The 60,948-nt window shown below is 33.7% G+C and overlaps 1 protein-coding gene across 1 annotated transcript; it reads left to right on the top strand.

The window, feature by feature from the left end:
• The first annotated feature begins 619 nt into the window (after positions 1-619).
• LOC134709207 (uncharacterized) lies at positions 620-27,007 on the top strand. The gene is made up of 7 exons (XM_063569379.1): positions 620-718; positions 2,119-2,230; positions 7,219-7,356; positions 14,656-14,712; positions 19,027-19,118; positions 20,512-20,607; positions 26,625-27,007. Exons 2-7 carry the CDS (start codon positions 2,146-2,148, stop codon positions 26,871-26,873), a joined length of 717 nt encoding a protein of 238 aa, XP_063425449.1. The 5' UTR covers positions 620-718; positions 2,119-2,145; the 3' UTR covers positions 26,874-27,007.
• Positions 27,008-60,948: the final 33,941 nt, after the last annotated feature.

Below are 60,948 nucleotides of genomic sequence, written 5' to 3'. Positions count from 1 at the left end.
TTGTTTGTTTATTTGACCCTTTATAATTGCTACCGTATGTAGAAGTTTTATATGGATGCATTTCACGTGTAGGAAAATACTGACGACAGCTAGACATTTTTTGATGTCATATGCCCCCCTTTTTTTTGCACGATCAATGCATTTGAATTAGGACATGTGGTTGGACCCCTCCCCTTTTTTTGTCCTGGGATGGTACACCCCCCCTCTTTTTCAAGTTAAAATGACTGGATCCGCCCCTGTGAAGATACATGTTACACTGCTTAATCTTCAGTTTTATTTGAAAGAAATACAGCGAAGCTTGTAGAAATGAAAATATCGACATTTGCAAAATAAAGGCAACAGTAGTATACCGCTGTTCAAAACTCATAAATCTATGGACAAAAAATAAAATCGGGGCAACAAAACAAAACCGAGAGAAACGCATTAAATATAAGAGAACAACGCCACAACATTAAAATGTAACACACACAGAAACGGACTAAGCACTTAACAATGACCTTCATATTAATTATTTGCATGAAATGCATAAATTTGAAAATGCCAATTAACGATCAAGCCCTGTAAATATCAGAGGTTCTCCTTTAATGGAGGAAGTTTCGCTCCACAATTACAGTTCTGACGTCATTTCATGTACCGACGTCTTTGCTGCCACTTCACTTGTTTGACGCCATAGGCCTATATTAAAACGACATTGATTTTGGACATCTTTGCAAAACAGGTATTGTCAATGTGTAAAATCAAATGTATCTCTTTGAATATAAACACAAAACTCTCTTAAAAAGCTTAAGGGGGGTTTCTTATCACAGGCACTTGTTTCTATCAATGCCAATGAGAGAGGCGGTTTCCACACTCATAGTCATACGAAACATGACGAGTCAGTCGAGTGTCGAAGGTAAACCACCATTTAGAGGATGCATTCGTGTCTCTAAATTTTGCAAGCTACATTCCAAGGCTTCCAACTAGGTCCCAATTGAAATGCATTGATCGTTAAAAAAAGGGGGGTCAATTTACGAAACCTCTCCATTTTGAATCCGCCACTGTCACCTCTAAGAGTGGATCTCTTGAATCATTGTGAAAAATAAATAAACAGGAGCTAGCTAATCTTATTTATAGGGGAGTTAATGACGTCTTAAAGTTGAAAGGCTGCTACATCGACGCAGGAAGGCGTCAAAAAAAAAAAATTTAAAATAGCCTTGTGCCCTTGTCCTTCCAACAAAAAACTTTCATGCATTTTTCAATGATCTTCATTGTTTCTTTTATTTTTTTTACTTTAATTTTGTAATTTGAATAAATGAATAAAGATATGAGTATGACAGTTGTGATAAAAGTCAGATCGGTGATAATGAAATTCATACAGTATTTGGCAGGTCTGCAGAACTAAAACAAACGTGTAGATCTACAAGTAGTTACAATTTCGATTCGTTATATAACGAGTTACGTAGTCGTTAATAGCAAGCTATGATAAAGCAGTATAATTCGTTTATAACGGAGTTAATAAGTCGTTTTACATTGTACCGAGTTAATACATGTAAGTTGGTCATGACATAAAACCTTGACACTACAGAGTGGGTCTCATTGGGGTCTAAGTGTTTCTGCTTCTGCCAGATAATGGCCACAATCAACGAACTGATTATACTGCCATGGTTTGGTGCGCATATTAGACCACCCCCCTCCCCCCAAAAATTTTGAAATTTAATTCAGCTTTGTCATCGAGGCTTTGAAGGCCTCGACTGACGGAGCTGATACGACCCCAGGGGGAAGAGCGTTCCAATCCCGGATGGTTCTTGGTTCTTGTGACGCGGGATTGCCGATTTTTCGTAAGCCTAAAACGTGAAAGTCAAATTATTGTGTCGTGAAAACGGGAAATGAGGTCTTGCGGGACCCGGGAATTGACAAAAAAAAAATTGCTGAAAGCGGGATACGGGAATCTGACAAAACAGTAAGCGGGATACGGGAATCTGACAAAACAGTAAGCGGGATCCGGGATCGGAACCCCCCAATGAGACCCCCTACAGAGATTTTAATTGATACCTGCTCTTCGAAATATATTCTATTTACTCATACCAAAATCAGAAAACTACTAGTATAATTTTTTGAAATGTTTATCTTCTTTTTCAGACAATATCGTCACGACACTAAACCATCATGGCACGTGTTGCTATGATAACACTTTTAGTCGTGATTTGTACAATATTTGTTGAAGCCAGGTGGAAAAGAGGAACTGCAGAGAGTAAGCATTATCTATACTCTGCGTTTAGCAAAACTTATTGTTCATTACGATGTGCATGTTGTGTCAAATTAACAATACTGTCAGCAATGAGGACAAATAAACACAAAGACATACAGAATGCAGAAAGGTTTCTATAAACTTTAATCTATGCTGATGCAATTAAAATCAGTAATACGCACCTCGTGGTAAAGAATAAGACCAACAACGCAAAGCACCTGTTCACTACAAACCAATTTAAAAAGACATAAAACACATAGTCCCAACACACCTTTTTAGCTGTGGTCAAGACAGACCGATTTAAACAGGCTCAATAGACAATACCCACCAGTCCAGTAAAAAGTCTTGACAGATCGATATAAACAGGCTCAATAGACAACTCCCACCAGTCCAGTAAAAAGTCAAGACAGATCGATATAAACAGGCTCAATAGACAACCCCCACCAGTCCAGTAAAAAGTCTTGACAGATCGATATAAACAGGCTCAATAGACAACCCCCACCAGTCCAGTAAAAAGTCCTGACAGATCGATTTAAACAGGCTCAATAGACAATCCCCACCAGTCCAGTAAAAAGTCCTGACAGATCGATTTAAACAGGCTCAATAGACAACCCCCACCAGTTCAGTAAAAAGTCCTGACAAATCGATATAAACAGGCTCAATAGACAACCCCCACCAGTCCAGTAAAAAGTCAAGACAGATCGATATAAACAGGCTCAATAGACAACCCCCACCAGTCCAGTAAAAAGTCTTGACAGATCGATATAAACAGGCTCAATAGACAACCCCCACCAGTCCAGTAAAAAGTCCTGACAAATCGATATAAACAGGCTCAATAGACAACCCCCACCAGTCCAGTAAAAAGTCAAGACAAATCGATATAAACAGGCTCAATAGACAACCCCCACCAGTCCAGTAAAAAGTCAAGACAAATCGATATAAACAGGCTCAATAAACAAAACAAAACCAGTCCAGTAAAAAGTCCTGACAAATCGATATAAACAGGCTCAATAGACAACCCCCACCAGTCCAGTAAAAAGTCCTGACAAATCGATTTAAACAGGCTCAATAGACAACCCCCACCAGTCCAGTAAAAAGTCTTGACAGATCGATTTAAACAGGCTCAATAGACAACCCCCACCAGTCCAGTAAACAGTCTTGACAGATCGATATAAACAGGCTCAATAGACAACCCCCACCAGTCCAGTAAAAAGTCCTGACAAATCGATTTAAACAGGCTCAATAGACAACCCCCACCAGTCCAGTAAAAAGTCCTGACAAATCGATTTAAACAGGCTCAATAGACAATACCCACCAGTCCAGTAAAAAGACAAGACAGATCGATATAAACAGGCCCAATAGACACCCACAACAAGTCCAGTAAAAAGTCCTGACAAATCGATATAAACAGGCTCAATAGACAACCCCCACCAGTCCAGTAAAAAGTCAAGACAGATCGATTTAAACAGGCTCAATAGACAACCCCCACCAGTCCAGTAAAAAGTCAAGACAGATCGATTTAAACAGACTCAATAGACAACCCCCACCAGTCCAGTAAAAAGTCAAGACAGATCGATATAAACAGGCTCAATAGACAACCCCCACCAGTCCAGTAAAAAGTCTTGACAGATCGATATAAACAGGCTCAATAGACACCCACAACAAGTCCAGTAAAAAGTCCTGACAAATCGATATAAACAGGCTCAATAGACAACCCCCACCAGTCCAGTAAAAAGTCAAGACAGATCGATTTAAACAGGCTCAATAGACAACCCCCACCAGTCCAGTAAAAAGTCAAGACAGATCGATATAAACAGGCTCAATAGACAACCCCCACCAGTCCAGTAAAAAGTCTTGACAGATCGATATAAACAGGCTCAATAGACACCCACAACAAGTCCAGTAAAAAGTCCTGACAAATCGATATAAACAGGCTCAATAGACAACCCCCACCAGTCCAGTAAAAAGTCAAGACAGATCGATTTAAACAGGCTCAATAGACAACCCCCACCAGTCCAGTAAAAAGTCAAGACAGATCGATATAAACAGGCTCAATAGACAACCCCCACCAGTCCAGTAAAAAGTCAAGACAGATCGATTTAAACAGGCTCAATAGACAACCCCCACCAGTCCAGTAAAAAGTCAAGACAGATCGATATAAACAGGCTCAATAGACAACCCCCACCAGTCCAGTAAAAAGTCAAGACAGATCGATTTAAACAGGCTCAATAGACAACCCCCACCAGTCCAGTAAAAAGTCAAGACAGATCGATATAAACAGGCTCAATAGACAACCCCCACCAGTCCAGTAAAAAGTCAAGACAGATCGATTTAAACAGGCTCAATAGACAACCCCCACCAGTCCAGTAAAAAGTCAAGACAGATCGATATAAACAGGCTCAATAGACACCCCCACCAGTCCAGTAAAAAGTCCTGACAAATCGATATAAACAGGCTCAATAGACAATACCCACCAGTCCAGTAAAAAGTCCTGACAAATCGATATAAACAGGCTCAATAGACAACCCCCACCAGTCCAGTAAAAAGTCAAGACAGATCGATATAAACAGGCTCAATAGACACCCCCACCAGTCCAGTAAAAAGTCCTGACAAATCAATTCAAACAGGCTCAATAGACAACCCCCACCAGTCCAGTAAAAAGTCCTGACAAATCGATTTAAACAGGCTCAATAGACAACCCCCACCAGTCCAGTAAAAAGTCCTGACAAATCGATTTAAACAGGCTCAATAGACAACCCCCACCAGTCCAGTAAAAAGTCCTGACAAATCGATTTAAACAGGCTCAATAGACAACCCCCACCAGTCCAGTAAAAAGTCAAGACAAATCGATATAAACAGGCTAAATAGACAACCCCCACCAGTCCAGTAAAAAGTCCTGATAAATCGATTTAAACAGGCTAAATAGACAACCCCCACCAGTCCAGTAAAAAGTCCTGACAAATCGATTTAAACAGGCTCAATAGACAACCCCCACCAGTCCAGTAAAAAGTCAAGACAAATCGATATAAACAGGCTCAATAGACAACCCCCACCAGTCCAGTAAAAAGTCAAGACAAATCGATATAAACAGGCTCAATAAACAAAACAAAACCAGTCCAGTAAAAAGTCAAGACAAATCGATATAAACAGGCTCAATAGACAACCCCCACCAGTCCAGTAAAAAGTCAAGACAAATCGATATAAACAGGCTAAATAGACAACCCCCACCAGTCCAGTAAAAAGTCCTGACAAATCGATTTAAACAGGCTCAATAGACAACCCCCACCAGTCCAGTAAAAAGTCCTGACAAATCGATTTAAACAGGCTAAATAGACAACCCCCACCAGTCCAGTAAAAAGTCCTGACAAATCGATTTAAACAGGCTCAATAGACAACCCCCACCAGTCCAGTAAAAAGTCAAGACAAATCGATATAAACAGGCTCAATAGACAACCCACACCAGTCCAGTAAAAAGTCAAGACAAATCGATATAAACAGGCTCAATAAACAAAACAAAACCAGTCCAGTAAAAAGTCAAGACAAATCGATATAAACAGGCTCAATAGACAACCCCCACCAGTCCAGTAAAAAGTCAAGACAAATCGATATAAACAGGCTCAATAGACACCCACAACAAGTCCAGTAAAAAGTCCTGACACATCGATTTAAACAGGCTCAATAGACAACCCCCACCAGTCCAGTAAAAAGTCAAGACAAATCGATATAAACAGGCTCAATAGACAACCCCCACCAGTCCAGTAAAAAGTCCTGACAGATCGATTTAAACAGGCTCAATAGACAACCCCCACCAGTCCAGTAAAAAGTCAAGACAAATCGATATAAACAGGCTCAATAGACAACCCCCACCAGTCCAGTAAAAAGTCAAGACAAATCGATTTAAACAGGCTCAATAGACAATACCCACCAGTCCAGTAAAAAGTCCTGACAAATCGATATAAACAGGCTCAATAGACAACCCCCACCAGTCCAGTAAAAAGTCAAGACAAATCGATATAAACAGGCTCAATAGACAACCCCCACCAGTCCAGTAAAAAGTCCTGACAAATCGATATAAACAGGCTCAATAGACAACCCCCACCAGTCCAGTAAAAAGTCAAGACAAATCGATATAAACAGGCTCAATAGACAACCCCCACCAGTCCAGTAAAAAGTCAAGACAAATCGATATAAACAGGCTCAATAGACAACTCCCACCAGTCCAGTAAAAAGTCAAGACAAATCGATATAAACAGGCTCAATAGACAACCCCCACCAGTCCAGTAAAAAGTCAAGACAAATCGATATAAACAGGCTCAATAGACAACCCCCACCAGTCCAGTAAAAAGTCAAGACAAATCGATATAAACAGGCTCAATAGACAACCCCCACCAGTCCAGTAAAAAGTCAAGACAAATCGATATAAACAGGCTCAATAGACAACCCCCACCAGTCCAGTAAAAAGTCCTGACAAATCGATATAAACAGGCTCAATAGACAACCCCCACCAGTCCAGTAAAAAGTCAAGACAAATCGATATAAACAGGCTCAATAGACAACCCCCACCAGTCCAGTAAAAAGTCAAGACAAATCGATATAAACAGGCTCAATAGACAACCCCCACCAGTCCAGTAAAAAGTCCTGACAAATCGATATAAACAGGCTCAATAGACAACCCCCACCAGTCCAGTAAAAAGTCAAGACAAATCGATATAAACAGGCTCAAAAGACAGACTGATGCAGACTGCTACAAAACATGTAGTCCAGAAAGACCAATTGAAGCTTCTACAAAACATGTAGTCCAGACACCGATTTGAACACGCACAAAACAAAGAGTCCAGACAGATGACTCGAACAGGCACAAAACACATATATCACATCTTATAGCCATAATCTAGACAAACCTGTTTGAATTCAAGTGGCACAAAACACTTGAATTAATTATTATGCTTTCATAATATTAATTTTATTCAATACTAATTTCATGATTGTAGGTGAATTTGCAAGAATACAAAATTCAGTTCCGTATTACTGGGAGGTTATATGTGATTATCAATATAATGGTGTATGCCGTTATAGGTATAAGAACCACAAGACAGGACAGAGCCAAGAGACACAGCCACCACCGCCTGGTATGTTTTAGTATTTTGGTTCCGTTGTTTTCCTCTTATAGTTGAAGTGTTTCACTAGGGCTTTCTCTTATTAATTCAAGACCGATAAATAGAGGTATACTAATTTACTGCGGAAACCTTTGATATTTTATTATTATGAATTCCATGATCATAAAAAAAATCACAAATTGAACCGGTAATGATAGTCTAGATACAGTGGAGATCATTGTTGAAGGCCGTACTATGACATGTAGTTGTTTATTTCTATGTAACTTTTGTTTCTTGTGGAGAGTGGCCTGTAAGCAATCGTTTTTTGTTTGTTTTATATAGCTATGCTGAGAAAGCATTTTAAGATCTAATGTATGATATTTTAATGTGATAGGGCCTGAGGATCTAATGTATAATATTTTAATGTGATAGGGCCTGAGGATCTAATATATGATATTTTAATGTGATAGGGCCTGAGAATCTAATGTTTGATATTTTAATGTGATAGGGCCTGAGGATCTAATGTATGATATTTTAATGTGATAGGGCCTGAGGATCTAATGTATGATATTTTAATGTGATAGGGCCTGAGGATCTAATATATGATATTTTAATGTGATAGGGCCTGAGGATCTAATGTATGATATTTTAATGTGATAGGGCCTGAGAATCTAATGTATGATATTTTAATGTGATAGGGCCTGAGGATCTAATGTATGATATTTTAATGTGATAGGGCCTGAGGATCTAATGTATGATATTTTAATGTGATAGGGCCTGAGGATCTCATATATGATATTTTAATGTGATAGGGCATGAGGATCTAATGTATGATATTTTAATGTGATAGGGCCTGAGGATCTAATGTATGATATTTTAATGTGATAGGGCCTGAGGATCTAATGTATGATATTTTAATGTGATAGGGCCTGAGGATCTAATATATGATATTTTAATGTGATAGGGCCTGAGGATCTAATGTATAATATTTTAATGTGATAGGGCCTGAGGATCTAATGTATGATATTTTAATGTGATAGGGCCTGAGGATCTAATGTATGATATTTTAATGTGATAGGGCCTGAGGATCTAATGTATGATATTTTAATGTGATAGGGCCTGAAGATCTAATATATGATATTTTAATGTGATAGGGCCTGAGGATCTAATGTATGATATTTTAATGTGATAGGGCCTGAGGATCTAATGTATGATATTTTTATGTGATAGGGCCTGAGGATCTAATGTATGATATTTTTATGTGATAGGGCCTGAGGATCTAATGTATGATATATTAATGTGATAGGACCTGAGGATCTAAACTTTTAAGATCTAATGTATGATATTTTAATGTGATAGGACCTGAGGATCTAAACTTTTAAGATCTAATGTATGATATTTTAATGTGATAGGACCTGAGGATCTAAACTTTTAAGATCTAATGTATGATATTTTAATGTGATAGGGCCTGAGGATCTAATGTATGATATTTTTATGTGATAGGGCCTGAGGATCTAATGTATGATATTTTTATGTGATAGGGCCTGAGGATCTAATGTATGATATTTTTATGTGATAGGGCCTGAGGATCTAATGTATGATATTTTAATGTGATAGGACCTGAGGATCTAAACTTTTAAGATCTAATGTATGATATTTTAATGTGATAGGGCCTGAGGATCTAATGTATGATATTTTTATGTGATAGGGCCTGAGGATCTAATGTATGATATTTTTATGTGATAGGGCCTGAGGATCTAATGTATGATATTTTTATGTGATAGGGCCTGAGGATCTAATGTATGATATTTTAATGTGATAGGGCCTGAAGATCTAATGTATGATATTTTAATGTGATAGGGCCTGAGGATCTAATGTATGATATTTTAATGTGATAGGGCCTGAGGATCTAATGTATGATATTTTAATGTGATAGGGCCTGAGGATCTAATGTATGATATTTTAATGTGATAGGGCCTGAGGATCTAATGTATGATATTTTAATGTGATAGGGCCTGAGGATCTAATGTATGATATTTTTATGTGATAGGGCCTGAGGATCTAATGTATGATATTTTAATGTGATAGGGCCTGAAGATCTAATGTATGATATTTTAATGTGATAGGGCTTGAAGATCTAATGTATGATATTTTAATGTGATAGGGCCTGAGGATCTAATGTATGATATTTTAATGTGATAGGGCCTGAGGATCTAATGTATGATATTTTAATGTGATAGGGCCTGAGGATCTAATGTATGATATTTTAATGTGATAGGGCCTGAGGATCTAATGTATGATATTTTTATGTGATAGGGCCTGAGGATCTAATGTATGATATTTTTATGTGATAGGGCCTGAGGATCTAATGTATGATATTTTAATGTGATAGGGCCTGAGGATCTAATGTATGATATTTTAATGTGATAGGGCCTGAGGATCTAATGTATGATATTTTAATGTGATAGGGCCTGAGGATCTCATATATGATATTTTAATGTGATAGGGCCTGAGGATCTAAACTTTTAAGATCTAATGTATGATATTTTATGTGATAGGGCCTGAGGATCTAATGTATGATATTTTAATGTGATAGGGCCTGAGGATCTAATGTATGATATTTTAATGTGATAGGGCCTGAGGATCTAATGTATGATATTTTTATGTGATAGGGCCTGAGGATCTAATGTATGATATTTTAATGTGATAGGGCCTGAGGATCTAATGTATGATATTTTAATGTGATAGGGCCTGAGGATCTAATGTATGATATTTTAATGTGATAGGGCCTGAGGATCTAATGTATGATATTTTAATGTGATAGGGCCTGAGGATCTAATGTATGATATTTTAATGTGATAGGGCCTGAGGATCTAATGTATGATATTTTAATGTGATAGGGCCTGAGGATCTAATGTATGATATTTTAATGTGATAGGGCCTGAGGATCTAATGTATGATATTTTAATGTGATAGGGCCTGAGGATCTAATGTATGATATTTTAATGTGATAGGGCCTGAGGATCTAATGTATGATATTTTAATGTGATAGGGCCTGAGGATCTAATGTATGATATTTTAATGTGATAGGGCCTGAGGATCTAATGTATGATATTTTAATGTGATAGGGCCTGAGGATCTAATGTATGATATTTTAATGTGATAGGGCCTGAGGATCTAACATATGATATTTTAATGTGATAGGGCCTGAGGATCTAATGTATGATATTTTAATGTGATAGGGCCTGAGGATCTAATGTATGATATTTTTATGTGATAGGGCCTGAGGATCTAATGTATGATATTTTAATGTGATAGGGCCTGAGGATCTAATGTATGATATTTTTATGTGATAGGGCCTGAGGATCTAATGTATGATATTTTAATGTGATAGGGCCTGAGGATCTAATGTATGATATTTTAATGTGATAGGGCCTGAGGATCTAATGTATGATATTTTAATGTGATAGGGCCTGAGGATCTAATGTATGATATTTTAATGTGATAGGGCCTGAGGTTCTAATGTATGATATTTATTTAAATGTGATAGGGCCTGAGGATCTAATGTATGATATTTTAATGTGATAGGGCCTGAGGATCTAATGTATGATATTTTAATGTGATAGGGCCTGAGGATCTAATGTATGATATTTTAATGTGATAGGGCCTGAGGTTCTAATGTATGATATTTATTTAAATGTGATAGGGCCTGAGGATCTAATGTATGATATTTTAATGTGATAGGGCCTGAGGATCTAATGTATGATATTTTAATGTGATAGGGCCTGAGGATCTAATGTATGATATTTTAATGTGATAGGGCCTGAGGTTCTAATGTATGATATTTATTTAAATGTGATAGGGCCTGAGGATCTAATGTATGATATTTTAATGTGATAGGGCCTGAGGATCTAATGTATGATATTTTTATGTGATAGGGCCTGAGGATCTAATGTATGATATTTTAATGTGATAGGGCCTGAGGATCTAATGTATGATATTTTAATGTGATAGGGCCTGAGGATCTAATGTATGATATTTTTATGTGATAGGGCCTGAGGATCTAATGTATGATATTTTTATGTGATAGGGCCTGAGGATCTAATGTATGATATTTTAATGTGATAGGGCCTGAGGATCTAATGTATGATATTTTAATGTGATAGGGCCTGAGGATCTAATGTATGATATTTTAATGTGATAGGGCCTGAGGATCTAATGTATGATATTTTAATGTGATAGGGCCTGAGGATCTAATGTATGATATTTTAATGTGATAGGGCCTGAAGATCTAATGTATGATATTTTTATGTGATAGGGCCTGAAGATCTAATGTATGATATTTTTATGTGATAGGGCCTGAGGATCTAATGTATGATATTTTAATGTGATAGGGCCTGAGGATCTAATATATGATATTTTAATGTGATAGGGCCTGAGGATCTAATGTATGATATTTTTATGTGATAGGGCCTGAGGATCTAATGTATGATATTTTAATGTGATAGGGCCTGAGGATCTAATGTATGATATTTTAATGTGATAGGGCCTGAGGATCTAATGTATGATATTTTAATGTGATAGGGCCTGAGGATCTAATGTATGATATTTTAATGTGATAGGGCCTGAAGATCTAATGTATGATATTTTTATGTGATAGGGCCTGAAGATCTAATGTATGATATTTTTATGTGATAGGGCCTGAGGATCTAATGTATGATATTTTAATGTGATAGGGCCTGAGGATCTAATATATGATATTTTAATGTGATAGGGCCTGAGGATCTAATGTATGATATTTTTATGTGATAGGGCCTGAGGATCTAATGTATGATATTTTAATGTGATAGGGCCTGAGGATCTAATGTATGATATTTTAATGTGATAGGGCCTGAGGATCTAATGTATGATATTTTAATGTGATAGGGCCTGAGGATCTAATGTATGATATTTTAATGTGATAGGGCCTGAAGATCTAATGTATGATATTTTAATGTGATAGGGCCTGAGGATCTAATATATGATATTTTAATGTGATAGGGCCTGAGGATCTAATGTATGATATTTTAATGTGATAGGGCCTGAGGATCTAATGTATGATATTTTAATGTGATAGGGCCTGAGGATCTAATGTATGATATTTTAATGTGATAGGGCCTGAGGATCTAATGTATGATATTTTAATGTGATAGGGCCTGAGGATCTAATGTATGATATTTTAATGTGATAGGGCCTGAGGATCTAATGTATGATATTTTAATGTGATAGGGCCTGAGGATCTAATGTATGATATTTTAATGTGATAGGGCCTGAGGATCTAACATATGATATTTTAATGTGATAGGGCCTGAGGATCTAATGTATGATATTTTAATGTGATAGGGCCTGAGGATCTAATGTATGATATTTTTATGTGATAGGGCCTGAGGATCTAATGTATGATATTTTAATGTGATAGGGCCTGAGGATCTAATGTATGATATTTTTATGTGATAGGGCCTGAGGATCTAATGTATGATATTTTAATGTGATAGGGCCTGAGGATCTAATGTATGATATTTTAATGTGATAGGGCCTGAGGATCTAATGTATGATATTTTAATGTGATAGGGCCTGAGGATCTAATGTATGATATTTTAATGTGATAGGGCCTGAGGTTCTAATGTATGATATTTATTTAAATGTGATAGGGCCTGAGGATCTAATGTATGATATTTTAATGTGATAGGGCCTGAGGATCTAATGTATGATATTTTAATGTGATAGGGCCTGAGGATCTAATGTATGATATTTTAATGTGATAGGGCCTGAGGTTCTAATGTATGATATTTATTTAAATGTGATAGGGCCTGAGGATCTAATGTATGATATTTTAATGTGATAGGGCCTGAGGATCTAATGTATGATATTTTAATGTGATAGGGCCTGAGGATCTAATGTATGATATTTTAATGTGATAGGGCCTGAGGTTCTAATGTATGATATTTATTTAAATGTGATAGGGCCTGAGGATCTAATGTATGATATTTTAATGTGATAGGGCCTGAGGATCTAATGTATGATATTTTTATGTGATAGGGCCTGAGGATCTAATGTATGATATTTTAATGTGATAGGGCCTGAGGATCTAATGTATGATATTTTAATGTGATAGGGCCTGAGGATCTAATGTATGATATTTTTATGTGATAGGGCCTGAGGATCTAATGTATGATATTTTTATGTGATAGGGCCTGAGGATCTAATGTATGATATTTTAATGTGATAGGGCCTGAGGATCTAATGTATGATATTTTAATGTGATAGGGCCTGAGGATCTAATGTATGATATTTTAATGTGATAGGGCCTGAGGATCTAATGTATGATATTTTAATGTGATAGGGCCTGAGGATCTAATGTATGATATTTTAATGTGATAGGGCCTGAAGATCTAATGTATGATATTTTTATGTGATAGGGCCTGAAGATCTAATGTATGATATTTTTATGTGATAGGGCCTGAGGATCTAATGTATGATATTTTAATGTGATAGGGCCTGAGGATCTAATATATGATATTTTAATGTGATAGGGCCTGAGGATCTAATGTATGATATTTTTATGTGATAGGGCCTGAGGATCTAATGTATGATATTTTAATGTGATAGGGCCTGAGGATCTAATGTATGATATTTTAATGTGATAGGGCCTGAGGATCTAATGTATGATATTTTAATGTGATAGGGCCTGAGGATCTAATGTATGATATTTTAATGTGATAGGGCCTGAAGATCTAATGTATGATATTTTTATGTGATAGGGCCTGAAGATCTAATGTATGATATTTTTATGTGATAGGGCCTGAGGATCTAATGTATGATATTTTAATGTGATAGGGCCTGAGGATCTAATATATGATATTTTAATGTGATAGGGCCTGAGGATCTAATGTATGATATTTTTATGTGATAGGGCCTGAGGATCTAATGTATGATATTTTAATGTGATAGGGCCTGAGGATCTAATGTATGATATTTTAATGTGATAGGGCCTGAGGATCTAATGTATGATATTTTAATGTGATAGGGCCTGAGGATCTAATGTATGATATTTTAATGTGATAGGGCCTGAAGATCTAATGTATGATATTTTAATGTGATAGGGCCTGAGGATCTAATATATGATATTTTAATGTGATAGGGCCTGAGGATCTAATGTATGATATTTTAATGTGATAGGGCCTGAGGATCTAATGTATGATATTTTAATGTGATAGGGCCTGAGGATCTAATATATGATATTTTAATGTGATAGGGCCTGAGGATCTAATGTATGATATTTTAATGTGATAGGGCCTGAGGATCTAAACATACCAGCACCAGTACCAATATCAACAATAGACAGGGGAAGTGAGTATATTATGTAAAGTTGAATAACAAGTTTTATTCTATACTTTAATAATTAAAAAAAAAAATCGAACAAAAATCCAAAAAAAAAAATACAAAAAAAATATTCAATCAAACATTATATTAAAAAAAGGATGAGGCGGCAGTATGTCCTGCATTTTTTTACGCATTTCCATTTGGTAAAGCTTCACAATTGAACAGTTGGTAATTCCTGTTTTAGTCCTGATACAGAGCTTTGAATCTGTTTTACTGTTTATATTTCCGAAATTAAAATTTTTACAATTAATAGTTTCCACATTGTATGATGTTTAAAAGTCATCATGTCTTTGTTTTTCGGGAAAGGAGGGAATTGCAGACTCTGGCAGTTGCCTCCCCTTTCCTGTTGAAGAGTATATTAATGTTGTTGTCACTCTGCTGTTTTACATTTCTGCTCACTTTTCTTAACTACGACAATTTGGGGGACTGCAGTTCGCGTTCTTTCGAGGCCTCCTGGTGAATTAAACAAAGATGTCTATATATGTTTATTTCGAGTCCAACCATATTAAAGAGTAAACTAATCAAATACATTAATATGAAACAAAAGAATTTAATTCTTAAATGAAATTGAATTTACAATTATCAAAGTACTTGATCAGATAATTATAATAGTTTATTATTATATTATTGGTAACTTTAATAAAGAAAGATTTCTTTAAAAATTGTTACATTAAAACATTGCTAAGGTTACGCTTAATTTTCATTTTAACAAAAATTATAAGTTTACGAACCTGGTGAATATAACAAAGATGTTTATATATTTTTTTATTTCGAGTCCAACCATTAGTCTATGAGTAAATTAATCTTGGGTTCCTTAGGGTTTCCTATTTTAAACCCTAAGAACACGTGCTGGTTGGACTTGATTTATTCACAAATGGAAATGATTCTTAGAATACTTATTTTTTATAAGTCAGAACAGTTTTTATTGGTTAGATCTCTTTTATCTTTTTAAGTTATTCACTTTTTTGCATAATTTGGGGTTACTATTTAATAATATTCCAGTCAAATGATCATCATAGCTTTAAATAGAGACTTGGGATCACTGTTGAATATTTTTTTGATAAAAAAAGAAACGTATTCAGCACACATCAAGATACAGTATAGTTTTAGCATAAACGATACTTTTAGATCGTTGCAACGCGATATCCAATATTTCTGTAGAATATTAGCAATTGTACTAGTTTGTTCAAATCGTTTTTTCTTGGTGTGCTCCTCATTTACGACTAACGACGTAACCAAGACATCTAAATGGTGAAGTTGAAATATTTCCTTCGTAAATTTTGTTGTCATTGGTTGACGTTTATGGATTATATTTGTTTCACAAATGAAAACGGATGATCGAATTGTTGTAACAACAACCCGTCCCCTTTTCCTAGAATGTGACCTACATGCACCGAATAAGGTCTGGGTTTGAAGAAAATTAACTATAATGAGCAGCGCAACATGTGCCACTTGTGGAGCATGATCAGATTACAGTTGACTCTTCCGTTTTTCATGGGTTTGTGTTTGATGTTGTGTTTTGTGTATGAATGTTCGTTTTCCTTTTCTTTGTAGCAAAGCTTTATTGTCCGTTTTATTCCTATTTTATTTATGAGTTGTTCTTTGATTGTCCGTTTGGTATGGGTCGCCTCTCTTTGAAAATACATAAAACTATGATGTCATTTATACAACAACGGATATTCTGTTTCTTTCTGTACATCGTAGTAATGCATAATTATACCCCACGCAACTAGTTGCGGAGGGTATAATGTTTTTGACCCGTCCGTCTGTCAGTCCGTCCGTCAGTCCTGTTTCTTGTCATCGCAACTCCTCTCAAACCACACAACAGCATTTCATGAAACCTTTTCAGATAATAAGGACATACTATGTAGTTGTGCATATCGAGGGGAAATTGCGATTCAATTTTTTTCTAGGAGTTACGCCCCTTTGAACTTATTTACTTTAATGTACTACTGCAACAGTTTGTCATTGCACCTCCTCTCAAACCACACAACAGAATTTCACGAAACCTTTTCAGATAATAAGGACATACTATGTAGTTGTGCATATCGAGGGGAAATTGCGATTCAATTTTTTTTCTAGGAGTTACGCCCCTTTGGACTCATTTACTTTAATGAACTACTTCAACAGTTTGTCATCGCAACTCCTCTCAAACCACACAACATAATTTCACGAAACCTTTTCAGATAATAAGGAAATACTATGTAGTTGTGCATATCGAGGGGAATTGCGATTCATTTTTTTTTTGGAGTTACGCCGCTTTGAACTTATTTACTTTAATGAACTACTTCAACAGTTTGTCATCGCAACTCCTCTCAAACCACACAACAGAATTTCACGAAACCTTTTCAGATAATAAGGACATACTATGTAGTTGTGCATATCGAGGGGAAATTGCGATTCAATTTTTTTTCTAGGAGTTACGCCCCTTTGGACTCATTTACTTTAATGAACTACTTCAACAGTTTGTCATCGCAACTCCTCTCAAACCACACAACATAATTTCACGAAACCTTTTCAAATAATAAGGACATACTATGTAGTTGTGCATATCGAGGGGAAATTGCGATTCAATTTTTTTCTAGGAGTTACGCCCCTTTGAACTTATTTACTTTAATGTACTACTGCAACAGTTTGTCATTGCACCTCCTCTCAAACCACACAACAGAATTTCACGAAACCTTTTCAGATAATAAGGACATACTATGTAGTTGTGCATATCGAGGGGAAATTGCGATTCAATTTTTTTTCTAGGAGTTACGCCCCTTTGGACTCATTTACTTTAATGAACTACTTCAACAGTTTGTCATCGCAACTCCTCTCAAACCACACAACATAATTTCACGAAACCTTTTCAGATAATAAGGAAATACTATGTAGTTGTGCATATCGAGGGGAATTGCGATTCATTTTTTTTTTTGGAGTTACGCCGCTTTGAACTTATTTACTTTAATGAACTACTTCAACAGTTTGTCATCGCAACTCCTCTCAAACCACACAACAGAATTTCACGAAACCTTTTCAGATAATAAGGACATACTATGTAGTTGTGCATATCGAGGGGAAATTGCGATTCAATTTTTTTTCTAGGAGTTACGCCCCTTTGGACTCATTTACTTTAATGAACTACTTCAACAGTTTGTCATCGCAACTCCTCTCAAACCACACAACATAATTTCACGAAACCTTTTCAAATAATAAGGACATACTATGTAGATGTGCATATCGACGGGAAATTGCAATTCAATTTTTTTCCTAGAAGTTACGCCCCTTTGAACTTATTTACTTTAATGTACTACAGCAACAGTTTGTCATCGCAACTCCTCTCAAACCACACAACAGAATTTCACGAAACCTTTTCACATAATAAGGACATACTATGTAGTTGTGCATATCGACGGGAAGTTGCGATTCAATTTTTTTTCTAGGAGTTACGCCCCTTTGAACTTATTTACTTTAATGTACTACTGCAATACTTTGTCATCACAACTCCTCTCAAACCACACAACAGAATTTCACAAAACTTTGTAGATAATAAGGACATATTACGTAGATGTGCATATCGACAGGAAATTACCATTTTTTTTAGGAGTTACACCCCTTTGAACTTAATTGCTTCAATGTTCTTCTGCAACAGTTTGTCATAACTCCTCTGAAACCACACAACAGAATTTCATGAAATTTTGTAGATAATAAGGACATACTATTTAGATGTGCATATTGGCAGGAAATTATTTTTTCTTATACAATTTTTTTTTCTTACACTTATTTAATTTCTCCAATGACAATGTGGGGACGTGGGGTATGTGAGCGTACTCACTAAGGTTTTTTAATTGTTTTAAACAATTGAAGTTTTGGGATACATAAAGTCAAGCAACCAATGTATCCTTAATTTTTTCCTATCGTACGGCGCCTTTATGTGACAGTGTTGTGTTGGTTTTTTTTTTTTAGCGCAACAGGGTTAAATTATGACGATGTGATTTGCTTAACACTGTAACGTGGTGACCCCTATAAAGGGAATCGTCAAGCTATAAAATCTTCAACCTTAAATGGTTCCTGTTGTACAGCTCCTTTAAGAAAGGGTTATGCATAATATCGTAATTTTACCATGTTTAATCTTTATTTGTTGTTTTTCTTTCTGGTCGCCTGAGTTTCGGATAAAACATAACGTCATGCACTTGAACCACATGTTTCATTTGGATAATAATGTCTTCGCTTAAAAAGCAAAATAAGAGTGTCATTTTTGAATAAATGACTGAGCCGTACAAAACTTTATTTCAGGATGCAAAGAAGGCTGGTATAATTGGTTTGGGGGAGGAGCCTGTTACTACATTTCTGCCTTCAATGATACGAAAACCCACAGTGAGGCTACTGTAAGTTAATTTGGGAAATTATTTGGATAAATTGATCGTTAGAATCTAAAAAAAAAAAAAAAGAAGATGTGGACTCTGTGTGGTATGATCGACAACGAGATAACTCTCCACAAGAGACTCAATGACGTTAAAGTTAGCACTACTATGTGACTGTAGGGTCGTTGTGAGGCTTGATTAATGTAAATTATATTTTTATACATATTCATTTTATGCAAATTTTGGAAAAGCATGCGGTTATGCCAAGTTAGTCTTAACATATTAAGTCTTATTGATACGATTTAAGCATCTATTGTTCACCGTCGGCTTTAACAATTAACAAAACCCATGGCTCTTACATGACAACACGTAAACCATCTGACTCATCAAGGGCTGTCAAGGTCGTTAAAAACTTTCATCATCGTCACCACTACATGCTTAAACATCCTAAATATTCAAGTCAGATATTTTATTTGGTATGAAAAAAAAAGAAATATATTTTTTGTTATTGCAAGCGCTGTTTGTTTCCAGTATTGTCAATTTGACAACAATAAGCAATTCGTTCATTTCAGTGGATAATAACAATTGATGCAGATAAATGTTACATGTACAGTATTTTGACATTTTTTTCATATCTTGTTGTTGTTTTAAAAGTAGTTTAGCCCATATTCCTTTTTTGTATGATTTGTTGTACATAATGTGATAAAATTAGACGGGGTTAGAATTTTCATTTTATAAATTCATGTTAACCATACAGCTACTTGAAAGAAATATCAAAATGTGCATGATTGATAATTTCTGCAAGTCAAAATTATTTATTTGACATTGTTCAGTATAATATGGGGGCCTCGGTGCCCGAGTGGTCTAAGGCCAAAAAAAGTATATGTGGTTCCAGTTACATCTGAAAAAAAGTAAGGGTAGGTAGGGATTTTTTTTTTGATTTTTATGTTTTTTTTACATTGAGTTTATGAGAGCATCATTCTGACTTTAACAGTGCTTAATGAAAAAAGACAATTAAATCTTTAGGGTAGGCTATTTTTTAGGCGAAAAAGTAGGGATGGTAGGGTTACTGGAACCACACATATGTTTTTATTTAGCCTAAGTAGTTACTACTGTAATCACTAGCCAGTGAACACTGAGGTTGTGAGTTCGAACCCCGCTCCTGTGGGTGCACTCGACTCTAATCTTAATTGAATAGTCTAGGATGGTCAGTTTTCCTATCGAAGGTCGGTGTTTTTCTCCTGTTACTTCGGCTTTCTCCACCAATAAAAACTGACCACCACGAAATAGCTTAAATGAGGTGCTTAAAAGTGGCGTTGACACATCAACAATTAAAATCAGAATAATATCTTGAGTCAAATGATCAAATTGTTTGATGCAAATATGAACTTATTTACGCTGTATTTTTCCCTTACAGGAAGCATGTAAAAACTTAGGAGCAGAATTGTTTTATGCTACAACAATGGGTATGTGGGAACTTGGTGTAGCAGGAGATTTCGCAAAACAAAGCAAGGTACGTATTAGGGGGAAAAGGGGGAACACCGCATATTTCCAAGGTGATAAAACGTGCCGAGGCCATAATAAATAATAGGTTTGTTTGCCAAAACGCTACCTACTAAGAAAAAAACTGCTTTGAAATTAGAATGAATGGTACTAAAAGTAACCCAACAGTTTTAAACAACTTTACCACCAGGCTGTCACGTGTTACACCTTTAGAAATTATCAACAAAGAAAGTAGTTACGAGTCAGTCAAGCGTACTTTAAATAAAATAAATAACAAATTTAAAATCAATCAATATGATAAAAGACATCCATATATGTACGCTAAATGTTAAAGGACTCAGAGATAAAGAGAAAAGGACAAGATTTTATCAATGGATAAAAAATCAAAAAAGTCTTATAACTTTTATACAAGAGAGTCACTTTGATGAAAATCTCGAAAAAAAATTATATACTGAAACTAGCAACGTTATCTATTTTAGTCATGGTACAACCCAAAGTAGAGGGGTAGCCATTATAATTGATAATAAGTTAGAATGTAAAGTAATTAATGAAAACAAAGACAAAGACGGTAGAATACTAATGTTAAATATAGAAATAGAAAACATAATTTATTCGCTCATTAACATATATGCACCAAACATAGAAACGGAAAGAAACAAGTTCTTTAAAAATCTGTCTGATTTCATAAGTAATTATGCAATTGGAACAGTAATACTAGGCGGCGACATGAACGATGCATTGTCAAACTTAGATAGAAAACTTACTAATGGAAAACCAAAAAATATAAAACCAGTAAACAGTTTAAAATCTTTAATTAAAACACACAATCTAATCGATATATGGAGATATTTAAATCCGAAAAAAGTACAGTTTACCTGGAAAAGACAAAACTTCAGTCAAGCAAGTCGAATTGATTACTTTTTAATTAATAAAGATTTTGTGCTCAATACAAAATCAAGCGATATAAGACTCGCATTAATAAAAAGCACAGACCACCAAGGCGTATCTCTTAAATTACAAAGCGTAACGGCCGAAAGTAAAGGTCCAGGATACTGGAAATTAAATAATTCTATTTTAGAAGAAAATGAATATTGTAAAGAAATAGAAACAATAATTGCAAAATATAAAACTATCATGCAAGACACAACTACGGATGTACATCTTCTTTGGGACGCGATTAAACTTGATATTAAATTATTTACAATAAATTATTGCAAAAGTAGAGCTTACAATAGAAATAACGAAATAAAGCAAATGGAAAAAAAATTAACACTCTTAACTGAAAAATACCAAAAAAATGAAAATAATGATATTTTGCAAAAAATAAATCAAATTGAAAATCAGCTAGAAACACATTATGAATATAAAGCTAAGGGCGCCCAATTAAGGTCTAAACAAGATTGGGTAGAAAAAGGCGAAAAAAATACAGCTTACTTTTTAGGCCTAGAAAAAAATAAACAAACAAAAAAAAACAATAATAAAACTAAAAGACGACCAAGGAAATATTGTTACAGACCAAAGTGAAATACTTCAAATTGAAAAGAAATTTTACGAAAAACTATATTCAAAAGAAAACGAAAACATAGCCCAATCATGGGAATATATTAACAGTACTGAAGTAAAAAATAAATTATCAAAAAATGAAAGTAAGACGTGCGATGGATATGTTACAATAGATGAACTAACACTAGCAGTAAACAATTTAAAATCCAATAAAAGCCCAGGTAAAGATGGTATCTCAACAAATTTCTATAAAAAGTTTTGGCAATCATTAGGTCCAATCCTTGTTAACATCTTTAATACAAGTTACGACAGGCAAAAGCTACCATTTTCTCAAAGACAAAGTATTCTTAATCTTATATACAAAAAGAATGATCCACTAGATCTTTCAAATTATAGGCCAATCTCCTTATTAAACTCGGACTATAAAATACTATCTTACACATTAGCTCAAAGAATAAAAAATGTACTAAATTTAATAATAAATGCAGACCAAACAGGATATATAAAAAAACGATATATTGGCTTCAATCTCAGACAAATACAAGACATCATAGATTACGCCGACAAATTTAATGTTGAAGGTGCAATTTTGTTTCTAGACTTTTCAAAAGCATTTGATACTTTAAAATGGACCTTTATGTACCAAACTCTCGAACATTTCGGCTTTAATAGTTCATTTATTAACTGGATCAAGACGTTATATTCTGATATAAATAGCTCAGTGTTCAATAATGGATGGATTTCTGCACCAATTAGTCTAAAAAGGGGGGTGCGTCAAGGATGCCCCTGCTCTTCCATGATCTTCGTGATCGCAGTTGAAATTATGGCATGTAAATTAAGGAATGATTATAACATTAAAGGCTTTGAAATCAAACTTGACCATTCAAAACATAATTTAAAAATTTCACAGTTAGCAGATGATACCACTCTTTTTCTTAAATCAAAAAATGAAATTATAGCAGCATTAAACGTTATTGAAATATTTGGCACATTTTCTGGTCTTAAATTAAATAAAAACAAAACGGAAGGAATTTGGATAGGAAAACTAAAAAATTGTAAAGATAAGGTAGATAATATAAAATTCACAGATAAACCCGTTAAAGTGTTGGGATTGTATTTCGGCACAAATAAAGCAGAATGCGCAAAACTAAATTGGGAAAATAAGTTTGAAAAAGCAAAAAAACTCATGAAATCTTGGGAAAAAAGACATCTTACGATCATCGGTAAAATTCTTATTATCAAATCACTTATCATCCCACAATTTACATACTTAGCGAGTATGACAGTCATAAATAAAATGTATAGCGACAATCTAGAAAAAGAAATTTTTAATTTCATCTGGAACGGCAAACAAGATAAATTAAAAAGGTCAACTCTCATAGCAGATTACAATACGGGAGGACTTAATATGATAGATATCGACAGCTACTTCAACACACTTAAAATTAAATGGGTATCAAGACTAATGGAGTCAAAACATGAAAATTGGTCAATTATTCCGAGATTCTTTTTTGATAAATACGGGAAAAACTTCCTTAATATCTTCAAAATGAATTTAGAACTTAAAAATTTAAAACCACTTAAAATAACAACTGAACTACCAGAATTTTATCTGGATATTGTAAAATGTTGGATACGGAAAGGTGGAGGTCAAACTAAATCACCCACTAACTTTAGAGAAATACGCAAAGAAATTATATGGGGTAATAAAAACATAAAAATAAAAAATAAACCATTATTGATGCTCAATTGGATCGGAAGCAATATAATCTATATAAATGAAATAATTGACGAAAACGGTCAAATCAACGAAAAAACAATACTGCGTAAGTTAGAAATAAAACACAACTGGATAGCCGAACTATCAATATTAAAAAAAGCTATTCCAAAATGTTGGATATATATCCTGAAAACAAATAAATCTGTTAAAACCCGCGTTAATATCAACGAAAAAATAATCAGAATGAGTGAAACAGAAATAAATTTAGCAGATCTAGATAACAAAACCGTATATCAATATTTTTTAAAAAACAAAATGACTCCAAACATTGGATTAATAAAATGGCAAAAATTATTAGGCGTAAAACCATTACAAATTAAACACTCCTTATCATTTACAAACAAAGAAATATACACAAACAAACTTAAAGTATATAAATGGAAATTATTTAGCTATATATTGCCGAACACAGAAAATCTTTTTAAATGGAAAATATATAATACGTCAGAGTGTACTTTATGCAAATGCACAGACAATTATCAACATTTTTTTATCGACTGTAAATTTTTAAAAGATTTGTGGAATAAAATAACAGAAAAAATGAATATCATAAACTTCTGTAAGAAAATAAACTTAATAGATATAGTCTTTGGATATAAAATAGGAGACCGACATTATAATGACATAAATCTTATTATAACGTTGATAGGTTTCTCAATTTACAAATCATTTTACACGTCGGAGCAAAGAACAAAATCCGCCGACATATACAATATCTTTAAAAAAGAATTTGAATTATATTTTGAAGTTAACAGATGTGTAAAAAAAAGTAAAAGTAATTTAATTCGCAAGTTTCAAAAAATTCTTTAAACTGTTAGATTATAAAATATAAAAATCGACACCTCACGGCCGTAAAGAAAAACCCTTAAATTACACCTATTCTAAAACTTAAATCAAAATACAATAAGGTACAGATTATGTACAAAGATAATAAATTCATATTTCTATAATAATAAACATAAAATATCTCACCTTTTGATAATAATCCAAAATCGAAAAGATTAACACGTGAAGTATATTATCCCTCAATCACGTCAAGTTACGATTATCTGATCACATTAAAGACATCTGCACGATTTTTCTAAACGAGCAATATGTGTCAGGTAGATTGTATTTAATAATAAGGATGTTAAAGTAAGGGTCAAATACGGTACAAAATTACGCAATTATAAATGTGAATGATTTGCAATTATATATGCTTATATTGTATTTTTTTTCTATTTGTAATTGACTAACAATCAGTCAGATTATATTATTAATTAAAAAATGTATGTTTCAAACACAAATTAAACTAACAAATACTAACAAAATTTATTATATACTACTAACGGTTAACGAGGCCGGGATAAGGTACCGGTATTTGATGTATCAACTAACAAATGTGAAAAAATATCAATAAAACATGAGAACTTTAAAAAAAAAAAAAAAAAAAAAGAAAAAAACTGCCTACTCAAATTCTTTTTTTGTCAAGAAGAATTTTTTTTTAATCAAATAGGCATGAGGATCCATTAAAACGTTTAATCCCGCTGCAAATGTTTGCACCTGTCCTAAGTCAGGAATCTGATGTACAGTAGTTGTCGTTTGTTTATGTAATATATACGCGTTTCTCGTTTCTCGTTTTGTTTATATAGATTAAACCGTTGGTTTTCCCGTTTGAATGGTTTTACACTAGTAATTTTGGGGCCCTTTATAGCTTGTTGTTCGGTGTGAGCCAAGGCTCCGTGTTGAAGGCCGTACTTTAACCTATAATGGTTTACTTTTTAAATTGTTATTTGGATGGAGAGTTGTTTCATTGGCTCTCACACCACATCTTCCTTTATCTATCATAAACATCTGATACTTCAATTTCTCAAAAGAAAATAAAAAAAAAATAAAAAAAAATGCCTACCTACTTACCCACTGTGTCAACCTTTGGGTAGGGTTTGGGCAAACCAAAATATTTTTAAGTGTGGCCCGATGGAATAGATCACATGTTACAGCTTAATATTGGCGATTTGTTATTATTGAATGTATAATTAAATTATCTTTACAGTATTTTATTATAGATTCCTTTAAATGAAACATTTCGTTTTTACATTCATTATACCCCCGCTTTAAAAAAAGGGGGTGTGTGTGGTATACTGTTTTACGTCTGTCTGTCCGTCCGTCAGTCAGTCCGTCCCATGAATATTTTTCGTCTCATTTTTCTCAGGAACTACAATACAAGGATTTCTGAAATTTGATTTCAGGGTTTATCTAAGTCAGCTATACCGTGTGATGCGTTTTCAGATTGATCACTTGGCAACTTCCTGTTTACCGAACACTTACAAGTATGATTTTACACGATAGCCAAGTTGAACATTATTTCGTCGCATTTTTCTCAGGAACTACAAAACAAGGATTTCTGCAATTTGGTTTCAGTGTTTATCTAAGTCAGCTATACCGTATGATGCGTTTTCAGATTGATCACTTGACAACTTCCTGTTTACCAAACACTTAATTGTATAATTTTACACATGATAGCCAAGTTGAAAATTTTTGTCACTTTTTTCTCAGGTACTACAATACAAGGATTTCTGAAATTTGGTTTCAGGATTTATATAAGTCAGCTATACCGTGTGATGCGTTTTCAGATTCATCACTCGACAACTTCCTGTTTACCGAACACTTGCATATTTTTACACTATTAATATTATCCACTTGCGGCGGGGTATCATCAGTGAGCAGTAGCTCGCAGTTTCACTTGTTTTTTTTTACAATTACAGATAAGGACTCATTTTTTCTGGACAAGTGGACACAAGGTCAATGGCAAATGGTATTGGGGTAATAACCATGGACCAGTTTTAAACAAGATGCTGCAATATAGTAGTCAACCAGCAGGCACTCCTGAGCAAGGGGATTGTTTAGCGAAATATTTATATCAAAATAGTATTTCTATTGAAAAAAATTGTAATCTTAAATACAACTATGTCTGTAAGATAAAATTGCCAAGAAGGAAAGGTAAATATGGGTAATACTATACTCATAAGACCGCAAAGCACATATCGGTAATTCTTAATATTAGAATACGCCATGGGGTGAAATATTTTGCTATTAAAATGTGCCTATGTGGTTATTATATGCTATTAGAATAGAATGTACTTTTTAATTGAAAGTGTGTTCTTTCATCATACTCTTAAAACAGATACAAATATTCAGAAAAAAGGTTACATTGATCTTAAATGATTTATAAGTTTAATATGAAACCTTTTATTAATAAAATGATAGTATAACTGATATTATAACAAACTTTAAGATGCGAATGAAAAGAGGGGTAAAGGATACCCGAGGTATATGCAAACTCATAGATTTAAAATAAACTGACAACACTTAATGGCAAAAAAAAGAAAAAGACAACTGCACACGAGATATACTATATAGTTAACTATAAACTAAACAACACAAACCCTAACTAAAACAGAGAATGATCTCAGATCCTGTTCCACATGTGGCACCTGTCAAGTTGTGGTATATGATCATCATTGTAAATGGTTTTGCGAAAGACGATTTATGCATTTTGGTATTCAACGTAGGCATAATTGCAGAATTATACTGAAATAAATTCAGATTTTGGCATCAAATTTCAATTTCATCTTAGTTTATAAATGTGAAATATTTGAACTGAATAAGTAATTAAAAACGATCCGATTCAAGCTCAAATATGAAAAATCAACCAAATATGCCGAAAAATGTCACTTTTCGGATAGTTTTTGTCAAAAATGAAAGTGGCCGCATCCGTGTTCATCCTCAACCTTTAGATATGTTATGTTTTGTCATAGAATACAACTTCCATTTCAATATTAAGGATGAACACGAATGCGGCCACTTTCGTTTTACACGAAAACCGTCTAAATTTAACTAACATGCTAAGCATGAATTGTGAAGAATTCAATAATTTAGCATGACTTTAAGGTGCCTGTACCCGATATATGTCCATTGTATAGTAAAAAAATAGCCCATCTTTATGTAGCAGAAGCACTCTACTGTTCAATGAATAACTAAAAATTTACATTTTATCAATTTTGTAAAACTGCTATATTTTGAGGCCAAAAAGGGCTCTTACTGGACCTACTCCTTTGTCTTATTAGCGACATCCTGTGAAATGGTATGATTGCCAACGAGAAAACTCTTCATGAGAGACCAACTGACACAAAAAATAATAGTTGTTTTCTCCATACGCATTCAACAAATAGTTTATTAAAGCTATAAAAACAGGCATCGAAATGACGTGACGGATGTATAACAATTCAAGAGAGAAAACTAACAGCATAATTATGACTAGTGTACAAAATGACAAAAACAGATATGTAACACAGCAACAAACACCATAATTGAGTTACGGGCTCCTGACTGTGGAATGCACATACATTCAGAATGCACGGGTGTCAAACCCTCTCCTAACATTGAACAGTGGTATAACAGTAAAACGAAACTCAAATTTAAACTAAAAAATCAGTTGAAAAAGGCTTATTGACTCATCGGTTGGATACAAATAGAAATATATTTATCGAAAACACAATGGGTGTAGCTGGGTACTAAAAAATATACATCCCAACAACATAAAAGATACTTACTACATATCTGATAGTACTGCTAGGTATTTCAAAGCTAATAGCAACAATCAGTACATATCAATTAATCAATGGTCTAAGCGTAAAGCCGTCATAAAGAAAAAGGGGCGAAAGATAACATAGAGACATTCAAACTCATAAATCTAAACTAGCCAAGGCTCCGTGTTGAAGGCCGTACTTTAACCTATAATGGTTTAATTTTTAAATTGTTATTTGGATGGAGAGTTGTCTCATTGGCACTCACACCACATCTTCCTATATCTAGACTAACAACACCATGGCTATAAAAGAAAACAGACAAACACACAACAACACACAAGACACAACATAGAAAACTATAAACTTATCCACACAAACCATACCTAAAACTGAGGGTGATTTGAGGTAAGCAGATGATCCTGCTTCAAATGGGACACCTTTCGTGTTGTACTATTATCGTTTAAAATGGTTCTGTGGAAGACGGTATGGACACTTTTTGCTATGTCGGTATAAATGCAGAATTATACTAAAATAAAGTCATGAATTTGTCTAATTAGCGACATCCTGTGTCGTAACGATATCATTAATCATAATAATGATATAACTATTTGGTTTTGGGACACGTTGATATCCCTGGTCTCCTTTCTGCTCTTTGTTCAATGTTATTTTCTCTTTGGCACATTCCCTGTTTCTATTATCTATTTTAATGCAAATAGACTAAGACTGAGGGAGCAGGGCCAATTTAATAAATTCCTTTTAAAAGACAATGGCTTATGTTCATACAACTTCATACCAATTATTATTCACTTAGCATTCAGCAGAATTGGTTGTTTTTATCTGAAACGGACCTGATTAAAAAATAATTACAACATGTCATGCTCTAGATATAAAAGGAGGATGTAGTATGATTGTCAATGAGAAAGCGCTTCAAAAGAGACCAAAATGACAAAAAGATTAACAACTATATGGGTCACAGAACACATGCAGCAATAAGCTTAGCCTATACCGCATACTCGTCAGCTATAGAAGGCCACAAAATGACAAATGCAAAACAACGGCCTAATTGTGGCTAATGTACAATTAACGAACGCAAACATATATGTAACACAACCACTGAATTACAGACTCCTGATCAAAGGTGTCCAGACGGGTAAGCAGATTCTGGTCCAAATGTGGCACCTGTCGTGTTGTGCTATCATCATTTTAAATGGTTCTGTGGAAGACGGTATGGACACTTTTGCATTCTACGTTGGTATAAATTCAGAGTAATACTGAACTAAAGTCACGAATTTGTCTTTAATATTAGGGACATCCTGTGTTGTTATAACGATATCATTTATCCAGAAAAGCGCTTCGGACGCAAGAAATTATTACACGTGTTGTTTTCATTTTTTTATCATAATAATAACAACTATTTGTCATATAAGGACACGTTGATAGCCTTTGGTTCTTTTCTGCTCTTTTTTCAGTGTTTTTTTTCTGTTTTGCACATTCCCTGATTTTATTTTCTATTCTGATGCAAATAGACTAAGACTGAGGGAGACGAGCCAATTTAGTACTTTCCATTAAAATACAATTACCAATGCTGATAAAACTGCTTACTAATTATCATTCACTTAACGTACAGCAGTATTTTATCTAAAACTGATCCAATTATAGTAAGAAATAATGTCATCGTGTCATGCACTATAGTCTATATATAAAAAGAAGATATGGTACGATTGCCACTGAGAAAATTTCTTCATATGTCTTAGAGACTAAATGACAAAGAAATTAACAGGTCACAGTACGCATTCAACAAAAAGCTAAGCCTATACCGTATAGTTAGCTATAAAAGTCATCGAAATTACGAATTTAAGACTGGCTAGTATATATATACAAAATAACGAACGAAAACAGATATGTAACTCATCCACTGAATGACAGGCTCCTGACTTTAAACGGCACATACATTCAGAATGCGCGGTGTTTAATGGGTAAGCAGATGCCAAACTCTCCCCTAACCTGGGACAGTGGCGTAACAATACAACATAAGAACAAACTACTTATAAAGATCAGTTGAAAAAGGCTTAACTCATTAGATGGATACAAAAAGACGTACATCTAGTATCTTAAACACAGTGGACGTTGCCGGGAACTTTTACATCCCAACCAAGAAAGACACTAAATACAGTTCTTTTAATACTGAAAGCTAGTTCAAAGCAAGTAACAACTTATCAAAAAATTGTGCATCTAATAAAATGGAGAATGTGTCAAAGAGACAACAACCCGACCAAATAAAAAACAACAGCAGAAGGTCACCAACAGGTCTTCAAGGTAGCGAGAAATTCACGCACCCGGAGGCGTCCTTCAGCTGGCCCCTAAACAAATATATACTAGTCCAGTGATAACAAACGCCATACAAATTCCAAATTGTACACAAGAAACTAAAATTAAAATAATACAAGACTAACAAAGGCCAGAGGCTCCTGACTTGGGACAGGCGCAAAAATGCGGCGGGGTTAAACATGTTTGTGAGATCTCAAGCCTCGCCCTATACCTCTAACAAATATAGAAAAGTAAACGCATAACAAAACGCACATTAAAATTCAGTTCAAGAGAAGTCCGAAGACTTAATTAATAATCAGCACATACTGAGACTACTATAACAAACTTGTGCTTTAGTAGTCTCAGGCACTTATCAAACGTCCCATGGTTTGAGTGTAAAGACGTCATAAACATTCTGAGAAAACATGACCTTGTGCAATGCCAATATACAGGTATCGGCAGATTGTAGAGCCATGCATGTGCATCTGTTCAGTAAATAAGAAAATAAAAAAAATGCCTACCTACTTACCCACTGTGTCAACCTTTGGGTAGGGTTTGGGCAAACCAAAATATTTTTAAGTGTGGCCCGATGGAATAGATCACATGTTACATCTTAATATTGGCGATTTGTTATTATTGAATGTATAATTAAATTATCTTTACAGTATTTTATTATAGATTCCTTTAAATGAAACATTTCGTTTTTACATTCATTATACCCCCGCTTTAAAAAAAGGGGGTGTGTGTGGTATACTGTTTTACGTCTGTCTGTCCGTCCGTCAGTCAGTCCGTCCCATGAATATTTTTCGTCTCATTTTTCTCAGGAACTACAATACAAGGATTTCTGAAATTTGATTTCAGGGTTTATCTAAGTCAGCTATACCGTGTGATGCGTTTTCAGATTGATCACTTGGCAACTTCCTGTTTACCGAACACTTACAAGTATGATTTTACACGATAGCCAAGTTGAAAATTATTTCGTCGCATTTTTCTCAGGAACTACAAAACAAGGATTTCTGCAATTTGGTTTCAGTGTTTATCTAAGTCAGCTATACCGTATGATGCGTTTTCAGATTGATCAATATTTAGTATGATTTAATTAACTGATATCAAAATTAATACCAAGAAAAGAATATTCATGGTTGTATTGGTTACCTTTTAGAATAAATTTATTTAAAGAATCGCTAGGTGAATCTGACAGGAGCGTTTCTTAATTCCCAGGTACGGTAAACAATATCTCAGAAAACACGAGGACGTACTACCCCGTTTGAGATAACTTTTCTACAGGTACAACCAATATCGAATCAAAAAGACTTAGCTCATTTCAAAGGTGTTGACCAAGGCTATGTACCAATATTTTTTATGGGATCCTGGCCCGTCTGGCAACCACAGGGGTTCAAGGTTGATGGCAGTGTTTATACCTTGATCGGCTGCTCAACTCGGGTTGAGAAAAGTTTTCACTTTTTTAAGTATTTAATTGCACACATCCTCTTATTACTGCAATTACTTTGAACACTGGATGTGGAGTTTCCTATTACCAATTTTGTTTTGGATGAAAAATTTTAAACTTGGGATGCGTTTGAAACGAAACTGAAACAATATCAAGACATAAATTTCATACAGTTATAAATACAAACGCAGTTCTAAACAAGAATGTGTCCACAGTACACAGATGCCTCACTCGCACTATCATTTTCTATGTTTAGTGGACCGTGAAATTGGAATAAATTCTCTAATTGGCATTAAAATTAGTATGATCTTATCAAAGGGAACATGTATACTAAGTTTCAAGTTGATTGGCCTTCTACTTTATCAAAAACTACCTTGACCAAAAACTTTAACCTGAAATTTGCAATATCATTTTCTATGTTCAGTGAACCGTAAAATTTGGGTCAAAACTCTAATTTGGCATTAAAATTAGAAAGATCATATCATAGGGCACATGTATACTAAGTTTCAAGTTGATTGGACTTCAACTTCATCAAAAACTACCTTGACCAAAAACTTTAACCTGAAGCGGGACAGACGGACGGACGAACGGACGGACGAACGAACGGACGGACGGACAAACGGACGCACAGACCAGACAACATAATGCCCCTCTACTATCGTAGGTGGGTCATAAAAATGATACACCAAAAGCAAGTTTGCTAACTACTAAGTTGAATACTGAAATCTGAGGTAAACCTAAAATCCGTAATGGACGGCAATGCGATCATATTGATAGACGTCATGAAACTACACCACATCCTTCCAACCAAAATATAGGATGAGAATGTCAATATTGCTAGAGTAATTTCTCACCAGAAGCATGACAAACATTAAATATAAGAGAGAATATGTGGTTTGATTGCCAATGCGACAACTATCCACAAGAGACCAAAATGACATGAACATGCTCCAAAAACCACTTACTGGATATGAAGAAACTGTCATTGTAATTGAGAATGACATAACAAGGTCAATAAAATTAAAATAAATACATAAAATGACATAGTGTAATAAATAAATTGATGAATGAAAAAAAAAAAAAAAAAAAAATACGTAAAAATAAATGATTTACAAAAACAGAGCCACCAAAAGTATGAACAAGAGAACAGCTATGCCAATCAAACAGCAGTGAGCGGCAGCAGCGTTAACATTGTCTTGGTACAGCAACAGCCAAGTTAAAGAGCGGATAATTTTGAAATTGTGTATGTAAATTTAGTTGCCAAATATCTTGAATATTAAACCGAAACACATGTGTATGTCTACATTTGTGTATGTGAGCTTTGGTAAAAGGGTTCGTTTGTACAAGAAAAAGATAAGATGATAATTAAATAATAAAAAAAAACAAGGGTGTATGATAATTTTTACTGCTTTGTGCTAGCCTATCGTAGTTTCAGGACTTTCATGGCTAGTACATCGGACCGCAATTCGCAGGGAAAAAAACCGACCAACGCTAGTAAAAACTGAGTTTTCTGCGTCATGCTGATGAGTCTTATGTAGACGAAACGCGCGTCTGGCGTACTAAATTATAATCCTGGTACCTTTGATAACTATTTTCTGCCCTTTTGTCGGGTTCATGTTTCTTTGACAAATTCCCCATTTCCATTCCCAATGTTATGTATGTCTAACAAAAATCTTTGTTGATCAGCATTTATTGTTATACAGTTGACATACTGGAATATAGCGCCCATTTGTTTTCGATTATTTACTAATAATACACATGAGAGTGATAAACAAACTATATGGTTCTTTTTGCTGCCGTTGGATGCAGCTAGCGATAGTATTAAATACTAAGAGTAGTGAAATGCGTTTCCCCGTTTTTCGATTAACCCTTAGATCAAAACGAAGTGATGATCGTAGCTCGTGACTGTCCCTAGCGGTAAAATCCCCAATGCATGTGACGATCTTGACCCAGAGATGTTAAAAAAATACCGTTAACTTTACTTACCTAACATAACGACCCTCTCTCAAACTATGCTCTGTTGCCTTCATAAGGGGTCCGAATGAAAGAAAAAAAAAGTCCTTAAAAGTATTTCTAGTTGTTTTTGTAAAAGTGACCTGAGTTATTTTCAGATTCGTCCCAGTTGTTTTGGTCCGAATAGTGTGTTTCTTTAAATTCATTTTGGTCTCCAGGATCCCTTCTAATGGTCATTGTGGTACATATTATTTTTTACCATCTCGTTCTTCTATTAAGAAGATTTCAAATGGTGGATAAATAAAGGCAATAGTAGTATACCGCTGTTCAAAAATCCGTGGACAAAAAACCAAATCGGGGTAACAAACCAAAACCGAGAGAAACGCATTAAATGTAAGAGGAGAACAACGACGCAACACAAAAAAATGTAACACACACATAAACGGACCAAGCATCAGACAAATCCCACGAGAATGACAAATGTAACATCAAAACAAAATACATGAATTTGGGATAGACAAGTAAAGTATAAAGTTTTTCTTAATAAAGGACTGACGGGTCGCAGAAGTTCATTCCATTTGTCAAAATAAGCTATTCAATAATGTTCACCCGTATTTCGATTATAGGTACTTTGTTACTCCTTTAATATACGTTGCGGAACATGTTGAATATATACATTATGTCCCTCTTTTAAGAAGATTTCGAAAGAGGTATAAGGTAATCTGTAATTAGGGGCTGAAGGGTCGCTAGAGTCTATTCCATTATTCCAAATATCAATTTCATTATTTAAAATTGGCTATTTCCTAATTTTCACGCGTTTTTTCAGTCCTTTGTAACCCCTCTAATAGGCCATCGTGGCACAATAGACATGTAATATCTATAAATATGGGACGAAGATCAGCGAAGATAACGGGAGAATAAAAAAAAAGAGAACATAGAGTATTTCGATTATTATATATAATATGTTTTGGTATTGAGGTTGTCCATACACAATGGACCAAGGAATTTCTGTTAAAAATAGTTACTATGGAAATCCACGGTTAAATAACCCGCTACGCGCGTTATACAGTGTGCACCAAATTTTTTATGTTATTTCTTCATAGACAGAAAAAATATTACAGTCATTCCTTAAATATATCCGATATGAATATAACAGACAAACAATCAAGATAGACCACACATTTGAGGTTTTGATCGATGGTTTATTAAAAGTCATGACGGTCCCTATCAAAGAATGTTATTGTATAATATTCCTTCTTTCCTCCATTGATTTATGCTATCATTATTTTTTTTAATTTAAGACAAGGTCTTTACCCACTTCAATTTATTACTTAAAACATTAAAAAAACTAAGTTAAGGTACATGTATGAAAAAGGGTATGTACTTGATTCAATCTATAAATACAATCTTAACGGAACAATATCACGAACTAATAAAAAGATATAATTAACACTGACAAGTAATGTAATGTAGCTGAAGGACGCCTCCGGGTGCGGGAATTTCTCGCTACATTGAAGACCTGTTGGGTGACCTTCTGCTGTTGTTTTTTTATTTGGTCGGGTTGTTGTCTCTTAGACACATTCTGCATTTCCATTCTCAATTTTATATATAAGACTAGGAAATATTTTTGTCATTATGGAGTAGTGATTAACATTATTATAATAATTAGACATTAGCATATGATGAATGATTTTGATGAAAGATCAATAAGATTTAAAAATAGATAAAATATAATTAAAGTGTCAACCATTGGGCTTTAAAAGAAAACAAATTACTATTTATACCCTGTCATTCTTGTTCTCACGAATATAACATTTATTTAAAAGTAAAAATATTTAGTACAAGTTAAATTCTAAAATTCAGAATTAGAAGTGTTAGTATTATAATAATGATAATTATAATGATAAAAATAACAACATGGATAATGATAATATTTATAATGACACTAACAGTTATTATGATATATATTCTGACTTTGTTTTGAACAAAGAAAATACCATTTCTTTTCATTCCTGTTCATATTAAAATTTAGTACATGTCACATATTTTATACAGATTATCGGTATAACCTTTATTATATACTTAATAGTAAATACAGATAAATTGTATGTGTAAAACGATCAATGGTTGACGACGTATTTAAGGGCATACAGTTTTGTTCCCAAGGTGAATTGTTGACGAAAGTTTAACTACAAGCTTTTTTTACCTAGTCAATTTAAATATGTAATAAAAAGAATACCATCGTGTGCCACTCTTAGAGATACATGTATATGGGGGTGTCAACATTTTGAACATTTAATGGAATTTTTTATTTCTTTTGCATTGCTATCTTGTGGAAAGACATATCTAACTCTTTAGTTATAAAAGATAACGAAAGCGGAATTTTGTAAAATCATTTGGATATAATTTTGTAAAAACATTTGGAATTTATATTTTCCACACAAGTGTTTTTTGAATTTGTGTAACAAATCTTTAGAAATTATCTTTCTTAACATTTTCATGATTTAATTAAAAAAAACTGCATGTTTTGCTGTATATTTATCCAATTTGAAAAAAAGAAATCATCGGTTATTTGTTCATAAAAATTGGCACACATAAAAGAAGGAAGAAAGATACCAAAGTGACAGTCAAACTCATAAATAATCATCTTAAATAAACTGACAACGCCATGGCTAAAAATGAAAAAAGACAAACAGACAAACATGTGCAATGGTACATAGACACAACATGGAAAACTAAAGAATAAAACAAAAAGAACCCCACCAAAAACTAGGGGTGATCTCAGGTGCTCCGGAAGTGTAAGCAGACCCTGCTTCACATTTGGCACCCGTCGTGTTGCTTATGTGATAACAAATCCGGTAGGTCACATTCATGAAAGGGGAGGGGATTGTAGTTACGACGTAAGGAACATATCAGATATCTATCATTTGTGAAACGGTTATTCCATAACAATCAACCAACTCGTGAAGGCGTCCGTAAAATTTACGAAGGGGTGATTTGAACTTCACCATTTGGAACTCTTGGTTTATCAGCTTCCTTGTGAGCAGCAACACTCTATCTAGAAAATCATGATAGGAAATGCAAGCACGGGAATATCGTATCAATTGGGAGATATATACCCCGTATGCAGGTGATGCTGGAATGTTCCTACTTAGAAATGGAAAGTTCACAATTGGAAAGCTGAGATCATGTCTTTTGTCGTAAATGTTTTGTTTTCAGCCTACCCTCATTGTCAATTTCTAGATGTAAGTCAAGATATGAGGCCGACTTAACTGTATCTGTAGTATCCTTTATCTCTAGTTCGATGAGATAGATGCGTTCCACATAGTCACCAAATTTTGAATTATTTAGTGAAAGAACATCATCTATATAGCGGAAAGTAGAGTTGAAGGATGTTGCTAACTTCTTGTCTTTCTTCCTAAGAAGTTCCTGCATGAAATCAGCCTCATAATAATGAAGCAACAAGTCGGCAAGTAGAGGGACTCAATTTGTTCCTATAGGAATGCCAACAGTCTGTTAAAAAACACGTCCTCCAAACCTAACAAATATGTTGTCAATCAAGAAATCAAGCATCTTGATAATATCAGTTTTTCGTTTGAATCAGAGTGATCTTTTATAAAGTAGGATTTATCCCTCCCTAAGACAAGATACTTGTATTTACGTTGACCATTCTTTTTTATGAAGCAAAGCAATACCAACTCTTTCAATTTGTCTTTTAGTTTGGAATGTGGAATACTTGTGTAAAGAGCAGAAAAGTCAAATGTTTTAATACTGTTTAATACAAGATGAAAAAAGACTTAGATTGTATGTACTCTAAAAGATCTTTGGAATTTTTAAGTATCCACATCTGATTCACGCCACCTCTAGAATAGGCAGTTTCACAATAACTTTGAAGCCCGTCTTTGATTGCTGATAGCATAGATGTTAATAATTTAGAAAGAGGTTTCGTTGAGCACTTGGAAGACACTTGTGTAAGGACACTCACTTATGTACTTAGTTTAAGTATCCAATACAGTGTTGGAAGATGCAGTTCTTCAGCTTTGGTTGAAATTCCAAAGGAACATAGAACAGACCTATGATTTTCCTGAATTTCCTCTTTGATAAGTGTCGTGAGGGTATATGTTGAGTTTCCAAGTGAATTGTCAATACCTTATTCGTTTATCAAGCAGTTAATGTAATGAGTTTTACAAACAAAAACGATGTTGTTTGGGGCTTTATCTGCGGGGACAACAACACATTTGTCATGGAGGTAGGATAGGTGTTTTGCAACATTTGGGTCTTTAAAGATTGATGTAGCATGGGCATTGATAGACCCATTCAGTTTTTAAATTCTGATTTGTATCAACGACCTCACTGCCTTAATCCATTCGGAAGGGTGTCTATGTCTTCCTTCTCGCGCTATGCTCATTGCCTAGCATAATCCTCGACTGAATCCATACCTTTCGATAACACATTTCGTAGAGAAGAGTTATTAACAGAGTTGAGGTCACTGGTAATAACGTGGCCAGCAGGATTATATGTGAATTGGAAACTAGCACACGTGCAATCAGGAGGTTTAGAAGTCGTCAATATCGAGATCCTGCAAAACGTGTTTGTAATTGAATTTTTTTAGTTGCAATAGGTTTGGTATAGATATTAGTGATGTTTGGTACAGACAGGTCTTTGAAATAAGGAGGTAATTTCGATTGAACTAGTTTATGATGAAGGATAATGCCTAAGTTGACGCCATCGGGACCTTTGTTGGCAAAGGAAAGCCTGTAATTTAGTGGTTGTCGTTTGTTGCTGTGTATCATATTTTTTTTGTCAATTATTTTGTACATAGATTAGGCCGTCATTTTTCTTGTTTGAATTGCAGTACATTTGTCAGTTCGGTACCATCTATAGCTGAATATGCGATATGGGCTTTGCTCATTGTTGAAGGCGAGTTGTTCATTTCTGTTATTTTGTCTCTTTTGGAGAGATGTCTCATTGGCAATCATACCACATCTTCTTATTTTTATATTGTCTTCTTCGCAATTATACACAATATATAACAAGCTGCTATCAGTAAATTGTAACACGACGCGAAAATGTCGAAGCAGATGTTATATTATAAAGTTTAAAGAGTTCATACCCTCGCGAATAGGAGAGTTGATCTAGGAAAGTGGTAACTGAATCATACGGGTTGATAGTAGAATGAGTAGTGATATCGTTCATCACATCAAAAGATCATTTACGTAATTTGATCACGCCAAAATATTTTTTTCACTATCTGCTATCGTTTCCAACGATAGAGATTGACAGAGGAAAAATTGAGATCATTTAGATATACACTTGTTTAGATATCTTATAGCGTTATGCAAAATAAATCGTATCGTGCATACACATCTTCATTTCGTTAAAACAAAAAATACTAAGTCTTTAATGATAGATATATATTTCAAAGTAGTTAAACTCCTATAATCACTGTCCCTTTGGTATATGTCGTCCCTCTTTTGTTACTACACTTATTTCTAAGGTGTTCAAACGCTATTTAATGGGATTTTTTTTTATATTTAATATAAGCAATCAAATGAAGTTTTTGGATTTAATAATCACCTTCGAATTTGTAATACGCGTCTTTATTGGAATTGAATCCGATTCTTCAGTTTAAAGGTCAGATATTTAGAAATTCAACTGATCAAATACGGTTAACTAATTATACATTGTAATCCAATTACATAGCGGTACGGTAATTTAACCTGAATTTATTTCACAACAGGGCAATTTCTTTAAAGTTTTTAATATTTATTTTCTAAAATTCAAATGTAAGGTTTTTACAATATATTGGAATATTTTCTATATTTGACAAATTTATAAAAGCTTATATTTTAACTTTGTATATTTGTTTATAATCCTGGTACCTTTGATAACTATTTACACCACTGGGTCGATGCCGCTGCTTGTTGACGTTTCGTCCCCGAGGGTATCGACAGCCCAGTAGTCAGCACTTCGGTGTTGACATGAATATCAATTATTTGATCATTTTTATAAATTTCCTGTATAGAAAACTTTGAATTTATCGAAAAACTAAGGATTTTCGTATCCCAGAAATAAAGATTACCTTAGCCGTATTTGGCACTACTTTTTGGAATTGTGGATCCTCAATGCTCTACAACTTTGTATTTGTTTAGCTTTATGACGATTTTGATATGAGCGTCACTGATGAGTCTTTTGTAGAAGAAACGCGCGTCTGGCGTACTTAATTATAATTCTGGTACCTTTGATAACTATTTGCAATAAAAGGATCGACATCCTTAATCAACAACAAAATTATATTGGTTGTAGAACTTTATATTGTTCTTTGAAAATTTCCCGTAAAAATTTAATTATTCTTCATATTTGCAATATCTAGATCTGAAAACAATAGTTGTTGAAATTATGCAAGAATATATTATATTAACTCCTTAATATTTAAAGTAATCCTAATATTTTATTCTGTTTAGAGCTGTCTCTTTGGTAATCAAATCACTTATCATTATTTAAAATTGACACGAGTATTTGCTTAATATTTTATTCTGTTAGAAAGACGCCTTGTTGGCAATTAAACCACTTATCATTATGTATAGACATAGTCGTAAATGACCCTACCTTTTTAAACCTGTACCTGTACTACTGAATGATGTTGTCATCTTGGAAATTTTACACAATCTTTAAAAAGTTACTACCGGTAAATTGTGACAAAATGTGAGAATGACCAAACTGATGTCGTTTTATATGAACCTGATAAACTTTTAAAATCCAAAATGAATAAAAAAAAATCACTGTCTTCTCTTTCCGTAGAAACTTTCTAATGAAAATAAGACTTTTACAAATTTTGAGCGTCAGATGCACTGTTCCTGTTTGACCATGTTGACAGTCATCAGGAACGCTCAGACAATTGTATTTGAAATCCAGAGATGTATAAATAGTACGCAGAAACGTTAGGGCCATATGACCAAAAGGAAGACCCAAGGAATAGCCAAATAGTCTAAGATAAACTTGCCTGAGGGAGTTTGAATCTAAGTTTCTATACATTTTTCTTGGTTTGTCAACATTGAATCAAATGACATTCTTTTATAGATATATCCTTATTTTTGATTAATTTCTATTCAATCGGAAATATTTGAAATTAGTTGTTTTTAATGTGTTGTTGATACTTGAAGCAACATGACTTTAATGGCTTGATGTCGTACCACGGTATAATCAGTAATCAAAGGTACCAGGCTGATAATTTGATACGCAAGGACTGACTATATGTAATTTCTAAAAGGATTATAATCTGATCAAATATGTTAAAACATGTTCTCAAAAATACACTTCTATATACATACTTAAAAAAAATACCCACATAAAAACTTATGCTGACGAGACCTTTAATTTTCAAAAAGGTACATTTGAATTTTTCGGAAATTAATTCCAGTTTGGCCTACTCAAGAAATGTATAAAAAGTTCAGTTTCGAATACTTGTTCTCAGTCAACATGAAATAACATAAAGCGTCTAACAACTATTGGCTGGAACAGAAAAGATAACTTTGACTGCAATTCCCACGAGAATAAAGTTTTTCTTAATTAAGGACTGACAGGTCGCAGAAGTTCATTCCATTTCTCAAAATAAGCTATTCAATAATGTTCACCCGTATTTCGATTATGGGTACTTTGTTACTCCTGTAATATACGTTGCGGAACATGTTGAAGATATACATTATGTTCCTCTTGTAATAGGCTTTCGAAGGAGGTATAAGGTAATCTGTAATTAGGGGCTGAAGAGTCGCTAGAGTCTATTCCATTATTCCAAATATCAATTTCATTATTCAAAATTGGCTATTTCCTCATTTTCATGCGTTTTTTTCAGTCCTCTGTAACCCCTCTAATAGGTCATCGTGGCACAATAGACATGTTATATCTATAAATATGGGATGAAGAACAGCAAAGATAACGTGAGAATAAAAAAAAGAGAACATAGAGTATTTCGATATTTATATATAATATGTTTTGGTATTCAGGTTGTCCATACACAATGGACCAAGAAATTTCTGTTAAAAATAGTTACTAGGGAAATCCACTGATAAATAACCCGCTACATGCGTTATGCAGTGTGCACCAAATTTTTTATGTTATTTCTTCATAGACAGAAAAAATATTACAGTCATTCCTTTTATATATCCGATATGAATATAATACGAAAACAATCAAGATTGACCACATATTTTAGGTTTTGATCGATGGTTTATTAAAAGTCATGCCGGTCTCTATCAAAGAATGTTATTATATAATATTTCTTCTTTCTTCCATTGATTTATGCTATCCTAATTTTTTTTTTTGGCATTTAAGACAAGGTCTTTACCCACTTCAATTTATTACTTAAAACATTAAAATAACTAAGTTAAGGTACATGTATGAAAAAGGGACTTGATTCAATCTATTAATACGATCTTAACGGAACAATATCACGAACCAATAGAAAGACATAATTAACATTGACAAGTAATGTAATGTATATATCAAACTAGGAAATATTTTTGTCATTATGGAGTAGTGATTAACATTATTATAATTATTAGACACCAGCATATGATGAATGATTTTAATGAAAGATAAATAAGATTTAAAAATAGATAAAATTTAAATTAAAGTGTCAACCATTGGGCTCTAAAAGAAAACAAATTACTATTTATACCCCAAAAACCAAACAGTCATTCTTGTTCTCACGAATATAACATTTATTTAAAAGTAAAAGTATTTAGTACAAGTTAAATTCTAAAATTCAGAATTAGAAGTGTTAGTATTATAATAGTGATAATTATACTGTAATGATAAAAAAAACCAATGATAATGATAATATTTATAATGACACTAACAGTTATTATGATATATATTCTGACTTTGTTTTGAACAAAGAAAATACCATTTCTTTTCATTCCTGTTCATATTAAAATTTAGTACATATTTTATACAGATTATCGTTGTAACCTTTATTATATACTTTTAAAATAGTAAATACAGATAAATTGTATGTGTAAAACGATCAATGGTTGACGAGGTATTTAAGGACATACAGTTTTGTTCCCAAGGTGAATTGTTGACGAAAGTTTAACTACAAGCTTTTTTTCACCTAGTCAATTCAAATATGAAATAAAAAGAATACCATCGTGTGCTACTTTTAGAGATATATGGGGGTGTCGACATTTTGGACATTTAATGGAATTTTTTATTTCTTTTGCGTTGCTATCTTGTGGATAGACATATCTAACTCTTTAGTTTCAAAAGATAAACGAAAGCGGAATTTTGTAAAATCATTTGGATATAATTTTGTAAAAACATTTTGAATTTATAATTTCCACATAAGTGTTTTTTGAATTTGTGTAACAACTCTTTAGAAATTATCTTTTTTAACATTTTCATGATTTAAATAAAAAAAAAACCTGCATGTTTTGCTGTATATTTATCCAATTTGAAAAAAAAATCATCGGTGATTTGTTCATAAAAATTGGCACACATAAAGGAAGGAAGAAAGATACCAAAGTGACAGTCAAACTCATAAATCTAAAATAAACTGACAACACCATGGCTAAAAATGAATAAAGACAAACAGACAAACAATGGTACACATGACACAACATGGAAAACTAAAGAATAAAACAATAGGATCCCCACCAAAAACTAGGGGTGATCTTAGGTGCTCAGGAAGTGTAAGCAGACCCTGCTTCACATTTGGCACCCGTCGTGTTGCTTATGTGATAACAAATCCGGTAGGTCACATTCATGAAAGGGGAGGGTATTGTAATTACGACGTAAGGAGCATATCAGATATCTATCATTTGTGAAACGGTTATTCCATGACAATCAACCAACTCGTGAAGGCGTCCGAAAATTTACGAAGGGGTGATTTGAACTTCACCATTTGAAACTCTTGGTTTATCAGCTTCCTTGTGAGCAGCAACACTCTATCTAGAAAATCATGATAGGAAATGCAAGCACGGGAATATCGTATCAATTGGGAGATATATACCCCGTATGCAGGTGCTGCTGGAATGTTGCTACTTAGAAATGGACAGTTCACAATTGGAAAGCTGAGATCATGTCTTTTGTCGTAAATGTTTTGTTTTCAGCCTACCCTCATTGTCAATTTCTAGATGTAAGTCAAGATATGAGGCCAACTTAACTGTATCTGTAGTATCCTTTATCTCTAGTTCGATGAGATAGATGCGTTCCACATAGTCACCAAATTTTGAATTATTTAGTGAAAGAACATCATCTATATAGCGGAAAGTAGAGTTGAAAGATGTTGCTAACTTCTTGTCTTTCTTCCGAAGAAGTTCCTGCATGAAATCAGCCTCATAATAATGAAGCAACAAGTTGGCAAGTAGAGGGGCTCAATTTGTTCCCATTGGAATGCCAACAGTCTGTTAAAAAGCACGTCCTCCAAACCTAACAAATATGTTGTCAATCAAGAAATCAAGCATCTTGATAATATCAGTTTTTCGTTTGAATCAGAGTGATCTTTTATAAAGTAGGATTTATCCCTCTCTAAGACAAGATACTTGTATTTACGTTGACCATTCTTTTTTATGAAGCAAAGCAATACCAACTCTTTCAGTTTGTCTTTTATTTTGGAATGTGGAAGACTTGTGTAAAGAGTAGAAAAGTGAAATGTTTCAATACTGTTTATAGGCGAGCGCCGATTTGAGAAAAAGCCTCTCGTTGAGGTTTTTAATGCACCTATCGAACACACAGCTAATTTTGGTATCAATCGAAAGAAAAACTTCTAGAGCATACGATTTGGGTGGTCGTCAAAGATCCCTATGGTCACGTTTCTTGCAAATCTCACGAGAACACAGACATGTCGAATTACTTTGGATTATACGGTGACAGTTAACATTGCATATATTGGAATTGTTGTAAATATATTATTCGTTTTTATCTAAGATAGCTTTGAATACATTCGAAAAAGACATAGAATCCCCAAAAAAAGAAGATTTTATGAAAAATTAGTTGATTCTGAGGCATCTTTAAGACCAACCCTTAAATGAAAAAAAAAGCATATTTTTTTTAGATTGTCAGTGTCAATGACTTTTTAAAACTCTTGTATGTTTTGTTTTTATAAATTCCATATACCCTGAAAAGATTGCGACACACATCGAAGCTCAACAATGGATAATAAATGTTTGACGACTTTTCTAAAATCTGCATTATTAAACGGTATTCCGGATCTGTATCGTCTTTATCCCAGACGCTAAAAATTTATATAAATCTAGTATCTAATATGCATAGGTAACACTTGAGTTTTCAAAACACAAGTCGTGCTTTTAAAACATATTACTAGATAAATATTCGTACATGTGTAACCAAAAGACCACTTTAACCATTACTAACGATATCGGCATGTGTTATGTAAGCAGCAGACTGCATTTTGTAGAATAGTATATTCTTGGGAGAGATCCGTTTGCGCCAAAAAATGCGTCATTTGCGCCACAACATTTGTTCTCCAATGCTACGTTTGCGTCACCTGTTTTTAAAATTGCATGGTATCATTTGCGCCAAAAATAAAACATACGATTGCGCCAATTGCAAGAAAAATGACTTCCCTCCTCCTTTATTGGGACTTGGAACCAGCAGTTAACACGGCAACTGTTTGTTTCTTTTTCAGAAACATACTTTCTTCTTACTGCTGTTGCATGGGTTTTTTTCCAAATTTAATGTATGTAGTAGCTTGTTACTTCATTGTATTGCCAAAAAGACAAACATCGAAGGATGAAATGCATAAAACAGTTCATTATAATGCCAGTGGACTGCTTCTGTTTCATTAATGGTACGCCTTGCGGTAGACAGAGTTTCAGCCCATACAGATGGTGGGAACAAAGCACTGTGTCAACATATGGGGATAAAACATAATCAGCAAAAGCTTTTTTTTTCTTCTCTTATGGCATATCTTGTTATAAATATTCAGCAAAGCAATAAGTTTTCTTCGCTGTACATGGACTGTATAATTGATTTCAAGTCATTTCATTTCTCCCCAGATGCTCATCTTCATATCTTCGAACAAATGAACATTTTTAAGCCAAAGATAAAAATAAATATTAATATTTATGGTAGATATGTGTACAGGTCAATTGGCGCAAATGAGTTCCGAATATTGGCGCAATTGATACATTTTAGAAAACAAAATTTGGCGCAAATGATACCCATAAAAAACAGTAGTTGGCGCAAAAGGACTGCTGCCATATTCTTGAATATTATCATAATTACTTATCATTGTGAAATGTTCCCCACTTCCAATGAAGCGCGGTCGAATGTCTATAAATTATCAACGCTGTATAATATGTCGAAATATCACACAAGAGACTCTCAGTATGACAACAATAGAGGTTTCACAACCTTAATGAATGCTGTTAGCTTAAAGCAAAGACAAGATGATGTGTTAAGGTTGTTTTTGAGTGAGGTTGATACATTAGAGGCATTGTTGGTTTTACAAAGAAGAAGGCTTCATTGATAAGATAGAATCTTACAAGGCATGTGATTAGTCAGATAACATCGGCAATGAGAGCACGTGCGTGTCTTGTCCAGTGGTGACTAATGTCACGATGAAGCAAAACCAGCTGCAATGAAAAGGGATAAAAAATATGTAGACGATCTAACTGTTTATATAACAGAAAATATGACATATCCATGTGACGTTGATAATCACCCCCGTCAGCATATCATTATGAACATTTCAACTGGTCTCCATGCAAGTCACGACATTGAAGATTCACTGTTAAAATCAGTTGAAACTTGAAAAACAAAAATGAAGATATTTGTTGAGTCATCACTATCAACAGACAAAGATCAGGACTGAAGACATTTGAAGACATGAACCCCAAAGTACAACTAAAATGCAAATCTGGGCAAGTTGTAAAAGGTCATTTGAATCCCGAGCTTGTGTTTACCCGTGCACTATCTCTAACTAAATCATTTGTAAATGTAGAGATGACGTATCTGTGGAAATTGTTTCGTCCTATCTTATTTGTCCCATTCCCACTGCATTATTTTATGACGATGGAATTATGAGGAAGACAAATAAGTCTGAGCTTCCCATGAATTTGAAAATTTAGTAGGATCAGTCCCTAACATTCCTCCAATCGAGCACAGTGCTACCGTACCATTAAGAAATGGCATGAGTTTAGTCATTTGATGTTAAAAGGATGGCCACGCTTGGAGTCTTGGCCAAATCTTACATTATGCAGGCACTCATTTTTAGCCATGGCGTTGTCAGTTTATTTTCGATTTATGAGTTTGACTGTCCCTTTGGTATCTTTCGTCCATCTTTTACAATCATGCGTCCGATTAACAGACAAGGTTGTTGATGTCTTTGATCGCTATGACACTGAACATTCCATAAAATCAGCAGAGCGACATAGACGATCGGCAACAGCAACTAGGAAAAAATTTCATATCGCTGAACGGAACTGTTCCAGACTGGAAAAAATGTCTATCAAGCAACAAAAACAAACAAGCTCTGACAACTTTCCTTGGAGATTATCTGAGCAGCAAATTGTCTGATATATTCCAGGAGGAAAATAAGTGTTTAGTTCTTGCCGGCGCATTTTCCAATCCGGAAATAGAGCGACAACTCTCAATGAAAGCATCATGTAATCGATCTCCAGATATGTCCTGTTCGTACGAAGACCCAGACACAAGACTCTTGCTTCATGTTATATACTTTGATAATCTTTAAGCAGTTAAATACAAGGCGACGAATTATAGTCAAGTGTTCCAATACAGATGTTCTTGTGCTCTGTGTTCATTATTTCAAGATTCTTGTGTCGACTGAACAAATGTGGTTTTGACGGGGTCAACTAATTCTCTTAAGGACTGTAGAAGGTACATACCAATCCATGAGTTAAGTAAATCTTTTTCAACTTTACTAGCTAGTCATTCTCCTTGTAGTTTATGTTTGAAATTGTTGTGATACCACTTCTGCTATAATTGGGTTTGGTAAAAAGACTGTTTTCAAGTTGATAAGAAAATCTCCGAGTAAGTTTACAAATCTCCAAAACTTTGACAAGATTCAAGTTGCCTTTTCCACATCGTTGTCAGCAGCCAGAGAGCTTATGTCAAGCTTGTATGACCCACAAGACAAATTCGCTTCATCACATGTTGACTTAAACAAGTTACGTGTTAAACTTGTAACATGCAAAGACTCAAGTGAAACCGGCATTCAAAGAACATATTTTTCGGTCATTTCTACAAACGAAAATTTGGATGTCCTCACATCTCGATCATCCAAATCCTTTGTCTCCTTATGAATACGGATGGAAAAAGAGTTCACATGGCCCAGATCCAGTCTACTTTTTAGGCATGATGACGTATGATTTCCTGCAAGATTTAATATGTTCTTGCAAGAGGGAATACACATGTAGCAAGAAATGTATTTGCAGAGAGCCGCAAATGTCTTGCACTGAGCTTTGTTCATGTCAGGGCAGTGATACTTGCCAAAATATTTATTCTAAAGAGGACATCAACCTCTAAAGAAGATCAAATGAATGACGATGATGAAAATGAAAACGATACCATTGACTAATAGCAAAAGAGCATTTGATCAAAGGGGCAACATAAAGTTTAAGTTGCCTCACTGTTATTCAATGTAATATATGTATATTATTAGTAATTTTGTGTTTTGTAATAACTCTACCAAATGGTTGTGTACTTAAGTTCCGTATGCGATGATAGTTAAGAAAAAAAACCAAAAAGAATCAACACCTAGTGATCTTAACAAAACAAAACACAGCAAAAAAAAAAACCCTTGCTAGTGATCTTCGTCCTTGACGTGGTCGGCAAGCTTAAGACAATTAAATCATATTGTATTTATAACTGTCGAACTAAAAGGAGACCAAAATAACATATATTTTTAAGTGTGCTGTAAATATGGTAAATATGCGCTTTAAAGCAGTTTTACGATATGTTTTCATATAGTTTTATCAATATTTTGTCGGTATAATAAACAAGCTAGGCGAGACCTTAGAACTTAAAAAATAGTCATGTATGTCACTAATTTAAAACCAATAGAATTTGTTTGTGTTTAGATGCAAAATTAAATATTACCGAGCGTTTTGCGTCAATATCCGTAAAAATTATGATTTTCACAAAAATACGAGATTTTTTCATTTTAAACACTTTAAAAAAAAAAATATTTCAGAAACAAAAATTAGATAGACTATAGTTTGTCAAATGATATATTTCATATTATATTGCAGATGAATTTGTTCTTAAACTGCATTTTTCGAACAATATCGTCAAATTATGACTTATATTTTTTCCCCCTTTTTTGCCGTTTTTTTTAAAAATGTGACCATTTCCCAATTTGACGACCAGGCAATTCTGAATGTACAATAAAAGACCTTTCAAATTATTTATCATATAGCCGTGTGTTAGGTAGGTGCATTAAAAACCTCCGAATCCTTGTTTTGGCGCTCGCCTATTAATACAAGATAAAAAAAAGACTTAGATTGTATGTACTCTAAAAGATCTTTGGAATTTTTAAGTATCCACATCTGATTTACGCCACCTCTAGAATAGGCAGTTTCACAATAACTTTGAAGCCCGTCTTTGATTGGTGATAACATAGATGTTAATAATTTAGAAAGAGGTTTCGTTGAGCACTTGGAAGACACTTGTGTAAGGACACTCTACATAAGACTCATCAGTGACGCTCGAATCCAAAAAAGTTAAAAAGCCAAATAAATTACGAAGTTGAAGAGCATTGAGGACCACATTCCTAAAAGTTTTGTCAAAAATAGCTAAGGTAATCTATGCCTGATGTAGAAAAGCCTTAGTATTTCAAAAAAATCAAAAATTTGTAAACATTAAATTAGTAATATAACCATATCAATGACAATTCATGTCAGCACAAAAAGTGCTGACTACTGGGCTTGTGATACCCTCGGGGAAATACATCTCCACCTGCAGGGGGAAGATGCAGTTCTTCAGCTTTGGTTGAAATTCCAAAGGAACATAGCACAGACCTATGATTATCCAGGATTTCCTCTTTGATAAGTGTCGTGAGGGTATATGTTGAGTTTCCAAGTGAATTGTCAATACCTTATTCGATTATCAAGCAGTTAATGTAATGAGTTATACAAACATAAACGATGTTGTTTGGGGCTTTATCTGCGGGGACAACAACACATTTGTCATGGAGGTAGGATAGGTGTTTTGCAACATTTGGGTCTTTAAAGATTGATGTAGCATGGGCATTGATAGACCCATTCAGTTTTTTAATTCTGATTTGTATCAACGACCTCACTGCCTTAATCCATTCGGAAAGAGTGTCTATGTCTTCCTTCTCGCGCTATGCTCATTGCCTAGCATAATCCTCGACTGAATCCATCAAAATTTTGAAGTTGTATTTCCAATTGATGGATTTAGGCTCACGATATTTCGGACCTTTCGATAACGCATTTCGTAGAGAAGAGTTATTGACAGAGTTGAGGTCACTTGCAATAACGTGGCCAGTAGGATTATATGTGAATTGGGAACTAGCACACGTGCAATCAGGAGGTTTAGATTTGAAGTCGTCAATATCGAGATCCTGCAAAACGTGTTTGTAATTGAAAATTTTAGTTGCAATAGGTTTAGTATATAAATTAATGATGTTTTGTACAGACTGATCTTTGAAATAAGGAGGTAATTTCGATTGAACTAATTTATTATGAAGGATATTTCCTAAGTTGACGCCATCGGAACCTTTGTTGGCAAAGGAAATATTAGGGAAAGCCTGTAATTTAGTGGTTGTCGTTTGTTGCTGTGTATCATATTTTTTTCCGTCAATTATTATGTACATTAATTAGGCCATCATTTTTCTTGTTTGAATTGCAGTACATTTGTCAGTTCGGTACCTACTATAGCTGAAAATGCGATATGGGCTTTGCTCATTGTTGAAGGCGATACGATGCCTAGAGTTGTTTATTTCTGTCACTTTGTCTCTTTTGGAGAGATGTCTCATTGGCAATTATACCACATCTTCTTATTTTTATATTGTCTTCTTTGCAATTATACACAATATATAACAAGCTGCTACCAGTAAATTGTAACACGACGCGAAAATGTCGAAGCAGATGTTGTATTATAAAGTTTAAAGAGTTCATACCCTCGCAAATAGGAGAGTTGATCTAGGGAAGTGGGAACTGAATCATAAGGGTTGATAATAGAATGAGTAGTGATATCGTTCATCACATCAAAAGATCATTAACGTAATTTGATCACGCCAAAATTATTTTTTCACTATCTGCTATCGTTTTCAAAATGCGACTTATCGTGCATGCAGTATTTCCAACGATAGAGATTGACAGAGGAAAGATTGAGATCTGGAAACAAAACTAGATCATTTTAAATAGATATACACTTGTTTAGATATCTTATAGCGTTATGCAAAATACATCGTATCGTGCATATACATCTTCATTTCGTTAAAACAAAAAATACTAAGGCTTTAACAATAGATATCTATATCAAAGGAGTTAAACTCCTATAATCACTGTCCATTTGGTATCTTTCGCCCCTCTTTTATTGCTACACATATTTCTAAAGTGTACAAACGCTATTTTATGGGAATCTTTTTTTATATTTAATATAAACAATCAAATGAAGTTTTTGGATTTAATAATCACCTTCAAATTTGTAATATGCGTCTTTATTGGAATTGAATCCGTTTCTTCAGTTTAAAGGTCAGATATTTAGAAATTTAACTGATCAAATACGGTTAACTATTTATTCTTTGTAATACAATTACATAGCGGTACGGTCATTTAACCTGAATTTATTTCACAACGGGGCAAAATTTCTTTAAAGTTTTAAATATTTATTTTCTAAAATTCAAATGTAAACAAGAATAGATTCAACTTTAAACTATAAGGTTTTTACAATATATTGGAGTATTTTCTATATTTCTATATTTGACAAACTATATTGTAACTTTGTGTATTTGTTTATAATCCTGGTACCTTTGATAACTATTTACACCACTGGGTCGATGCCACTGCTGGTTGACGTTTCGTCCCCGAGGGTATCACCAGCCCAGTAGTCAGCACTTCGGTGTTGACATGAATATCAATTATTTGATCATTTTTATAAATTTCCTGTATACAAAACTTTGAATTTATCGATAAAACTAAGGATTTTCTTATCCCAGGAATAGATTACCTTAGCCGTATTTGGCACTACTTTTTGGAATTTTGGATCCTCAATGCTCTTCAACTTTGTACTTGTTTGGCTTTATAACGATTTTGATATGAGCGTCACTGATCAATCTTATGTAGAAGAAACGCGCGTCTGGCGTACTAAATTATAATCCTGGTACCTTGGATAACGATTTGCAATAAAAGGATCGACATCCTTAATGCCCGCGTCACACTGTCCCGATTTTTATATACGATGGATACCCGAATGCAAAAATTGTAAGTTCGTACGAAGTTTGTCCCTATCTCGTTAAAATACCAAAAAGTGACCGAAGCAAGTATGATGAATAACGAAGTCTTTACTATGGGGTCGAAATTATATACGATAGCAAAAGATGGACATACGAAGGCTAACCGAAGACGGGTATTTAAGCTTTATATCTCAGCCGAAGCCTACACGATGGATTACGAAGGCTACACGAAGAATTACGATGATGGTGCGATGGTCATACGAAGTCTAAAAGACGGCGTGTACAGCTTTTTGTCTAATTCTTATAAAACTTAGTTTATTATCCCCTCGCCTACTACATGTAAGTTGTTTGTAGATAAAATTGTTATGGACACTCTAGAACCAAAATGCTCAAAACTTGGTATGGTGTTACTCGTTAAGAATATCTTAAGCGCTATTGACTTTAAAGTTCAAAGATCAAGGTAACAGTGGCAGTTATATTAATAGGCAATATGACCCTTGTGGAAACTCTAAAACCAATATGCTTCAAAAGATTTTAACCACATTTAGTATATTGTTCCTCCTTGTACTGATATGACATTTTTTAGGTCAAGGTCATGCAGATGGAATTGGTTTTTTTTCTCTCTCTGAAATAGCATAATACACAGGAAATTGGTTGCTCATATTTTTACCTGCTGGTGCTAAAGACAATATTAAAGGTATTTCTAGTTACTGAATGTTTTGTTGATTTCTAAAAAATTAGTTCATGTATCAAATATGCATTTTCAATTTACCATTTTCTGCATGTGTCATATACAAATATAGTGTCCATATTTGTCCCAAATATGTTACATATGAGGGGATGCCACGCTCGGCATTGCCTTGTTTGAACTGTAAATTGTGTGCACTAGTCTGAATAATCACCCATAATTATGCCCATGCTTACTGATCTATCTTAAAGGTAAGGTAATTGGTTCGTTGATCCATTTTATTCAAAAAGAGATCTTTCCAGGAGAATATCATAATAATATAGACAAAAAGGAAGGATGTGGGGAAAGCAACAAATGCGGCAAAAATGACATATAGAAAACAAAAGGATTATGGAGTAAACATTCGTGTGACAACAACTCAGACGATACATAAAAAATCAGAATAATGAAGAAAAAGCTGGTTCCCCTATATACGTGTACCTGCAGTGTTGGTTTACGAGGCGCGTTTAGGATTTTCATTATGTTACTTGATATGAAAAATTGACAAAAAATAAAATGTTAAAAGTAAATCCTGCGCCTGTAATAGCTGTTCTTCTTGTTCCATTTGAAATAATAGAAACAACACTGTCGCCTTTCTTGTTCTCATAGAATCATATGATATGAGCTCCATGTTTTGTGAACGTCTTTCTTAACTGTCGTATTAGACTGACCAGTGCATATTGCGCATGGCACTTTAAATGTATTTTAGCGCGAAAATTAACTTACATTTAGCTGGATTTATTGCCGTCGTAGTTCCATCTTGTCGCCTTCGTACTTTCATTCGATGGCAACACGACGGGATTACGAGGTCTTCACGAAGTCGTGTTGCCATCGTAAAACCTTCGGGTAGCTTCGGGATTCATTCGTGTAGACATCGTAATGTCAAAACTGCCCGATGGAAACGATGGAAACCTGAATGCAATACGATGTTAAAAGATGTATTCCCGGTGACATTACGATGGTGAGGATGGTGATACGAACTCAGTACGAACCGTCAACATCGGAAGCACCTTCGGGGATTTTTTAACATGTTAAAAAATTTAGAACCCTTCCCGAAGTTGTCCCCGAAGGCTAGAAAAAGTGTCCGATGGTTAAAGATGGTTAAAGATGGCACTACGAATAACCCGATCTGGATACGATCTGTCCCGATTTTGAAAATATCCACAATCGTGTTGTCATCGGCGTAAAAATCGGGACAGTGTGACGCGGGCATTATCAACAACAAAATTATATGGGTTGTAGAACTATATATTGTTCTTTGAAAATTTCCCGTAAAAATTTAATTATTCTTCATATTTGCAATATCTAGATCTGAAAACATTTTTTTTAGTTTTTTAGTTGAATAGTTTTTGAAAATTATGCACGAATATAACATTGACTCCTTAATATTTGGAGTATTTTCCTTATATTTTATTCTGTTTAGAGCTGTCTCTTTGGTAATCAAATCACTTACCATTATTCAAAATTGACACGAGTATTTGATTAATATTTTATTCTGTTAGAAAGACGCCTTGTTGGCGATCAAACCACTAATCATTATTTAAAATTGACACAAGTATTTGCTTAATATTTTATTCTATTAGAAAGACGCCTTGTTGGCAATCAAACCACTTATCATTATGTATAGACATAGTCGTAAATGACCCTACCTTTTTATACCTAGCCTGTACCTGTGATAATGTATGATGTTGTCATCTTGGAAATTTTACACAATCTTTAAAAAGTTACTACCGGTAAATTGTGACAAAATGTGAGAATGACCAAACTGATATCGTTTTATATGAACTTGATAAACTTCGAAAATCCAAAACGAATAAAGAAAAACTGTCTCCTCTTTCCGTAGAAACTTTCTAATGAAAATAAGACTTTTACAAATTCTGCTCGTCAGATGCGCCGTTCTTGATTGACAGTCATCAGGAACGCTCAAACAATTGTATTTGAAATCCAGAGATGTATAAATAGTACTCGGAGGAAACGTTAGGGGCCATATGACCAAAAGGAAGACAAAAGGAATAGCAAAAATCGTTTAAGATAAACATGCATGAGGGAGTTTGAATCTAAGTTTCTATACATTTTTCTTGATTTGTCAACATTGAATCAAATGACATTCTTATTCTTATTTTTGATAAACTACTATTCAATCGGCAATATTTGTAATTAATTGTTTGTAATGTCGAGTTGATAATTGAAGCAACTTGATTTTAATGGCTTAATGTCGCACCACGGTATAATTAGTTTTCAAAGGAACGCGCCTGATAATTTGATACGCAAGAATTGACTATGTAATTTCTAACATAATCTGATCAAATATTTTAAAACATGTTCTGAAAATTACACTCTACATAAATATTTAACAAAAAAACCCAGATTAAAACTAATGCTGACGAGAACTTTAATTTTCAAAAAGTTACATTTGAATTTTCGGAAATTAATTCTATTTTGACCTACTCAAGAAATGTATAAAAAGTTCAGTTTTGAATACTTGTTCTCAGTCAGCGTAAAATAACATAGAGCGTCTAACAACTATTGACTGGAATAGAAAAGATAACTTTGACTGCAATTTAAGGTAATTATATTATTTGTTTAATCAATTATTTACCTCAATTTATAATTTCGTAGAATTATTTGGATATCTCAAATTATGGTATACTGCTTTTTTTTTTTATCTAAACAAAAAACGGCACAAGTGGAAATGTGTATTTTGATTTTAAATTGTTTCCACATATAACCACATTTTATTATGCAAAATAGGTAAAACTGTACGATGGACGAGTGTAATTACAAAATTAAAAAAATAAAGTCTGTCCTAAATTCAGGTAGTTCAGAGCCAATGACAAATAATAAAAAAAAACTCAAGTAGCTATGCATGTTATAATTGCCACTCAGCAATGATCAGCATCAATTAACAATAATTATTGCAATCATCATCAATATACTGAGACATATTTTTTTTTACTTTGGTAACCATACTAGAGTGGGTGAATAGCATTACCGTTTTTTTTTTTTTTTTTTTTTTTATCTATTACTAAATAAACCGCATATCTCCGTTGCCATGGAGGAAATGGAATTTTGATTGTTAAAAGTAATCAGTGACATAAAGAATAGCCAATGGAAATGTCACAAAATCGTATCATGTTGTTTGATAAGCCAATCAAATTAATGCATTGTTCGTACCACTTTTTTCGTATTACACTCTGCGAAGTGTGAAACGAAAAATATTTTCATGCGGGGAATAAATAAGAGGCCACAACCATAAGCGAAGGGAGAATAAATTTCACCAAACGTTTGTACAAAAATGCACATTTTTGTATAAGCTAATACATTGAATTGATAATGATATCCATTACCCCAGCCAAAATCCAATATGGAATATACAAAAACGAAGAAAAAATATGTAGAACAACACGAGTTGGTATAAAACCAGGTTCAATCCACCATTTTCTACATTTGAAAATGCCTGTACCAAGTCAGGAATATGTTAGTTCTTGTTCATTGGTTTTTGATGTGTTTTGTCATTTGATTTTGCCATGTGATTATGGACTTTCCGATCTGATTTTTCTCTGAGCTCAGTATTTTTGTGATTTTCCTTTTTGGTATAAAAAAGTAAGGACCTAAAACATGAGTGTGTAACTACAACCATTCTTTAAACGATGGATATTGTCTCTTTTTGCGTTGTTATCTACTACAACTTTATCTTCTATAAAAGTGTTTTTCCTGTATGATAATTATTGTATTTGCTGTCATTTATTTTATGGTCAGTCCACTAATAGACAATAAAAGGAAGAGAGTTGCGCTTTTAAAAGAAAACAAGATATCGCCAGTTGCTAAAATGTACTTTTTTCAATATTTGTTATCGTTTTAAAAATGCATATATCGTGAACAATATTTTCACTGATAAAGATTGCGATTTGGAAACAACACTAGATAAACATTTGCTTTAATTGTTACCTCCAGAACTGTAATACACGTCATTAATTTTATTTTAACAGTCAGATTTTTTTTGAATTTGAGTGATGGGTTATGATTTACTATTCAAAAATTGTAAGAAAAATAAATCAAAGAGCAGTATTGTCATTACCGTGAATTTATTTCACAACAGGGTAATTTATAAAAATGTTTTAATATATTTTTCATCTAAAATTTACAGGTAAACAATATTAGACTAAACTGTAAACTCCAAGGTTTTAACACTATTTTGGTGCATTTTCTAACATTTGACAAAATAATTACTGCCTTTATTGAAATTTCTAGTATTTGTTTTTAATATAAAAAAAATCTATTTCAACACTAAAATAATATGGGTTGCAGAACTATATACTGTTCCTATAAAACCATACAAGTACAAAGGTTACAGAGAAGTTAAAATAATAATATACATCCTCGAAAACAATTTATTAATTTTGATAAGAGACATCCTTCGAAGAAAATACACAAACACATTTTAAAACTTTAGATATTTTGCAACATCTAGGACTCAAACCATTTTGATTTAAATGACAAAATATACAATTATGGTAAAAAGAACGAGAAAAGTATATTGATTTTTTAGTTTTTAATACAACAGTAGTTTTAAAGATGTCTCATTACCAATCATTTTTTTTTACAAGTAGTCGTAAATTGCCTTATTATTAAAAACGCGGATTATGATCAAGCTCAGTGAAGACACGCCTAAATTGAATTTAATTGATAAATTCAATAACACTAACGGTTATCTTGATGATATTTGTCTCGTTAAATATAAATATTTTGCTTTGAAGTTTGGTTGTACAACTTATTTCGAACGGGATAGCACATCCTAATTTTATTCTAACAAACTTATTCTAAATGGTTACCAATTCAACACTGTAATTATATCTTTGAATATTTTTCGTTATTGGTCTTATTATTGATTTTGCCAACGGTAAATTTGAAATCGACCTAGATAATGCTTTCTTTTATATACAAATGCACATTCATGGATAAACAATCTTTTATGATTGGATTTTTTTAACTATGTATCAGTAACCGCGAGTATTTTCAGATCTGTACTACGTGTTTTTTGTTGTGGGGTGTATAAGTATCCACGTCCACTCGGTATTTTTTGTTAGATGTTTTCTATTTGTTTCCATTTGATGAGTGAATAATTTTTATTTTTATAGCTTGTTCTTATGTTGTACTGTTACACCACTGTCCCTGGTTAGAAGGATTAAGGTTGGCGCCTTCAAACTAATTTAACTCCGTCACATTCTGTTTGTGCCTGCCTGTAATTATGTGGGTGTCGTTTGTTGCGTATCGTATTTTTTTTTCGTTTATTATTTTGTACTTAAGGATGTACACCTCTGAGGAGCCAAAAATTTCTAGAATTAAACTTTTGTTCTTAACCTGATTTTGGGGTTTATAAGACTGTAACAAAATAATTGGCAATGAAAAAATCATATGGTGGTGCACTTTTTTTGTTGCTACGGCCCTTCGAAAATGCACAATTTTGATAAATTTCCCATTTTTCATTGATTTTTACCTATTTTTGGGCTATTATCTGGAAAAAAATCACAGTTCCACAATTAAACTTTTTTTCATACTTTCTATAAAGATGAAGTGGACTAATCTGAATAAATTTAACCCAAAAAAACTATAGGTAGGTGTTAATATAAGAAAGTTTTATCATACTTTGACGCTTTTTGGGGTAAAATTTACCATGCTGTCATTTTTCTATTTTTGTGATTTTTCTCAGTTTAAAGAACAAAATGCATATTATTTCAACTTTTTTGTTATAAATGATTGATAGAAAACATATCTAAAAAATTTAAAAAGACCAAAATGAAATGGGATGTACATGATTCTTGTAAAATCATTTTTTGTATCCCTCACCCATTTTCTCAAAATTATGGCTAAAAATACTGACTTGAATGGGCGTAAAATTTTGAAAACTGCATTACTCAAAAACCGTTCATTGTAAATACACAAATTTCACAGAGATATATTGATTATAATATGTTTTGGAATTCATTGATATTTTCCACCTGCATCACATGTTTTGGAATTAATTCAAGAACGAGATTTCAACGAGACTAAACGAGACTGAAATGTCAGAAGAATTCATCCTTAAATTAGGCCGTTAGTTTTCTTGTTTGAATTGAAGTACATTTGTCATTTTGATACCTCCTTAAGGTGACTATGCGTTGGGCTTTGCTTATTTTCGAAGGCCATACGATGACATTGTTAATTTCTGTCATTTGGTCTCTTTGGCTCTCTTCTTATTTTCATATTGTCTTCTTGGCAGTTAAACACAATATATAAGAAGCTGCTACCAGTAAAGTGTGACAGGTCGTTAATATGTCAAAGCTGATGTTATTTTATTTAGAGATCATACCCTCGCGAATGGGAGATTTGATCTGGGGAAAGGGAAACTGAAATATTTGGGTTAATAGTAGAATGAATAGCTTATGCCGCAATAATTTTTCACCATCTGTTATCGTTAAAATTCGTGGCAACATGCATAGAATTTCCACTTTTAGAGATTGAAAAAGGAAATATTTATATTTGGAAACATATTAAAACTAGATAGTATGAATTTGTTGAGATATCGTATATCGTTTACATATGGTACATACACACCATTTCTTAAAAAAAACAAAGTGTGTAATAGGCGAGCGCCAAAACAAGGATTCGGAGGTTTTTAATGCACCTACCTAACACACGGCTATATGATAAATAATTTGAAAGGTCTTTTATTGTACATTCAGAATTGCCTGGTCGTCAAATTGGGAAATGGTCACATTTTTAAAAAACCGCAAAAAAGGGGGAAAAAATATAAGTCATAATTTGACGATATTGTTCGAAAAATGCAGTTTAAGAACAAATTCATCTGCAATATAATATGAAATATATCATTTGACAAACTATAGTCTATCTAATTTTTGTTTCTGAAATATTTTTTTTTTTAAAGTGTGTAAAATGAAAAAATCTCGTATTTTTGCGAAAATCATAATTTTTACGGATATTGACGCAAAACGCTCGGTAATATTTAATTTTGCATCTAAACACAAACAAATTCTATTGGTTTTATATTAGTGACATACATGACTATTTTTTTAAGTTCTAAGGTCTCGCCTAGCTTGTTTATTATACCGACAAAATATTGATAAAACTATATGAAAACATATCGTAAAACTGCTTTAAAGCGCATATTTACCATATTTACAGCACACTTAAAAATATATGTTATTTTGGTCTCCTTTTAGTTCGACAGTTATAAATACAATATGATTTAATTGTCTTAAGCTTGCCGACCACGTCAAGGACGAAGATCACTAGCAAGGGTTTTTTTTTTTGCTGTGTTTTGTTTTGTTAAGATCACTAGGTGTTGATTCTTTTTGGTTTTTTTTCTTAACTATCATCGCATACGGAACTTAAGTACACAACCATTTGGTAGAGTTATTACAAAACACAAAATTACTAATAATATACATATATTACATTGAATAACAGTGAGGCAACTTAAACTTTATGTTGCCCCTTTGATCAAATGCTCTTTTGCTATTAGTCAATGGTATCGTTTTCATTTTCATCATCGTCATTCATTTGATCTTCTTTAGAGGTTGATGTCCTCTTTAGAATAAATATTTTGGCAAGTATCACTGCCCTGACATGAACAGAGCTCAGTGCAAGACATTTGCGGCTC

The sequence above is a fragment of the Mytilus trossulus genome, chromosome 3 (assembly GCF_036588685.1).
Source record: "Mytilus trossulus isolate FHL-02 chromosome 3, PNRI_Mtr1.1.1.hap1, whole genome shotgun sequence".
Taxonomy (NCBI): domain Eukaryota; kingdom Metazoa; phylum Mollusca; class Bivalvia; order Mytilida; family Mytilidae; genus Mytilus; species Mytilus trossulus.
This window is presented reverse-complemented; position numbering and strand designations above follow the sequence as displayed.

What these genes read in the sequence shown, in the direction of transcription:
- LOC134709207 (XM_063569379.1), top strand. Translation starts at nt 2,146, where the DNA reads ATGGCACGTGTTGCTATGATAACACTTTTAGTCGTGATTTGTACAATA. An exon ending in GACACAGCCACCACCGCCTG is followed by an intron (nt 7,357 to 14,655) that starts GTATGTTTTAGT and finishes TTAATGTGATAG; the next exon opens with GGCCTGAGGATCTAAACATA. An exon ending in ATCAACAATAGACAGGGGAA is followed by an intron (nt 14,713 to 19,026) that starts GTGAGTATATTA and finishes ACTTTATTTCAG; the next exon opens with GATGCAAAGAAGGCTGGTAT.